At 37.7% G+C, this 60,948-nt stretch overlaps 2 protein-coding genes across 2 annotated transcripts; both read right to left on the bottom strand.

The window, feature by feature from the left end:
• Positions 1 to 5,377: 5,377 nt before the first annotated feature.
• LOC131519692 (olfactory receptor 8S1-like) lies at positions 5,378 to 6,326 on the bottom strand. The gene has a single exon (XM_058742982.1). The coding sequence runs from the start codon at positions 6,287 to 6,289 to the stop codon at positions 5,378 to 5,380; it is 912 nt and encodes a 303-aa protein (XP_058598965.1). The 5' UTR covers positions 6,290 to 6,326.
• A 23,509-nt stretch (positions 6,327 to 29,835) lies between these two features.
• On the bottom strand, positions 29,836 to 30,747 carry LOC131484031 (olfactory receptor 8S1-like). The gene has a single exon (XM_058682321.1). It carries the CDS (start codon positions 30,745 to 30,747, stop codon positions 29,836 to 29,838), a length of 912 nt encoding a protein of 303 aa, XP_058538304.1.
• Positions 30,748 to 60,948: the final 30,201 nt, after the last annotated feature.

Here is a 60,948-nt window from a genome sequence, read left to right as displayed (position 1 = left end):
AAAGTTCGTAGAATGCCTGGTACATCACAAGAATTATGTAATTGTTAGAAATAAGGTGCTACACAACATGCAGAAGAATGAAACTGAACCACTTCCTTACACCATACACAAAAATAAACTCAAAATAGATGAAAGACCTAAACGTGAGACAGGAAACCACCAAAACCATAGAGGAGAAAACAGGCAACAACCTTTGACCTCAGCCACAGCAACTTTTTACTCAATGTGTCTCTGAAGGCAAGGGAAATAAAAGTAAAAATGAACTATTGGAACTTCATAAAGATAAAAAGTTTCTGCACAGTGAAGGAAATAACAAAACTAAAAGGCAACTGACAGAATGGGAGAAGGTATTTGCAAATGACATATTGGATAAAGGGTTAGTATCCAAAATCTATAAAGAACTTACCAAACTCAACACAAAAACAAATAATCCAGTGAAGAAATGGGCAGAAGACATGAACAGACACTTTAAAAATTTTTTTTTGTTTATTTATTTGAGAGAGAGAGAGAACGGGGGCGGGGGGGGGGAAGAGAGAGAGAGAGAGAGAGAGAGAGAGAGAGAGAGAGAGAGAGAATCCCAAGCAGGCTCAATGCTGTCACCACAGAGCCCAACACAGGGCTTGAACTCACAAACAGTGACATTATGACCTGAGCTGAAACCAAGAGTCAGACCCGTAACTGACTGAGCCACCCAGGCACCCCGAATAAACAGTTTTCTAAAGAAGACATCCAGATGGCCAATAGACACATGAAAAGATGCTCAAAATCACTCATCATCAGGGATATACAGATCAAAATCACACTGAGATACCACCTCAAACCTGTGAGAGTGGCTAAAATTAATAACTCAGTAAACAACAGATGTTGGCAAGGATGTGGAGAAATGGGAACCCTCTTGCACTGCTGGTGGGAATGCAAACTGGTGCAGCCACTCTGGAAAACAGTGTGGAGGTTCCTCAAAAAATTAAAACTAGAGCTACCCTTTAACCCAGTAATAGCACTATTAGGAATTTATCTAAAGGATACAGGAGTGCTGATCCACAGGGGCACATTTACCCCAATGTTTATAGCAGTGCTTTCAACAATAGCCAAATCATGGAAAGAGCCCAAATGTCCATCAACTGATGAATAGATAAAGAAGATGTGAGGGGCGCCTGGGTGGCTCAGTCAGTTAAGCGGCCGACTTCAGCTCAGGTCACGATCTCGCAGTCTGTGAGTTCGAGCCCCGCGTCAGGCTCTGGGCTGATGGCTCAGAGCCTGGAGCCTGCTTCCGATTCTGTGTCTCCCTCTCTCTCTGCCCCTCCCCCGTTCATGCTCTGTCTCTCTCTGTCTCAAAAATAAATAAAACGTTAAAAAAAATTAAAAAAAAAAAAAGAAGATGTGGTTTATATATACAATGGAATACTACTTGGCAATGAAAAAGAATGAAATCCTGCCATTTGCAACAACGTGGATGGAACTGGAGGGTATTATACTAAGAGAAATAAGTCAGTCAGAGAAAGACAGATATCAAATGTTTTCATTTGTATGTGGAACTTGAGAAACTTAACAGAAGGGGGAAGGGAAGGGGAAAAATAGTTTCAAACAGAGAGAAAGGCAAGCCTGTAAGAGACTCTTAAATACAGAGAACAAACTGAAGGTTGATAGCGGGTAAGGGGAGGGCAGGAGAGAGGGGAAAATGGGTGACAGGCATTGAGGAGGGCAATTGCTGGGAGGAGCACTGGGTGTTGTATGTAAGCGATGAATCATGGGAATCTACCCCTGAAACCAAGAGCACACTGTATACAATGTATGTTAGCTAACTTGACAATAAATTATATTAAGAAATAAATAACAAATAAAAAGAAATAAGGTGCTACAATCTCAGTGGAAGCATAAATAAGAAATAATCTACCATGGGGATGAGGGCCATGAGAAAATTACCCCTTTTGACATTAAAGTTGGGTAAAGGAAGAAGAGGATATTTCCTGCAAATTCATAACCTGGTGCTTATTCATGCCTGGTGCTCAGGCAAGAGTGAAGTCTGAATGCATGCTGTCTGTGTGTGCGCTCAGAAACATGTCAAGCAGAGAATTTAATTTGAAGTGGGGCCGACTCAAAGGTAACAGGTAGAAAGAAATATATATACTTTCTAGAGAATAGAACTTAACTCAAGCTACAACCTAGAAATTTATGGCCAGAAAAATTACCTTTCAAGAAATAAAGTAATTTTCAGGCAAACAAAAACAGTTCATCACTAACAGACTGACACAGGGAATTCTAAAGGATCAAATCTGGACATGAGAAAATGACCACTAATGGAAGATCTGAGACGCAGAAAGGCATGGTGAGTTTGCCTGCATTTCATTAGGGTCTCAAGTGCAAGTGTGCTGGTGGTTACTGTCATAGGAATAAATTATTAATGTGTCATTTGTCACTGGTACCCAAAACGTTATTCAATATTTGCAAAATATTTTCAGTCCCTTCTAAAAAAAAATACACACAGATCCCAAGTATTATGGTTTAAAAAAATTTTTTTTAATGTTTATTCATTTTTTTGAGAGAGAGACAGAGAATGAGTACGGGAGGGGTAGAGAGAGGGAGACACAGAATCCGAAGCAGGCTCTGAGCTTCTCAGCACAGAGCCTAATGCAGGACTTGAACTCATGAAACGGGAGATCATGACCTAGAGCCAAAGTCGGACGCTTAACCAGAGCCACCCAGGTTCTCCACAAGTATTATGGTTTAATAACAGATCCCAAGCATTACGGTTTAATAAAACAATCCCGAAAGTAATGATAAGTTTTATCAGAAAAGTCAATATTTGGGGCGCCTGGGTGGCGCAGTCGGTTAAGTGTCCGACTTCAGCCAGGTCACGATCTCGCGGTCCGTGAGTTCGAGCCCCGCGTCGGGCCCTGGGCTGATGGCTCGGAGCCTGGAGCCTGTTTCCGATTCTGTGTCTCCCTCTCTCTCTGCCCCTCCCCCGTTCATGCTGTCTCTCTCTGTCCCAAAAATAAATAAAAAACGTTGAAAAAAAAAATTAAAAAAAAAAAAAGAAAAGTCAATATTTGTAGCTGGTAATTCTAGTATGTTTTACTGGCAGGCACAGGCAATATTGATACAATAACCTCTAATCTTATACTATAAAACAAAGTTTTTTTTCAATTTAGTAAGGTATAGAGATCTATAGAATGTATAGTAAAAATACAAATCATTTAAAATCTCCTTTATTTTTCCTTTAGGTTATAAAATATCACTATGGTGCTATATATAATTTTGTATTTTGTCTATAATTGTACCTTTACAAATATATTTTCCATAAATTAAGTTTCTTCAGCAACTGTAAATACTATATATATAACAACCATATCATTTTTTAAAAAGACATAGTGAGCCAAGATATAATAAATATATGGGTAAATTTAAATAAAAGCTGACTGATTAAATAAAATAGTAATGATAATGTCTAATTTGTGGGGGAAATTTTAGAACTAAAATACTGGATTTTAGTGGCATATAAATTTGGGATGGTGTTGCTTGGAGTTAAAGTGTTTTCTTATCTTTATATTGTTTTAGAAGAGGATAAAGATACTAACTTTAGATTTTGTTTAGTAAAATTAGTATATTTAAAAAAAGAAAACTAGGATAGCTCTCAAAAAATAGACAAGGAGAGGGAAAAATGGAAAGAAATAAAAGGAAGTTACAGAAGAAGTGGGAAACACAGAAATGTATCTGAACACACAAGTAACTATGGTAACAATTGTTGGTTAAACTCTTCTTTTTTTTTTCTTTTTTTTTTCCACGGTTTTTTGTTTTTTTTTTTTTTAATTTATTTTTGGGACAGAGAGAGACAGAGCATGAACGGGGAAGGGGCAGAGAGAGAGGGAGACACACAGAATTGGAAACAGGCTCCAGGCTCCGAGCCATCAGCCCAGAGCCCGACGCGGGGCTCGAACTCACAGACCGCGAGATCGTGACCTGGCTGAAGTCGGACGTTTAACCGACTGCGCCACCCAGGCGCCCCTAAACTCTTCTTTTTAAATAATTTTCAGACTGGATAAAATAATAAAAATGCAGCTCTATGCTGCTTATGAAGACATACCTAAAAATAAGAATAAATCATGTTAAGTGAAAGAAGCAAGTCATAGAAAAAAACTTACAGCATGATTCTACTCATATGAATTTCAAGAACAAGCAAAACTCACCAGTCTTATTTAGGGATCACAAATAAGTGGCAAACTTTTAATAAAAGCAAGGGAATGAGTACCAAGTACTGTGCAATTCAGGACAATAGTTACCTCTGGGGAGAGGAAAGAGTGATAAGATGGGGGGCCACACATGGAGCTCCTAAGGCTCTGGGAATGCTCTATTTCTTAAGTGAAAGATAAAAAGATAAAAATAAAGATTGAGAGGGCATGCAGACCCTTAGGAAGAATATGGAAAACGTAGTCTTGTGACAAAATGTAAAGAAGCAAGAACTCAGCCCCCAGAGCTCCTGACAGCATGGCCCAGGGCAACCAGGTCAGGAAGCAGGAGTTCTCAGTGAAAGTACTCGCATAGGAAGTTCCAGTTCATCTGGTCTATTGCTTCCACCATAGCCTCAGGCTGTCTTTACTCTCTAAGACAAACTAGTGACCACTAACCAGGAACACTGGCTATTTGATGACCTCAGGTGCTCTCAGGTGAGGTGGAGGAAGCGCTTGTGAGTCACTGTTCTGGGACATCTGTCCCTTGGCTTTATGCTGTGCTAGCTTCCGAAGAACCTTTTAGAATGACACTCCCAGATGGTGGTGGAGGGAATGGGCTGGTCTGCCTTCAGTGGAGCTCTTCCCCTCTTTCCAACGTCTTTTTTTTTTTTTTTTAATATAATTTATTGTCAAATTAGTTTCCATACAACACCCAGTGCTCATCCCAACAAGTGGTAAGGTCTTAAAATAATGTAGATTTTTATTTTTCTCTTTCCCAGTCTTGCAGAAGGTGTGATCATAAGATCACACAATCAAATGTTCTCATCTTGACTACTTGACAGACCAACTCTCCCATTGAAAAGAGATTCTACATTTTGAGATGTCAATATTTTGTCTTTCACCAAAGACAAGTTTCTCAAACACATTAGCTGAACATTTTTTTCAGAACATTTTTTTTCTCATACTTCTCACACTCACCTAGTTGACTAAAACATAGATCGTTGAGCTCTACTGTTGATTCCATAGATTAGTGGTTGGGCCTGAGAATCTCTAGCAAGCTCACAGATGCTGCTGATGCTGACTTGTGGATGACACTTAAGAGAACCACTGACCTCAAATGTCTTTTATCCTTTGCAGGTATTGCTGAAGATCTCTCCTCCCCATTCTTTGACTGAACCCCACACAGAGAATCCTTCATCTGAGGAGTGCATTTACTGCCTCAGTATCCTCTGCAGAGCAGCCTTCACCTCCTGGTTCTTGAGGCTGTAGATGAGGGGGTTCAGCAAGGATGTGATCACACTGTACTGAATGGAGACCACACGCTCCAACACTGAGCCTGAGGCAGGGCTGATGTACCTGAATAGAGCCGTCCCATAGAACAAGAGCACCACGGTGAGGTGGGAGGAGCAGGTGGAGAAGGCTTTGGCTTGGCCCTCAGAGGAGCGGATGTTCAGAATGGCAGAAATGATTCTGGAGTAAGAGAAGAGGATCAGGGGAAGTGTCAGCAGCCCTAGAAATGCACTGGACCCTGACAGAAGGAACTTGTTGGCATTGGGATCAGTACACGACAGAGGGAAGAGTGAGGGCAGCTCACAGCAGAAGTGGAAGATGATGTTGGACCCACAGAAATGTAACTTGTGGATGAAAAGATTATTTACCAGTGAGTTCAGAACCCCTATTCCCCATGCTGCGCTGACCATTACCATGCAGAGAGGCCTGTTCATGACCATGGTATAGAGCAGAGGGTGGCAGATGGCAGCATAGCGGTCATAGGCCATGGCAGAGAGCAGACTGGCTTCAGCACACCCACAGAGAAGAAAAAAGAAACTCTGGGTGATACAGCCCCACACAGAGATGCTTTTCTTCTGAGACAGGAAGTTCTGTAGCATTTTGGGCATAGTAACTGAAGAGAAGCAGATATCTAGGAAGGACAGATGTCCAAGGAAAAAATACATGGGGATGTGGAGGTGAGAATCCCCTCTGATCACCAGGATCATCACCAGATTCCCCACCAGGGTCAGGAGGTAAATCTCCAGGAACACCACAAACAGCAGAGTCTGGATGCGGCAGTCAGCAGACAGCCCGAGGAGGATGAACTCAGTGAAGAAAGTGAAGTTATCCATGGCTGTTTATAAATTCCAACCCTAGAAAGAAATCAACTGTATTACAGAATCTGAGTAGTCTTTAATAATCAGACTATCACTCCCACACCCTAAAACTTCTCAGGAAATACTCCTTTCACCTTAAAAATAGAAAAGGTAAAAAAGTTGAGTATTTCCAATTGTGATAGCTATGAGTTGAATTATATCCCCACCCCCCAAATATGTTGGAAGTCCTAACCCCCAGCACCTCACAATGTTACCTTACTTGGAATTAGGATAATTGCAGATGTGGTAAATTAAGATTATCTTATTTTGGAATAGGATGGGCTCTTAATCCAATATGACTGGTGTCCTTATAAGGAAGAGGAGAGTACCATGTGAAAACAGATGCACAGAGGGAAGGCAGCCATGTGACAACACAGGCAGAGATTGGGGTGATACAGTTGCAAGCCAAGGGATTCTAGTGATAAACAGCCACCACCAGAAGCTAGGAAGAGGCAAGGAAGGATTTTTCCATACAAGTTTTAGCAGGGGGGAGTGGTCCTACTTACATCAGCCTCTAGAACTGTGAGACAATACATTTCTGTTGTTTTAAGCCAGTTTCTGGTACTTTGTTACATCAGCCCTAGGCAACTAATAACAGTGACTTTCAGAGTTTCTGCCCTTTGGCCCTCTCATTAATTCTGTCAGTGAATATAGCAAATATCTTTGGAACCTAAATCAAACTACACAGTTTGACCCTTAAGAGTATACTTATGAGAACAAACAAATGTGAGGCATTAAGTGAAACTGTTTCAGAAGACAGACAATTGAGTTGCAAGTGTTTTTATATTTAGGTTTGGGTCCTAAAGCCAAGGACTAGAGAACTCACCCTCTCATTGTCTGAATTTTGGGTAAAGATGTGAAGAAAGGACTTGGAAAATGTTACTACAGATTGCACAGGGCTTCCCAAACATTTCAAGATCCTTCAAGAGTAACCTTGAATACTGCAAAACTGGAGAAATGTGTGTGGGAAAGGGTGGATGTGCCACAGACAAGCTTGCTCTGTCCTCAGGCCCACGAGGTCAGGTTCTCATAGCATCTCTAGCAGGGAGATGAAGGCCCACCGAGATGAGGGGACTTGCTCTGCATCACACAGCTGATCAGCAGAACAGCTAGGAATGAACCAGAACACTCTGCTCTCAGTCCAGTGCTCCTCCTACCACAACACAGCCAGCAGAGGGATGACATATTTTTTGAGCCATTTAAGGTATGCTTAGAGGACTACATAGCTATGTCTTAAATATAGCACTGTGTTTAGAATTAAAAAGCTGGACCTAAGAACTGAAAGCTGTATGAACTTAAACCTTCTGAAGGACAATTTTTCACATCTTTAAAATGGAACAATTAGGGGCGCCTGGGTGGCGCAGTCGGTTAAGCGTCCGACTTCAGCCAGGTCACGATCTCGCGGTCCGTGAGTTCGAGCCCCGTGTCAGGCTCTGGGCTGACGGCTCGGAGCCTGGAGCCTGTTTCCGATTCTGTGTCTCCCTCTCTCTCTGCCCCTCCCCCGTTCATGCTGTCTCTCTCTGTCCCCAAAATAAATAAAAAAAAAAAAAATCCAAAAAAAAATAATAATAAAAAAAAAAATAAATAAAATGGAACAATTATATCTGTTTCATGTGTTTGACATGAACTTATTTAAGAAGACTTTTAAGTGGTTGAAGACAAATTTCTGGAGAAACTGTTCTGGGAGTTTTCATGGAAAGGAACTGACCACTAAAAGAGGGAATAGGAAGAAAGTAAGAAGGGTGAGCTGTTGGGGGTGCCTGGGGGGCTCAGTCAGTTAAGTGTCTGACTTTAGATCAGGTGATGATTTCACGGTTCATGAGTTCAAGCCCCCACATTGGGCTCTGCACTGACAGTACGGATCCTGCTTGGGATTCTCTCTCTCTCCTCTCTCTGCCCCTCCCTGACTTGTACTTTCTCTCTCTCTCAAAATAAATAAACAAACTTAAAAAAAAAAAAAGAAGGGTGAGCTGTGCCCTTACGTGGGAATATTTGTGGTTAGTGGCATTGCCTTTTAAGATCAATAAGACTTCCTTTCTCATTCCTAGTTCTGACAATTACAGCAAAGGCATCGTTGGGGGAAATCTCCACCTCTGAAATTTGCTAAGAGATTGAACTCCCAGTCTGTCCTCTCTGCAGATTATTCTTATTTGGAGACAAGGAATACAACTTAATGATCTCTTGCTATCCCTAAAGCCATAAGACCTTAAAACTCTTAGCGAAAGTCAGGCAAGAGGGAATGAGAAGGACTCCTGTTTCCTTTACTCCTCCTATGGCATATATTTGAGACAATGCCATCCTGACAACTCCTTCATGCCAAAAGAAGACATGCTTTAGCGTCAGGGACCAGGGACATGAGCAGAGGAGATAGAGAGATCCCAGATGGACAGAAGTGCACATAGATGAACATCTCATGAGATTCTACTCCCAGGGAGTACTTATTTACTTTAGGCAATGTATTTCTCTTATGCTTGATTTTACTTCTTTTTCAATACCATGAGGAATCTGGGTCAGACCTGGATTCCTCCCAGTTATGCAAACCCATGAAAATTGGACATTTTTCACTCCTATTGCTGAGCTGGATTGTTCTAAATCTGGCTCCTATCTGGGATTCTGAACCAGATTGCCTGTCTCCCCCCACCCACCACCACCACAGTTGGGCAAGTGGGATGAGACAGTGCTCTAGCTAGGCCTTGGGCAAAGTCAATTTTATATCCTGACATTTTCTAGGATCAGAGCCTGTGGGGTCAGCTCTAGCTAATGCCCAAAGGGCTTGCATTCTAGGCACTGGGACTTTCTGGGCCTTGCTAAAAGTCATTAACTCTTGTCAGTCTTCCTCTAGTAACCTACCTGAATCCTGAGAAGAGCTCCTGACCAGTTTGTACGAGTCTTATATTTCTCAAGCCCTATTCTCTTTGGCCATCTCTTTGCCAAGATAACCCTGGGAGATGAGCGTGAGGAAAGACCTCAGGGAGCCTGGGACTGCTCACTGCACATGGGGGATGCTGCAGCATCAGAGTCATTTGAGATCTGGTGCTGACTTTGAAGGCTGGCTGTGATTTGGAAGTGGGGATGCAGAAACATTTCTAGGCAGAGCATAAGGCATGATGCAGAATCTGACAAATAAAGCCCAGTTTAGGGTTTCTCAACCTCAGCCACGAGTATGTACACTGAGAGGCACTGGTGTGTCTGCTAGCATGGGCGTGCGCGCGCACACACACACACACACACACACCACCCACATACTCATGTATAAAGTCTAACATTCTCCTTTTTCTTTTGGACTTAATCTAAATTCTATTGTCTTCAGGTGTGCTATGTTTCTTCCCTCACATTCGCCTCACATGGCCTTGTAAGAGCAATTAGAGGTATGAGGCAGGAACTCTTTCATTTTCGTGATTTCCCACTTACACATGTGTTTCTCTGCCCTTTCTTTAGTAGAGGTATCTGCCTTGAATCTAAGGCTAACACCTGTATGTGTATTTTAACTCCCATTCCATCCTGAGCCTCTGGGTCCTTTTCCTTCAGCTATGCCAATTATCTGTTTTTATCATCAGTTTCTTTCTGTTATTCATTTGTACTAAGAATATAAACAAATTAAAATATCTCTTATATTTACAAGTGTCCAGTTGACCCCATTTTTCACTGGGGCGGGGGGTGAACTGATTTTACATTGCATTACTCTACTTCTCTCACAGCTACATTTACTGAAAGCCTAACTTCACTATGTTACCTGCCAAGCTTTTTCACTTTTCACGCCACAACACTCTGGATTCTGCATCCACCATTCCTTTTCTTTCATGTTGCTAGTGACTTCTACAACCAGTATGAATTTTTCCCCTGATACTGGAATGTAAGAAACATATTTTAGTCCTCATTTTCTAGGGTTGACCAGACATCAAATTTCTGAACCTTGCATAGTTAAGAAAAAGTTGGGGAGAGGGAGGTGATTATTCTTTTTCAGCCATAATGAAAATAGCCCTTTATCCACGCTTAACTTTGGAAGGAGTCTAGAATTCTTCCCCAGTAGGATAAGATTAGGAGGAGTAGTGATTTCCTTTAATGAAGGACACCTTTCTCATAAGCTGTAGGACACCAATTGGTAATGGATGACTAGAAGTACTTACACTGCATACACATAGCATAAAAATGTAAATATGAATTAAGTTCGTTTAGGGATCAGGTTTAGAAGTATTACATATAGCATTACTATTTACATTTATGTTTATTAATACATAAACTACCTTTTTATAAAAATAAATTTGATATGGCTATATTAAATTTAGTATTGCCAGGTTAAAAAGTGTGAAGGGGAGTGACCGCAATTACAGTTTGGAGCAGGTTTAAGAAGGATCTTATATGCAAGGGGTTGACAAACTATGGTTCATAGGTCAAATTCAGCTTACCTGTCTGTTTGTAATAAGTAAAGTTTTATTGGAATAGCCACACTAATTCATTTACTTTAGGCCATGGCTGCTTTCACATATGGCAGAGTTGAGTGGTTACAGCAGACGCTATACATATGACCCACAAAGCCTAAAATGTTTGCTACCCTGCCCTTTAAACAGAAGTTTGCTTACCCCTGCTATATGACATGCTAAGGAACTCAGAGTTTATCCTGAGTCATTACTGAACCATTGGATAGATGGGAAGAAATTGAGTGGGAGCAAACAAATCACTAAAATGACTATTGTAGAGCCTGGGAGATAAAGGATCCTGCTCCTGGACAAGTGAAGAATGGTTCCATCATTTTTTAAGTATTCACCTGATAATCCTACCCTATCTGCTGGGTTATTGTTTTCTGTAATTTAAGATATTGAAAATACACTGGAAATAGCTATTTTAATAATCAATAATTAAATTACAAACATAGCTATTTTTCTTATCAGGGTTTTCCCCTTACATTCTAGTCCTTCCCTCTGGGATCACTTTATTTCTTATGGAAGTATTCTTTTAGTAAATGTAGTCATGTGTAATAAATTCCCTTAGTCTTTGCACGCTTGAAAGTACTTTTAGTTTTTCCCCATTTAAAAAGATATTTTAATACATATCCATGGTACAAAAAGTAAGTTTCTCCAATCCCTATTCCTCAATTAATCCCCTTCTTAGATGCAAGAACTGTTTACCATTTTACTTGTATAAACTTCCAGAGATAGTCTATAAGTATAACCACATCTGTGTATATAGTATTTTCACACATAAATGATAGTATAGTTTATATACCATTTTGCAACTTTCTTTTTTTACTTATCAATTTATTTTAAAGACCATTCCATATTGACATATATAGGCTGCCTCATTTTTATTTTTATCTTTTTAAGGACTCAGAGGTCATAGTTCATGTTTCCAAAAGAAAACAATTTCTCAGAGAGATATCAGAGATATTTTACAAGGACATCGAAGACTATGGTTTGTAGGATTCTCTTAATGGAGGACCATGTTTTCTTCATAGAGAATGTTGGCTTTTTTTTTTTAACTGATGTGTAGCTGACACTCATTGTTACATTAGTTTCAGATGTCAGAGCTGTTTCATTTTTTTAAGTGGCTGTCTAGTGGTCCCTTGTATGGGAGTACTACTATATTTATTTAACATGTACTTTATAAACGGCAATAGCCAAGATTTCATCATTCTTCCATTCATTCACCAAATATCTTGAGCATCTACTATGGCCAAGAAACTCTTCCAAGATGCTCAGGAAGACATTAGTGAACAAATGGAGCTCCCTGCCTGCATAGGGAAATATAACGATTATCCTTGTATATGTTTCCTTTTGCACACTTGTAAGAATATTGGTAAGATTAATTCCTAAGAAAAGATATACTTGAAAAGATCAAAACATCTTTTATAGAGATATCCAGATTTCTCTTCATGAAAGTGGTACTAATTTTAAAAGCTCATTAGCAGGGCACCTGGGTGGCCTATTTGGTTAAGTGTCCCACTCTTGATTTTGGCTCAGGTAGTGATCTCATGGTTCGTGAGTTCGAGCCCTGAGTTGGTTTCTGGGCTGACAGTTCAGAGCCTGCTTAGGATTCTCTCTCTTCATCTCTCTGCCCCTCCCCTGCTCATGCTCTCTCTCTCAAAATAAATAAATAAAACTTTTAAAAAAGTTCATTGGCAATGTATGATAGTGCGTATTTCCCATACTTTTGCCAACAGTGTCTTATCAAACCTTTTGATCTTTGCCAAGCTAATAGTTTTTAAAAATCTCATTGTAGTCTTATTTTGCATTTATCTCTATTCTAGGTGAATTTAAACATATTTTCATATGTTTAAGAGCCCATATATTTTCTATTTGGTGAACTCTCTGCTCATGTAATTTGCCCAGTTTTATTCCGGGCAAATTGATTTTTCATTGATTCATCGCCACTTACCATATTTTAAAGAACTGAGTGATACAAGTTGCAATTATTTTCTAGTTTTATTGTTGTCTTTTTGATTTGTTTAAAATATTTCTTCTTGAAATATTTTCCTAGTTTTTTTGTTGTCTTTTCATTTTGTTTAAAGTGTTTCTTCTTTGAATAACTTTTAAAATTTTGATACAGTTCAATTTATTAATCTTTTACTATATAGTTTCAACTATTCTGGTCATACTTACAAAGACATTTTACTTATAACACATTTAGACATTCTTCCACATTTTTGTAGTTTCATTATTTTTCTTCAATTCATTTGGAATTTATTTGGTTATAAGACAGGAATCCAGTTTCATTTTTCACACAGAGCTACCAGTTATCCCATGTCTTGTAATGAATGATCCATCTTCAGTCTATTGATTTGAATTAGCATCTTTTACATATTCTAAATTGTATATATTTGGGTTCATTTATGGACGATTCTGTATATTCATGCATATGTTTGAATTATTGAATCCTTATAATGCGATTTCATATTCTAAAGGACTATTTCCCCACTGCACTTTTTTTCCTGGAAATTTGCTGAGCATTCTTGCTTTTTTTTTCCCCCTTTGAATTCTAGAAAGAAATCATTCAATTCTAAAAGAAGCTTGTTGCCATTTTTATTGAGATTATGTTAAATCTATAGGCTTTTTAGATAGATATGAGATCTTCATTATAACTGAGTTCTACCACTCAATAATAAGATATACTTGTTCGTTTGTTTAATCTTCTTTTGGGTCCCTTGATTGAACCTTAAGGTTTTCTTCTAATAGTTCTTGCACATTTTAAATAAGTTTATTCCTAGGTATTTTGTATTTTTTATTGCTACTATAACATTAATTTCTTCCATTATGTCTTCTAATTAGTTGTTGTCGAAGATGTAAAAACTACTGATTTCTGTTTATTAACTTTATATCCAGTCACTTTATAAATTCTTTTATCATTTGTAACAGTTCTGAGTATAGATCTCCCAAATTTTCCAGGTAAACAATCATATCCTTTGTAAAAATCCTAATGTTACTCTCTTTACAGTTCGTATTCTTCATTTCTTATTTAGTTGTATTCACTAATGCCTCCAGAGATATTCCATGAATATTTAATATTATATACACTTACATAGTAGTGATTATAAGGAACTCCTTTTTCTGATTCATGGAAATGTTCTTAGTGTTATGCCATTAAGCATAATGTCGGCTTTGGAGATACGTACCTAAACACATGTATATTATTTATTTACATATATTCATATGTTTATATATAGCATATTAAGGAATTTTATCTGTATTTATCATATCAATAAGTGTAAACAAGACAAACTCATTTATTAAAATTAAAATGCCCATTTTAGGTTATAAGACAAATGTAAGTATAGTATAGACAAGAAACAAATATAATTAGAATGATTCCAAAATGAAAGAACAAGAATAAAGTTATATCAGATAAACAGAAATAAACAGAAGGCACATGGTTAAGATCTTAGTAATAGATAAAGTTTAATTATTGGTAAAAATATTACTCATGTCAAAGAAGAATATTTTATAATAAATGACTATTCTTCATGATAAAGAACTAATAATTGTGAATAGCTCTGTTTCCAAAAAAATTAGCCTCCAAAATGATCAGAAATGCCAGAAATATCTGAGCCAAATTAATAAAAGAAGACCTTAATTCAACTCTTTAGTTCATCCTAGACCCAGAGGGGGGGAAAATGAGGATGTAGATGATGTTAGTAATAAAATTTAGTTATCTATAACTTTATAACTCATAGAAAATTTTTAAATGGATGATATATTTTATTTGGCTAGAAAGAAAACCTTAATAAATTTTCTCAAATAGAAAAATATAGATAACATTTTACTAAATGTAATGAAACTATAAATTAATTACAAACTTGTAAACTATCCTTGCCATCTGGAACATCTCTTATAAGAAAAAAGGAAATCAAAACTAAAATTTGATACCTAGCAAATCTTTTGAAAAGCACAACATATCAACTATGGTGGAATATTAATAAGCAGAAATAGGAAGAAATGGGGCAGCTGGATGGCTCAGTTGGTTAAACTCCTGACTCTTGATTTTGGCTCAAGTCATGATCTTATGGTTTGTGAGATTAAGCTCCTCATGGGACTGTGGGCTCTGGCTGCTGGCACAGAGCCTGCTTGGGATTCTCTCTCTCTGCCCCTTCCCCACTCATGCACTCTCTCTTCTTCTCTGTCTCATAAATTGAGGAAAGTAAAAGGAAAGAGCCAATAAAAATACAAGCTGAAATAAATTAATTAGAAGAAGCATCTGAATTAATAAATCCAAGAGTCTGTCTTATGAAATTAATTAACTCATTAAAAAAAGAGGAAGAAAAAAATCACTGAAATGATAAATAATAATGTATAAATAACCATAGATACAGAAGAAACAGAAACCATAACTAGTTATAAAATATAAGAAAAAAGTAATTAAAGATTCCTCTCCCCAATGCTCTCTTTTCTCTCCCATTGCCAATAGCAATAAGCCAAGGATATTTCACTGTGATTTCTACCAAACATTCAAAGAAATGATAGCCCTGATACTATATAAATTGTTCCATGGAATAGAAAAAGAAGCAAGCTTCCAAGTTCTTTTTATTAAGCAAGTATAATATTAATACCAAAGCTCCAAGAAACAGACCATAGGAGGAAAAAAAAGACTAACTAACATTGATATAAAACATCTTAAGTAAAATATTAGCGAAGAGAATACATCAAAATACTAAAAAGTGATAAACCATGACCTAATGCTATTTTTTGCAAGAATGAATAGTTCAATATGAGGAAATTTCTTGATGTCTTCTACATTAACAGAGAAACTGACAAATGATATAATTACTTCTGCAGATTCATTACACATACATTTATTGAATGTTTACTCTCTGCCATGCACTGTTCTTATTACTGAGGACATATTAGTGAACCAAAAAGATAAAAACCTCTGCATTCCTACTTGTATGGAGCAATGAGAGCTTCAGAGCTTGAACCTGAAGGGCTATTTTGACCTAATATAAAGCCTCTACCACTATGCTGTACTTTTTCAAAATAAAAATTATAAACACCATCTTGAATAGTGATATTGGTCTTCTGTACTTTCCTCTGTACTTCCCAACCACTATATCCAAGTACTCTTCTCAACACTTTCTCACATTTAAAAATATTATTTATTTTATTAATGACAAATTTGAGGTGGCCAAAATTTGGTTCCTCTGTTATCACTCTCCTCACCCTTACTCCTTATCCACATCCCCAGTTCCACCACCACTTGACCACCACAGAACTATTTCATTAGATGTGTTAAGAATATAAGTCCTTTGAGAAATTGCATTTTGGAAATTTGCTTTAAGATGTAGAAACACATGAGAAATATTGAATTAAAAATTGACTTACCATTTCACAAATTTACTTCATCTTCTAACATATTTTCATTTAACCTCCATATATATCCTTGTGAAATCTCATTCTATGTCCATTTAGAGTCAGCAACTCCTAGAAAACAATTGGGTTGGGAGGAAGCAGGGATTAGAGATAGTACATCATTCTGAAAAAGGTAAACATGATTGATCACACACCAAAATCTTGGGTAGTAAAGGATGAAAATGTAGTATGTTTATAAACTAAGTGAAGTGGACATTTATGTTTTGTCTTTCCTGCATCTTTTTTTCCATTTATAGATTACTCTTCATTTGCTCCATATTGGATTGTCAACCACAGAGGTTTCCTACCCTCTAAGATTAGAGGTTGATATTGCACAGACATTAATCCCAAGAATGGACATGTAATCCACACAGAGCTGATCTGAGTCACTTAATGAGATCTGACGTAAGACATAAATGTTTGAGGAGAGGGCAAGAAGAAGAAAGGGAGAGGAGAGAGAGAGAGAGACTACCTATGAGATTTTAAACTAAGAAAAATGTAAGCCTAGAACTGCCAGTGGACAACTTTCTCACTGTGTGGAGAGGCTGAGAATAAAGCCAAAACAGTGAAGATAAACTATAATCTGGGAAGAGGAAAGTACAGAGGACTAATGTCATTGTTTGAACACGTGGAGCCAGCTGTTCCTGGGGCTACTGAAATCCCGAACTTTCCAGGAGCAAGTTTTCAGTGTGCAATAGGAGTTTTAAGGGAGAATGGGTCAGTGGTCTGGCACCAAGACAATGTTAGAAGGTACAAGTGATAACCAGTTTGGGTTCTGAAGCCTGAGATTAAAAAATGTTGATTCCATGCATAGAAATAAATGAGGATAAAGAAAAACTATAAGGTTTCTTTTTTATAAAACATGGAGGAAGGAGATAGATGATTTTTTAAATGATCAGAAAGAAAATAATAGATGTAGAAGAAGAGTAATTAGCTTTTCTAAAGAAGAGAACTAAGAAAAGTGGGACTAGACTAATATTCCTTAGCACAACAGAGGGACTTTTTCCTGAACTTAAGATCTGACTTTGTTTATCTAGAATGTCATTCAAAATTCATAAAGATTGAGTAATAATTGCCATTCATAAATTTCCTGCCTGGTATCAGATGTTTGGAGTGTAGAACCTGGTGCAGAACTAACAAAACTGTGAGATCATGACCTAAGCCGAAACCGAGTCGGATACTTAACTGACTGAGCCACCCAGGCACCCCTCCCTAATTATCCTTTTAATATTGGTAAAATTTGTGGTCAGGTTTCTCTTTCATTGTTGATATTGATCAGTTTTGCTAGAAGGTTATTTCATTGATCTTTTTTAAAGAAGAAAGCTTTTGTTTAATGTGTCCGTATTTTTTTGTTCATTATTTATATCCTTGACTTGGGTTCTTATCCTTATAACTTTCTTCTGTCTGGTTATTTTGAGCATAACTTGCTCTTCTTTTACTAGCTTCTCAGGATGGAAGCTCATATCATTGAGTTTAGACTTTTTTTCATTTTTGATATAAGCATTTAAAGCTCTAAATTTCTCCCAAATCACTGCTTTATCTGACAACTTTTGAAAATTGAGATACAATTGACATAAGTTTAAGGCGTACCATGTGTTGATTTGATACTTTTATATATTACATGATTACCACCATAGCATTACCTAACACCTCTATCACATCACATAATTATCATTTTTTTTAATGAAAGCACTTAAGATCTAGTTTCTCAGAAACTTTGAAGTATATACTACAGTATTGTTGCCTGTAATCACTATGCTGTGCATTAGATCTCCAGAACTTATTCATCTTCTATCTGTAAGTTTTTACCCTTTGACCAACATCTCCCCAATTCCCCCACGCCTGAGACCCTGGTAACTACCATTCTACTCTGCTTCTTTGAGTTCAGCTTTTTAGATTCCACATATTCAGGTCCATCCATGTCGTCACAACGGCAGGATTTCCTTTGTCATGGCTGAATAATATTCCTGTGTGTGTGTATTACTGCACTTAGGTGTTTTCATATCTTGGCTATTGTGAATAATGCTTCAATAAACATGTAAGTGCAGATAGATTTATGATAATCTGTTTTCATTTCTTTTGGGTATATATCCAGAAGTGGGATTGTTAGATCATATAATAGTTCTATATTTTTAATTTTTGAGGAACCTCCATACTTGTTTCCATAATGGCTATACCAATTTACATTCCCACTAACAAGTGTTCTCTTTTCTCCACATCTTTGCCATCACTTGTTATTTCTTGTCTTTTTTGATGTTAGCCATTCAAACAGGTATAAAATAATATCTCATTGTGGTTTTGATTTGCATTTTCTAGATGATTAGAGAGATTGAACATCTTTTCATGTACCTGTTGGCCATTTAGATGTCTTCTTTGGGAAAATGTTTATTCAGTTCCTCTGCCTGTTTTCAAATCAGATTTTTGTTATTGTTGTTATTTAACTATATGGGTTCTTTATATATTTTGGATATTAACTCCTTATCGGATACATGGTTTGAGAATATTTTCTCCTATTCAATATATTGCCTTTTCTCTTTGTTGACTGTTTTTTTATGCTGTGCAGAAGCATTTTAATTTGTTTAGTCCCACTTCTTAATTTTTGCTTTTGTTTCATGTGTTTTTGGTGTTATACAAAAACTCATTGCCAAGACCAATGTCAAAGTGATATTGCTCTGTTTTCTTCTAGGAATTTAAAATTTTCAGGTCTGGAGCACTTGGGTGGGTCAGTCAGTTAAGTGTCTGACTCTTGGTTTTGGCCAGGTCATGATCTCATGGCATGAGATAGAGCCCCATGTTGGGTTCCACACTGGACATGGAGCCTGCTTAAGATTCTCTCTCTCCCTCTTTCTTTGCCCCTCTCCTGGTTTTGCTGTCTCTTTCTCTCTTTCTAAAAAAAAAAAATTCAGGTCTTAGTTTTAAGTCTTTAAGCCATTTCAAGTTACTTTTTCTGAGTCATGTATAATAGGGGTCTGATTTCTGCATGTGGTTATGCAGTTTTACCACTACCATTTTTTTAAAAGACTATCCTTTATCCATTGGGTGTGCTTGGCTCACTTGTTAAATATTAGTTAACTGTATATACAGGACTTATTTCTGGGCTTTCTATTCTGTCCAATTGATCTATGTGTCTACTTTTATTTCAGCACCATACTAATTTCTAGAGCTTTGTAGTACAGTTTGGAATCAAGAAGTGTGGTGCCTCCAGATTTGTACTTTGTCAGGATTGCTGTGGTTATTTGGAGTCTTTTGTGGTTTAGAATTGTTAGTCTCTTTACATGAAAAATGCCACTGTAATTTTTTTTTTGAGAGACAGAGAGTGGACGCAAGTGAGCGAGGAGCAGAGAGAGAGGGAAAGAGAACAAATCCCATGAGGGGCAGAGAGAGAGAGGGTAGGGAAAAGAGAAAGAGAGAGAGAGAGAGAGAAGTAGGGCTCATCCAAAGTGGGGCTCAAGTTCACCCAAAGCGGGGCCCAAGCTTGCCCAAAGCAGGGCTCAAGCTCACCCAAATGGAGCACAAGCTCACCTGATGAGGACTCCAACTCACAAACTGTGACATCATGACTTGAGCCAAAGTCAGATACTTAACTGACTGAGCCACTCAAGAGCCCCCATTGGAATTGTTTTTTGATAGGAATTGCTTTGAATCTGCATTGATGGATTTGACTAGTATGGACACTAACAATATTAATTTTTCTGATCCATGAACATGTGATATCTTTTGATTGTCTTCTTCAATTTCTTTCATCAAAGTCTTATAGTTTTCAGTATACAGATCTTTCACTTCTGTGGTTAAATTTATTCCCATGAATTTTATTATTTTTGATGCTATTGTAAATGGGATGGTTTTCTTTACTTCTTTTTAAGGTATTTCATTGTTATTGTATAGAAGTGCAACTGATTTCTAGATGTTGATTTTCTGTCTAGCAACTTTACTGAACTTGTTGATTAGTTCCAACTGTTTTTTTTATTGAGTCTTTAGAATTTTCTATATATAAGATGATATCATCTGAAAATAATGACAATTTTAATTCTTCTTTTCCAATTTGGATACCTTTTATTTCTATATCTTATGTATTTGCTATAGCTAAGATTTACATTATGTTGATTAAGAGCAGTGATTGTGGCCTCTTTGTCTTTTTCCTGATTTAAAGAAAAGCTTTCAACCTTCCACTGTGGAATATGATGATAGTTGTGGGTTTCTCATATATGTTATTATGTTGAAGTATGTTCCATCTATAATTTGTTGAGGGTTTTTTCATGAAAGAATGTTGAATTTTGTCAAATACCATTCCTGCATTTGTTGAGATGATATGATTTTTATCTCTCATCCTATTAATGTGATGTATTACATTTATTGTTATGCCTATATTGAACCATCCTTGCATCCCAGGGATACATCACACTTGATCATAGTTTGTGACCCTTTTAATGTATTGTTGAATTCAGTTTTCTAATATTTTGTTGATAATTTTTTCACCTATATTCAACAAGGATATTAGCCTGTAGTTTTCTTGCAGTGTCCTTGTATGGCTTTGGTATCAGAGTAAGACTGGCCTCATAAAATGAGTTTGGGAGTGTTCTGTCTTCAATTTTTTTGGAAGAGTCTTAAAAGGATTGACATTAATTCTTTAAATGTTTGGCAGAATTCACCTGTGAAACTTTCTGGGCTTGGACTTTTGTACATTGGGGCATTTTAGATTACTGACTCAATCTCCTTACTCATTATTGGTCTGTTCAGATTTTCTATTTCTTCATGATTCAGTCCAGCTTGGTTTTATGTTTCCAGGAATTTATCCATTTCTTCTAGATTATCCAGTTTGTTAGAGTAAACTTGTTCATAGCAGTATGTATGATCCTATGTATTTCTGTGGTGTCAGTTGTTATCTTCTCTTTCATTGATTTTATGTATCTGAGTCATCTCTTTTTTTTAGTCAAGCCAAAGGTTTGTCAATTTTATCTTTTTAAAAATAGCTCTTAGTTTTATTGATCTTTTCTATTGTTTTTCTGGTGTCCATTTCATTTGTTCCACTTTGAGCTTTGTTATTTCCTTCCTTCCATTAACTTTGGACTTAATTTATTCATCTTATTCTAGTTCCTTGAGGTGTAAAGTTAGGCTGTTTTCTCAATCTAGGTATTTATTGCTATAAATTTCCCTCTAGGAACTGCTTTTGCAGCATTCCATAGAGTTTGGTATATTTTTTTCCATTTTCATTTAAGTTTTTTTTGTTTCTATTTCAATTTCTTCTTTGACATATTGGTTGTTCATAAGTGTGTTTAGTTCCTACATGTTTGTAAATTTTCCATCTTATCTCTTGTTGACTTCTAGTTTCATATCATTGTGGTTGGAAAACATTTACATCTTGCGTTTGCAAAGACATCTTTTGTGACCCATTAAATGATCTATCCTGGAGAATGTTCTGTGTGCAACTGAAAAGAATATATATTCTGCTGCTGTTGGATGGAATGTTCTATAAATGTCTGTTAGATCCATTTGATCTAAAGTGTGGTTCAAGTCCAACATGTCTTTATTGTTCTTTTTTCTGGATGATATATCCACCGATGAAATTAGGATATTGAAATCCTCTACTATTATTTTATTGTTGTCCACTTCTCCCTTCAAATCTTTCAATATTTGCTTAAAATATTTAGGTGTTTCAATGTTGGATGCATATATATTTATGATTGTTATATTCTCTTGATAAGTTTACATCTTTATTATTATGTAATGACCCTCTTTGGCTCTTGTTATAGTTTTGGGCATAAAGTTTGTTTTATCTGGTATAAATACAGCTATTTTCTTTTGGTTTCCACCTTCATGAATATCTTTTTCTATCCTTTCCCTTTGAGTGTATGTGTGTCCTTAAATCTGGAGTCTCTTGTAGGCAGCATATGGTTGGATCTTATTTTTTTATTCACTTAGCCACACTGGATACATGAATATAGGATGTCTTTCCATTGTTTTCTTTCAATAGTGTTTATCATTTGTAGTTTTTAGAGTATAAATTTTGTAATTATTTTAATAAATTCATTCCTAAGTATTTTATTATTTTCAATGCTATTCTAAATGGCATTATTTTCTTAATTTTGTTTTTGGATTGTTCATTGCTAATTTATAGAAATACAATGGTTTTTATACATTGATTTTATATCCTGCAACTTTGCTCAATGTTAGTTCTAATTCTGTTTTTTCAATTTTATTTTTTATTTTTAAAAATTTACATCCAAGTTAGTTAGCATCTAGTGCAACAATGATTTTAGGAGTAGATTCCTTAATGCCCCTTACCCCCTCCCACAACCCCTCCAGCAACCCTCAGTTTGTTCTCCATATTTATGAGTCTCTTCTGTTTTGTCCCCCTCCCTGTTTTCATATTATTTTTGTTTCCCTTCCCTTATGTTCTAATTCTAATAAGTTTTATTAGAACTAATAATTTTTAGTGGATTTCTTAGATTTTTCATGTACAGATCGTGTCATCTGCAAATGAACATAGTTTTAATTCCTCCTTTCCTTTATGGATTCCTTTCATCTCTTTCACTTGCCTGGTTGCCCTGGCCAGATCCTCCACGACAATGCTGAATAAATGTGGCAAGAATGGACATCCTTCTCTTGTTCCTTATTTTAAGGATAAAGTATTTAATCTTTTACCATTGAATTTAATGTTACCTAAGGGTTTTCCCTAGATGACTGCAGTTTTCTTGTGATGTCTTTATCTGGTTTTGGTATAAAGGTAATAGTGGCCTAATAGAATGAGATGGGAAGTGTTACCTCTTGTTCTGCTTCTTGGAAGAATCTGTGAAGAATTAGTATTAATTATTGGGCAGGCTATGTTAGCCCCACTTCAAAGTATGACATTTTTATGTACTCTTGAATTCTACAAGTGTCCAATGTGGTTTTCCACTCTGGATGGTCACTAACTAAGTATTCTCAGTCATGTGAAATCTCTTGGAATTGTTCTTACAGCTTCTCACAGTAGTGGTGGTTACTTGGCCTATTTGAGTTTCACTTAATGATTCACAGACAACATAACATTAAACATAGGCTAATGGGCTCTATACTCAAATTTCTGATATTTTTTATCTAAGTATCTCTTCTTTCTAGCACTCTTCCCCACAAGTCCCTCTTTCTTTCTCTTCTTGAACTCAATCTGTGTCTCCTAACTCAACAACACTGTCATTTTCTGCTTGTTTTCTCCCCTCCTGCATCATGGTCTATAAAGTGCCTCCAGTGAGAAAGGCAGGACTCACCTTATCTGTTTCCTGTCTTTCAGGATTCAAAATCCTGAGCTGCCTGTTTTCTAGTGGGGGCAAACAGGACCTTTTCCAGATATTTTGCTCATTTTTCTAGTTATTTATGAGTAGAAGGACAAATCTGGCACCAGTTATCCATATGGCTAGACATGGAAATCCCATCAAATAGTTTTGAATGTCTCCTGCGGGCTAGATATTGTTTTAGGTGCATAAAATACAGATAAAGTCTCTGTTTTCAAGGTGCTTATATTATTTTGGGGAGGACCAAGTGTAAATACAAATATACATAAATACTGTTAGCTGGTGAAAAATAGTAGAATGGAGAAGGTAGAATATTTAATATAGGGTACTCAGGAAATAATTCCATGAGGAGAATACTCTTAGGGAAAACCTAAAGGGAAGGAACAAGGCATGTGAATATACAGAGAAAAATATGTCAGTAGAGGAAACAGCAAATGAAAAACTCTTGAGTGGGGAGACATCTGGAGCCTTTGAGAAACAGTAATAAGGCCAGTGTGGTTGGAGTATAGTAAAAAAGGAAGAAACAAGAGAAGTGAGGTCACCAAGCCCACAAAAGACAAATTTTGTGGGCCTTGTAGATCAAGGAAGTTTGGACTTTCAATGTGACAGGAAACTATAGATTTTTCTTTTCTACCTCTTTAGGGGAGTGATATAATCTGTTTTATAACTTTTCTAAAAAGTTCATCAGTCTGGTTTTTTTTTCTGTTTGTTTGTAGCTTTAAGAGACAATAATAGAAGCAGTGAAATCAGTTAGGAAGCTATTGCCTTTTTCCCTAGCTGGGCTAATATTCAGCCAGTATTCATGGCAGACAAGAAAATCATAATCCATTTTTATCTGTTGGGAATCTATTTTGATTGCTCTGTACTCATGCCTTACTGGTTATTAAATATTTTGAATACCAGCCCTGAGTCCAGGTGGGAGAAAATAATGGCTTGAACTAGATTGGTGGAGGTGAAGGTGATGAGAAGTGTCCAGATTCAGGATAAATTTGAAGACAGAGCAACTGGGATTTATGTATTGAATATATGCTGGGAGAAAGAGAAAAAAGGAATCAAAAGATGACTCTCAGGTTTTGGATGAATTATGGTGCCATTAACTTAAATAATGACTTCAATTTGAACATGTTACATTTGAGATACCTGTTAGATATCCAAGAGATGTCAAGTAGGTAATTAAATACATGAGTTTGGAACTTGCAGGAGAGGTCCAGGGTGGAGATACATATTTGGGATTCATAGGAGCAGAGGCAACATTTAAAGTCAGGGATTGGATGGGATAACCAGTGGAAGAGGGTACATATAATTGGGAAGATATGTTGGGAGAATTTCATAGAATTTTCTATTGGTATTGGACAGATGAGTCTGTTTCTTAAAGTTGTGAATGAATTTATAATTTGGGAATCTTAAGATTGTAGATAATGGTTTTAAACCTAGGAGCAGATGAAACACTTTTCACATTTCCTCCCTATCCTTACATAAATCAGAAGAACCATTCAAAAGTTATGTTTCAGATCCTCTTTACTAACTCTAGTTGGAAACCTACTATTGAGAATTCATCCATATAGTTTATTTGGCTCTTGACACTATTTTAACTCAATGTCTTTCCTTTGTTTCTCATTCATTTCTGTGTCTAGCCCTGCCTCCCTGAACTGAACAAGGGTCAGAGCTGTGATTGTTTGGATGGGGCAAGAGAAATTCCAGAAGGATTAAGTGTAAAAAAAAAAAAAGGCACACAAAAACTAGAAGAAAATTTTGGGACACAGACAGTAAAGGATTTTGTAAGCTTAAAAGCAGAGAAAATTACACAAAAAGAAAAAGAAATAGATATGGCTACATAACACAGTTTAAAAAATAAAAACAATAGAAGTAAAATGGTAAACTTTGGAAAAGTTTGCAACAACTTACAGCAAAAGATTAATATCCTTCTAATTTAAACACATCATTCAAATAAAAAAATAATACTATGAATGAAGTAACAAACAGGAAAATGGTATGCTAATGATAAAAGAAGAAATACCAACGTTTAATATTTGAGAAATGCTAAATGTTATTTATGATAAAAAATAAATGCAAATACATGAAAGAAGTAGCATTTTATGCATATAAAATTGATAAAGATTAAAACATGATTTAAAAATGATTCTCAGGCCTGGCAAATAAGTATTGCCAGACCCTCTAATATTCTGTTGGTTTGACTATAAATTAATGCAAAAACTTATGCAAGCATATGGGCAATATAAATCAAGAACAAAAAATACTTATAGCACTAAGATAGGTGTGGAAATGCAAGTGAGAAAATGAGGGATTGCAGTTTAAGTGTAAGCCACGCTTTCACCAACACAATTCATACATATAGTATGCATATGTGAAGCAAGTAGGGAAGTCCACTAGGGATCTTATTGCATAAGAGTCTGCAGTAAGAATTGAAAATAAAGGAGCAGGTGGCAAGCACACATGTAAGCATGTGCCAATAACTGTCTCAGTCTCCTAAGGGAGGGGAGATTGATTATAGATTGGCCCTTGGATCCATCTGTCAAAGATGCAGATGAGGAAGGGAATGGTTACATGATATAGATGACAGACTATTTACATAGTTTATGTGACTTCATTCATATCCTTTATTAGGGTGTGGTCTGGGTAAGGATTCTGGGTATAGTTATGTCCCTATACTATATATAAATATGTCCACTTTGGAAAGTTTCTCTCAAGAATGTTTTAAAAGTTGGGGTGTGGGAGCATAATGATGTCATTATGAACTGTTTCTTTAAAAGTCATTAAATTGGGCACCTGGGTGGCTCAGTCAGTTAAGCATCCAACTCTTGGTTTTGGTTCAGGTCACGATCTCATGGTTCATGAGTTCAAGCCCCATGTCGGGCCCTACACTGACAGAAGCGCAGAGCCTTCTTGGGATTTTCTCTCTCTCCCTCTTTCCCCCTCTCCTGTTCATGTTCTCTCTCTCTCTTGAAATAAATAAACTTTAAAAAGTCATTAAATCATGTTAATTCTATTCCTACCATATCTCAAATTTAGATCACTTAAGGAGAACCAGATGCACCACATGAAGTACACGATTTACTACACTCCATACTAAAATCCCTTTTTCCAAAGCATAAGAGACTCTTAAAAACTGAGAACAAACTGAGGGTTGATGGGGGGTGGGAGGGAGGGGAGGGTGGGTGATGAGTATTGAAGAGGGCACCTTTTGGGATGAGCACTGGGTGTTGTATGGAAACCAATTTGACAATAAATTTCAAAAAAAAAATCCCTTTTTCCTTGACAAAATCAGATGATGTCAATCCTTAGAACTGATGCAAGGGTAATTATTATTGTATAAAACCATTATCCATATTTTAGCAATACACTTCAAAATGAAGTATATTTTTTCTGAAAACTGATTTTTATATATTTACATCTCTAAAAATTATAAAATACCTTTCTTGTCCATCCATTCCCTTAATTCCATAGAGTTTATTACATATTTAAGATTAAAAGTTCATAATTAAAATATTAAATGAACCAACGATATTTATTATTTTGATTTGTAAGAAATTAAGAAAATGCCAAAGAAAAAACCTTACTTTTGGTTAATGCTTATAAGGGTATAAACACAGTGATTCATATTAACATTTTCATTAAAGGAGATCATATGAGTCAGCCTACACTTTGGGTTTTGAGTTTATTGTCTCCTCACTCCATGAATCTTATTTATTTATTTAGCTATCTATTTAAATTTTAGTTAACATACAGTGCAATTTTGGTTTCAGGAATAGAATTCAGTGATTCATTACTTACATACAACATCCAGTGCTCATCACAACAAGCACCCTCCTTAGTACCCATCACCAATCTAGCCTATCTCCCACCCGCTTCCCTCTATCAACCCATAGTTTGTTCTCTGTCATTAAGAGTCTCTTGTGGTTTATTTCCCTCTCTTCTCTTCTTCCCCCACTTCCCATGTTTTCATCTGGGTTTTTTTCTTATATTCCACATATGAGTGAGATCATATGGCATTTGTCTTTCTCTGATTGACTTATTTTGCTTAACATAACATATTCTAGCTCTATCCACACCATTGCAAATGGCAAGATTTCATTCTTTTTTTTTTCTTTTCTTTTCTAATGTTTATCTTTAAGAGAGAGAGAGAGAGCAAGCAGGAGAGGGGCAGAGAGAGAGAGGGAGACACAGAATCCGAAGCAGGCTCCAGGCTCTGAGCTGTCAGCAAGCGGAGTTCAAACTCACAATCTGCAAGATCATGCATGACCTGAGCTGAAGTCAGATGCTTAACCGACTGAGCCACTCAGGCATCTCAAGATTTCATTCTTTTTAATGGCTAATATTCCATTGTGTGTATGTATATGCATATATATATATGTATGTGATATATCGATAGATAGATAGATAGATAGATAGATAGATAGATAGATAGATATCACATCTTCTTTATCCATTCATCAGTAGATGGACATGTGGGCTCTCTCCATAGTTTGGCTATTGTTAATAATGCTACTATAAACATTGGGGTGCATGTGCCCCTTTGAATCTGTATTTTTGTATCCTTTGGGTATACAAAGTAGTGCAATTCCTGGATCATACAATAGTTCTATTTTCAGGTTTTTGAGAAACCCCCATACTCTTCTCCAGAGTGGCTGCTCCAGTTTGCATTCCCACCAAAAGTGCAAGAGGGTTCCCCTTTCTTCACCTCCTCCCAACACTGTTGTTTCATGTGTTGTTAATTTTAGCCATTCTGACAGGTGTGAGGTCATATCTCATCGTGGTTTTGATTTGTATTTCCCTGACAATGAATGACGATAAGCATCTTTTCATGTGTCTGTTAGCCATCTGGATGTCTTCTTTCAAAAAATGTCTACTCATGTCTTCTGCCCATTTCTTAACTGGGTTGTTTGTTTTATGGGTGTTAAGTGTGATAAATTCTTTATAGATTTTGGATACTAACCCTTGATCTGATATGCCATTTGCAAATATCTTCTCCATTCTATAGGCTGCCTTTTCATTTTGTTGATTGTTTCCTTTGCTGTGCAAAAGCTTTTTACCTTCACGAAGTCCCGATAGTTCATGTTTGATTTTCTTTTCCTTGCATTCAATGACATGTCTAGTAAGAAGCTGCTCCAATTGAGATCAAAGAGATTGCTTCCTGTGTTCTCCTCTAGGATTTTGATGGTTTCCTGTCTTACATTTATTTTTTAATCCATTTTGAATTTATTTTTGTGTATGGTGTTAGAAAGTGGTCCAGGTTCATTCTTCTGCATGTTGCCATCCAGTTTTCCCAGCATCATTTGTTGAAGAGACTGTCTTTTTTCCATTGGATATTCTTTCCTGCTTTGTTGAAGTTTAGTTGACCATACAGTTGTGGGTCCATTGCTGGATTTTCTATCTGTTCCACTGATCTATGTGTTTGTTTCTGTGCCAGTACCATACTGTCTTGATCACTACAGCTTTATAACATAGCTTGAAATCCGGAATTGTGATCTCTCCAGTTTTAATTTTCTTTTTCAAGGTTGCTTTGGGTAATTGGGGGTCTTTTGCTGTTCCATACGAATTTTTGGATTGTTTGTTCTAGTTCTGTGAAAAATGCTGGTGGGAATTTTGATAGGGATTGCATTAAATGTGTAGATTGCTTTGGGTAGTATTGACATTTTAACAATGTTCTTGCAATCCATGCCCACTCCATGAATCTTTTATGACAAGAAATTAATTTATTTGACTGAATATATGTCAAAGCAGTAATGGGCACTGGACTCAGAAGGTATTGGCTGAATGAGACCATGAAATACTGAATGAACTAATTGGCTTGACAGCCTCAAGGTTGAATGAAAACATCATTTTGTGAGACCATAGTCATTCTATTCTTTGGGTTCCAACAAGTCACCAAAGAGCTAGATCTCATTCCAGACACTAGTCACCACCAGAACACCTGAAAAACTATTTTTCCCCCTTGAATGGGCTAGGGCAGGTCCCCACCAACCTGTGTCTTTGCTTTCTGGCAACTAGGCATATCAGTTTTTTAGGCTACTCAAGGTTAGGTGGATGAAGCAAACTTCATTCAGTATCATATTCAATTAGTAACTACTTTCCACTTTGAAGTGCATTTTACACTCGTATCTTAAAAAAAAAAACCACTCTGAACTCTATCCTAAAACTCTTGGACAAAACAAACATATTTGGACTTAGTTTGTCTACACTACTCCATTTTAGTACTTTTTTCTCAGTCTTCACTTAATTTTCTTGCCAAATACAATAAAATAAGCAATCACACACTTAAACCTCTATTAACAAGAGGTTATTTTCATCAAATGGAATATTCTTAAAGTGATCAAGTTAGCCGTTATGAATGTATTTCATCACCTGTTTTCTCACTGTCTTCAAGCCAAATACAATAGGAATTCTCCATCACAGAAGGACACATTTATTGCTTCAACATTTTATACAGAGCTGCCTTCACCTCCTGGTTCTTGAGGCTGTAGATGATGGGGTTCAGCAAGGATGTGATCACACTGTACTGAATGGAGACCACTTGTTCCAACTTGGAGCCGGAGAGGGGAGTCATGTATCTGAATAAAGCTGTGCCATAATACAAAAGCACCACAGTAAGGTGGGAAGAACAGGTAGAGAAGGCTTTGCCTTGACCCTCAGAAGAACGTATGCTTAGGATGGCAGAGATGATTCTGGAACAAGAGAAGAGGATCAGGGGAAGTGTCACAAATCCCAACAGTGCACATGACCCAGCAAGAAGGGCCTCATTGGCAGTAGGGTCAGTGCAGGAGAGAGGGAAGAGTGAAGGCAGCTCACAGCAAAAGTGAGGGATGATATTGGGGCCACAGAAATGTAAGTTGTAAGTGAAAAGACTGTTTGGCAAGGAGTTTAGGAACCCCACTGCCCATGCTGCAGTTACCATCCCGACACAAAGAGGCCTATTCTTAACCATGCTGTAGAGGAGAGGGTGGCAGATGGCAGCATAGCGGTCATAGGCCATGGCAGAGAGTAGGCAGGCCTCTGTGCTCCCAGAGAATATGAGAAAGAAACTCTGGGTCACACAGCCCCACACAGATACGATTTTATTCTGCATTAGTAAGTTCTGCAGCATCTTGGGCATGGTTACTGAAGAAAGACAGAGATCTAGAAATGACAGGTGACCTAGGAAGAAGTACATGGGTGTCTTAAGGTGAGAATCAGTTCTGATCACCAGGATCATTATCACATTCCCCATTAGGGTCAAGAGGTAAATCACCAGAAATAGTGCAAAAAGGATGGTCTGGATCTGGGGATTTCTGGACAATCCCATGAGGACAAACTCGGTAACGATGGTGAGATTTTTCATGATTAAAGTTACTGGCCCTGGAAGAAAACATAATGTAGCTGAGTCATTTCAGAGGAATAAGATTGCCTCTCTTATTTAAAAAAAAATGTGACTTCCAGCTTAAAGGTATAAATAAAAATCTATGAGACCAAGGAGTTTCCTTCTGGGTCACACTCATTATTACTTCAATTCTGGTGACATGCAGCATTCCAAAGTGCCTCCTCTGTAACTGCTTCTTTGAACTTTAATACCCATTTATTCAGGAAATATTGAATAAGCATCCTAGTGCTGGGCACTGTACCAGATCCTGAGAATACAAAATTGTTTCAGACATGATTCCTGCCCTCAAAAGGGCTTAGGATTTAACAGAGGCAGATAGACATATAAAGAAGCAAAATAAAGGCTGTAATAACATAATGCACAGGATACAGCAATGGCAAAAATGTGAATCAATTATCTCTGGATGACCTGTTAAACAAAGAAGTAATGCTTAAGACTGTTTGACTGATATTTACTCCACTAAGTAGACAAAGTAGAAGATAGTGTTCTAGGCAAAGGAAATGGTATTATCAGATATAGGGAGGCATAAAATAATAGTGCTTCTCTGAAGAACTTCATTATCTCAGAATGAGTGGGTGCAGGAGGATACACAGGGACATGTGGTGCCAAGCATGAAGGTCATGTGATCAAATTGGCAGTTTAGAAGCATTAACCCTACAGAAATGTGGAAGATGAGCAGAAGGTCATGGAGCATATAGTTAAGGCAATTAGCTCATTCTTTCAGTAGGTATTTACTGAGTATCTACTATGTGCCATGTAGAGTTCTAGACTGTTAGGGTGTGTCATTGAACACAACAGACAAAAATTTGTAATGTAAGCTTAACAGAGCTTACATTCTAGTTAGGAAACTCAGAAAATAAATAATAGACATAACAATTAAATATAATGTGTTAGAAGGTGCTATGTGCTATGTAAAATAATAGATCACAGAAACAGAGATTGTTAATGAGGGGGTAGAGGAGGGCGGTGAGGTATGCAATTTAAATCGAGTGGTCAGGACAGGAGAAACTGAGACAGTGTCACTCAAACAAGGATTTGAAGGAGATGAGATCATTATCCTTGCAAACATTCTGTGGAAGGAGAATTGGTAGAGTATAGCAGTAAGCCTGGTCAGAGATGATAAAGGGTTAACAGAGGTTGCAACAGTGAGGGCAGATAAGAGGAGGCAGATTTAAGAGATATCAGTGAGATGAATTCTAAAGGATGTCATTACCAATTTGTTGGTTAGGGTGAAAGAAAGTAAATAAACAATTGATTCTCAGGTTTCTGCCTTTGGTGACTGAGGGGTCCCATTCACTGAAATAGGTGATCCAGGGAAAGGAACATGTTTGAGGCAAAGATAATAAACACAGTTTTGAATACATTGTTTGATGAGCCTTGTGGGACAGTGAGGGTGTGTCCAGGAGGCACTAGGAATTTGGGTCATGAAGTTCAGGAAATATATTTGGGCTGAATATATGAGTCAAAGAGTCATCAATAAACTTACTCAGAGTGAGCCCACTCATAATAGAAGATGCTCTAGAATGGAGTTCCATATAACAGAAAAATCCAATGGGAAAGAAGGAAAGAGAAACTCACAAAGATCCTGTACTCGTTCAGCATGGTCAAGCATGGACCTATGCCTTTCTGATTTGAAGGACTCATTGGAGCTCATAGAACCCAATGTCCTCTCTTTATAGGTGAGGAAACTGAGGTCCAGTGAGGGGAAGTGAACTGTAATTCCTCCCACCAACTCCATTACTCACCAATCTACCCATCATCTTTGTTCCTCTTTCCTTGCCTATCCTGTTAAGAACCCTAAGGTCTCAGCTCAAGGGTCATTTCCTCAGGGAAGGCCTTACTCTTCATCCTGCCACTGTAATTTCCTTTTTTACATTTGTTTCTCCTTTATTATGCTTGCTACAATTGTAAAAAAAAATTTTTTTTTTAAATAGGGTATGTAAGAGAGGTCTTCTCAACCTCCCTCAACTTTTCCCTATCCCCTGCAGTCAGTCTTTGTCTTATTACCTTGCTTTGTCCTTACAACACTTACCAGCACCTGGTATTTTATAATACATTTATTATCAACTTTCTCTTCCACCGGGATGTAAATTCAAAGATTTGTCCTGTTTTGGTCATTACTGTATCCCTAGCACTTAGAAGAATGCCTAACATATAGAAAGGGCTCGGTATATATTTAATGAATGAATTTGTTTCATGTCTGTGTTTTAAGAAGTTCCATGAGGCCATGGACCATGTCAGTGTTTTTTATCTTTATATCCTCAGAGCTTAGCACAATGCCTAGAACTTAGTAGGTATTTAGGAAAGGTTTATAGAATAAATGCATGAAAACATCACAAAGCTAGCTCTTGTAAACTATTCTACTTTTAATGTAGGAGATTAGAAAAGCATTTTTGATTATTGAATAAGTAAAAGAATAAAGAAATAAATTAATGTATGATTCATAAACAACCCCATTAGTGAGACATAAACTGCCCTGGGAAGTAAGATGTCATATTATACTCTGATGCCCATGGCCCTGTCCTAAGGAAGGGTCAGTTTGAGGTCCCTTTGACTTTCTCGAATGGATGGCAATGAGGCTGTACAGAGAGTCAGAAGACCTTGACACGAGTCTCAGCTACTGGTCAGGCAATGTGGTTTTAGGCAAGTAGGCAAATCTGAATCTGAATCTCTATTTTCTCGTTAGAATTATCTCCCAAGGTCAACATGGCAAACTAGATAAAAATGAATTATTTTAGGATTTAAAATCTGGTTTCTGAAGAGGAGGGAAAATGGCAGCACAGTAGGAGGACCCTAGGCTCATAGTGTCCCACAAACACAATTAGATAACTAACAAATCATCCTAAATGCCCCAGAAAATCAACCTGAAGACTGACAGCACAAACTCCTCAACTAAAAAGAGAAGAGACCACACAGAAAAAGGTAGAGAGTGCACAGACATGTTTTAGGGGAGAAAAGGATAGCAGATACTGGTGGGGGAGAGGGAGCCATGGTCGCAGGGAAGGGCAAGAGAGATTGGAGCACACAGGGGGATGCACAAGGAAAACATCTCCCCAAAGCCATTGGCTTAGAAAACGAGAGTAACTGAATTTCATGGGTTCTTACAACCAGCAGGGCTTAAAGCCTGGAGTTTTAAAGGTTAGTGGCTTGTCTGGGATAGAGCCTGAAGGGGCACTGTGCTGTTTTTGGAGAGAAGGCAGGCAAAAAACCTGGGGAGCAGATGGCATGGAACAGTGATATAAAGAATTCCTGGGGCACACAAGAGGGTGCTAATTTGCTCTTCTCAGAGCATGTCCCCGAGAGGCAGCACTCATAGGGATGCCTCTCCAGGAACAAAGGAGCTAGCTGGCACCATTTCTTCTCCCATGCTCAGCGTAAACACAGAGCGACCTGCGGGAAGCAGCACAGTGCCAACATTGGCTGCCTAACTTGCTTACACCAAGCCCCACTCCCTCTGCACTCTGGCAGGATTGCTTTTCTCACCCAAGTTTGCCTCAGTCCCAGCGTGGTGGGCCCATCCCCCAGAAGACCAGCATAAACCTCTGTCCACATCATGTCTTTTGACTAGGGAGTTCTTCAGGGCCTCAGTTCTGGCGGAGGTGGTACCAGATTTCATTTCACAAGCAGACCAGAGCATACCTAGTTCAAACTCAGCACATTCAGATCAGGGACCAAACATTGCCCACAGCAGGCAAGGAGACCCTCTGCAGGTAAGTGGCCTTAAGGGAGGAAAGGCCAAACCCAACAGCAGAGCATATGCAGCACACACCAGAGACACTTTTTTAAGTGCCAGGCCCTGGGAGATACATGACCTCTTCTTCATAAGGCGCTTGCTTTCAGGAGCAGGAGACATGACTTTTCTAACACAGACAAGAAGGCAGAGATATAGACAAACTGCCAAGGTGGAGGAATTTACCCCAAATAAAAGAACAAGATAAGGCCATAGCCAGAGATCTAAGCAAAACAGATGTAAGTAACATGCTTGAGGGAGAATTTAAAGTAACATTCAGAAGGATATTCACTGGACCTGAGAAAAGAATAGAAGACATCAATGAGATCCTTATGACAGAAATAAAAGAGTTGAAAAATCAACCAGAGGCGAAAATACAATAAATAAGATTGGAAACAGTGTTGATGCAATAAACAGGAGGCTTGAAGAAGCAGAGGAATGAATTCGTGACCTATAAGACAAAATAATGAAAACAGTGAAGTTGAACAAAAGAGAGAAAGAATTATGCAACACAAGAACAGACTTAGGGAACCCAGCGACTTCATCAAATGCAGTAACATTTGTATTATAGAAGTCCTGGAAGAAGAGGAGAGAGAAGGGGGAAGAAAATTTATTTGAAGAAATAATAGCTGAAAACCTCCTAAATCTAGGGAAGGAAACAGACATCCAGATCCAGGAGGCACAAAGAATTCCCATCAAAATCAACAAAAGCAAGCCAACACCAAGACATATTGCTTGAAATTTGAAAAATATAGTGATAAAGAAAAAATCTTAAAGCAGCAAGACAAAACGAGTCCTTAACTTACAAAGAAAGGCCCACAAGGCTAGCTAGAGATTTCTCAACAGAAATGTGGCAAGCTAGAAGGCAGTAGGATGATATATTCAGAGTGCTGAATGGGAAAAATCTGTAGCCAAGAGTATTATATCCAACAAGTCTATCATTTAGAATAGAAGGAGAAAGAGCTTCCCAGACAAAAACTAAAGGAGTTCGTGACAACTAAGCCAGCCCTGCAAGAAATATTAAAGGGGACTCTGAGTGCAAAGGAGAGACCACAAGTGACAAAGATAAGAATCAGAGAAAATCTCCAGAAACAATGGAAAACAAGTAATAAAATAGCAAAAAATATATATCTATCAATAATTACTTTGAATGTAAATGGACTAAACACTCAAAAAAAAAAGATATAGGATGTCAGAATGGATAAAAAAAAAAAAAGACCCATCTATATGCTACCTACAAGAAACTCATTTTAGACCTAAAGACACCTGCATATTCAAAGTGAGGGAATGAAGAACCATCTTTCATGCTAATGGATGTCAAAAGAAAGCCAGAATAGCAATACTTAATATCAGACAAATTAGACTTTAAAACAAAGACTGTAACAAAAGATAAAAAAGGGCACTATGTCCTAATAAAGACACAATCCAACAAGATCTAACAAATGTAAATATGCACCCAACATGGAACACCCAAATATATAAAATAATTAATAACAAACATAAAAGAACCCATTGATAATAATAGTAGGGGACTTTAACATTCCATTTATATCAATGAACAGATTATCTAAATAGAAAACCAATAAGGAAACAATGGTTTTGAATGACACACTGGACCAGATGGACTTAACAGATATATTCAGAACATTCCATCTTCAAAGAGAATACACATTATTTTCAACTGCACTGGAACACTCTCCAGAATAGATCACATATTAGGTCACAAATCAAGCCTCAACAAATACAGAAAGACTGATATCATACCATGCACTTTTTCTGACCACAACACTATGAAACTTGAAACTAACCACAAGACAAAATTTGGAAAGACCACAAATATATGGATGTTAACAACATACTACTAAAAAATGAATGGGGCAACAAAGAAATCAAAGAAGAAATTAAAAATATACATGGAAACAAATAAAACTTAAAATACAATGGTCTCAAATCTTTGGGAAGCAGCAAAAGTTGTCCTAAGAGTAAAGTATATAATAGCGATACAAGCTTACCTTAAGAAGCAAGAAAAATCTCAAATAAATAAACTAAACTTACATCTAAAGGAGCTAGAAAAAGAACAACAAACAAAGCCTGAAGCTCACAAAAGGAAGGAAATAATAAAGATTAGAGCAGAAATAAATGATATAGAAACTAAAACAAATAATATAACAAATCAATGAAACCAGGAGCTGATTCTTTGAAAAGGTTGATAAACCTTTAGCCCAACTTACCAAAAGAAGAGAGAAAGGACTCAAATAAATAAAATCACAAATGAGAGACAAGAAATAACAACCAACACTACAGAAATATGAACAATTATAAAGGAGTATTGTGAAAACCTATATATGCCAACAAATTGGACAATGTGGAAGAAATGGATAAATTCCTAGAATCATACAAACTATCAAAACTAAAACATGAAGAAATAGAAAGTTTGAACAGACCAATAACCAGCAAAAAAAATTGAATCAGTAATCAAAAAACTCTCAACAAACAAAAGTCCAGGTCCGGACAGCTTCACAGGCAATTTCTACCAAACATTTTTTTTAAAGTTTATTTATTTATTTTGAGAGAGGGAGTGCACAAGCAGGGGAGGGGCAGAGAGAGAGAGGGAGAATCCCAAGCTCTGCACTGTCAGCACTGAGTCCAATGGGGGACTTGATCTCACAAACCCTGAGATCATGACTAGAGCTGAAACCAAGAGTCAGACGCTTAACCAACTGAGCCATCCAGATGTTGCTCTACCAAACATTTAAAGAAGAGAGAATACCTATCCTTCTGAAACTTCTCCAAAAAATAGAAAAGGAAAGAAAACTTCCAAATTCATTCTATGAGGCCAGTATCACCCTGATACTAAAACCAGACAAAGACTCCACTAAAAAAGAGAACTACAGGCCAATATCCCTGATGACCATGGATGCAAAAATTTTCAATAAAATACTAGCAAACCAAATCCAATAATACATTAAAAATATTATTCACCATGATCAAGTGTGATTTATATCTGGGCTGCAAGGGTAGTTCAATATTTTCAAATCAATCAACATGTACACCACATTAATAAAAGAAAGGATAAGAACCATATGATCATTGAGGCACCTGGGTGGCTCAGTCGGTTGAGCATCCAACTTCAGCTCAGGTCATGATCTTGCCGTCTGTGAGTTTGAGCCCTGTGTCAGGCTCTGTACTGACAACTTAGAGCCTGGAGCCTGCTTCAGATCCTGTGTCTCCCTCTCTCTCTGCTCCTCTCCCCCTTGCTCTCTGTCTTTATTTCTCAAAAATAAACATTAAAAAAAATTTTTTAAAAACATATGATCATTTCAATAGATGCAGAAAAAGCATTTAATGAAGTACAACACCCATTCATGATAAAAACCCTCAACAAAGTAATTTTTGAGAGAATATACCTCAACATAATAAAGGTCATATACAAAAAACCCACAGCTAATATCATCCTCAATGGGGAAATCCTGAGAGGTTTTCCTCTATGGTCAGGAACAAGACAGGGATGTTCACTCACCACTGTTACTTAACATAGTACTGGAAGTCCTAGCCACAGCAATTAGACAAGAACAAACCAAAAAAAAAAAAAAAAAAAACAGAGAGAGAGAGACAGAGAGGAAGGAAGGAAGGAAGGAAGGAAGGAAGGAAGGGCATCCAAATTGGCAAGGAAGAAGTCAAACTTGCCCTATTTGCAGATGACATGTTACTCTATGTAGAAAACCTGAAACACTCCACCAAAAAACTGCTGAACTGATAAATGAATTAGGTAAAGTCACAGGATACAAATTCAACATACAGAAATCTGTTGCATTTGTATATACCAATAATGAAGCAGCAGAAAGAGAAATAAAGGAATCAATTCCATTTACAATTGTACCAAAAACAATAAAATACCTAGGAATAAACTTAACCAAAGATGTTAAAAATCTATGTACTCTGGAAACTATAAAACACTGATGAAAGAAAGTGAACATGACACAAAGAAATGGAAAGACATTCCATGCTCATGGGTTGGAAGAACAAATATTGTTAAAATGTCAATACTACCCAAAGCAATATACACATTTAATGCAATCCTTATCAAAATGCCACAAGAATTTTTCACTGAGGGAGAACAAACAATCCTAAAATTTGTATGAAACCACAAAAGACCCTGAATAGCCAAAGCAATCTTGAAAAAGAAAAGCAAAGCTGGAGGCATCATAATTCTGGACTTCATATTATATTACAAAGCTGTAGTGATCAAGACAGTATGGTACTGGCACAAAAATAGACATATAGATCAATAGAACAAAAAACCCAGAAATGAACCCACAACTGTATGGCCAATTCATCTTCCACAAAGCAGGAAAGAATCCCCAGTAGAAAAATGACAGTCTCTTCAACAAATGGTGTTGGGAAAACTGGACAGCGACATGCAGAAGAATTAAACTGGACCACTTTCTAACACCATATACAAAAATAAATTGAAAATGGATGAAAGACTAAATGTAAGACAGGAAACCATCAAACTCCTAGAGGAGAAGACAGGCAGCAACCTCTTTGACCTTGGCCGCAGCAACTTCTTTCTAGATATGTCTCCTGTGGCAAAGGAAACAAAAGCAAAAATAAGCTATTGGGACTTCATCAAAATAAAAAGCTTCTACACAGTGAAGGAAACAATCAGCAAAATGAAAAGTCAACCTATGGAACGGGAGAAGGTAACTGCAAATGACATATCTGGTAAAGGCTTTTTACCCAAAATCTATAAAGAACATCTAAAACTCAACACCCCAAAGAATAATCCAATTGAAAACTGGGCAGAAGACAAGAATAAACATTTTCCAAAGAAGACATACGGATAAAGCAGAAGACGCTCAACATCACTGACCATCAGGGAAATACAAATCAAAACTATAATGAGATATCAATTCACACCTCTAAGAATGGCTAAAATCAACACAGGAAAGAATGGGTGTTGGTGAGGGAACCCTGTTGCACTGTTGGTGAGAATTTAAACTGATGCAGCCACTCTGGAAAACAGTATGGTGGCTCCTCAAAAAGTTAAAAATACCAATATTGCACTATATGTTAAATAACTAGAATTTAAATAAAATTTTGAAGAAAAAAAATTTCCAGATAGTATTAAAAAAAAGTTAAAAACAGAAGTACCAAACAATCCAGCAATTGCACTACTACTAGGTATTTACCCAAAGGATACAAAAATACTGAATCAAGTGGATACAGGGGGATGTGTGTGTGTGTGTGTGTGTGTGTGTGTGTGTGTGTGTGTGTAGATATAGATAGATATAGATACAGATAGATATGCATATAGATATATAGGTATATAGATATATATCTTGCTATTTGCAATGACATGTATGGAACTAGAGAGCATTATGTTAAGCGAGATACCTCAGAGAATGGCAAATACCATATGATTTCACTCACATGTGGAATTTAAGAAACAAACAAGCAAAGGGAAGTAAAAAGAGAGAGAGAGGCAAGCAAGAAACAGATTCTTTAACTATGGAGAACAAACTGATAGTTACCAGAAGGGAAGTGGGCAGGGGGATGGGTTAAACAGGTGATGGGCAATAAGGAGTGCACTTTTTGCTATGAGCACTGGGTGTTTTGTAGAAGTGTTGAATGATTATACTGTACACCTTAAACTAATATTACACTGTATATTAACTAACTGGAACTTAAATTTAAATTTAAAACTTTAAGAAATAGAAAAAAAATAAAGTCTGGTTTCTGGTCTTAATTCCAACAGCAATTGGTTTAGCTTAGGAACCTTAGATTAGTCAGTTCACTACAGAGAGGTTCTGGTACACTGTTGGAAAAAAATAGGGATAATAACATACTCTTAATGGAGTAAAGTTAACTGCAAAACAAAAGTAATTTGGTCATGTATGAATGCTGTATTTCTGATAGGAACTAGACTAACTAGTTTATGATCTTTAACAAGTCAACTGATTTTTCTGGGTCTAGTCTAAACATGGTGCAGAGCACAGGGTAATCTCCCTGATTTCTCCCTAACATATTTTGTTACTCTTTTGTCTCCTCACTATTTTAAAATTTCTCTCTTTTAATAATCTTCTACAGTATTTACCCTTTGGGATCATCATAAAGCGTTGAACGACTTCAGAAACCTATTAGTGGCCTGTCTGTATGCAAGTTTTCCCCTTCTGTGATGACCTGCAGCTGCTGTAATTCCTTGGGCGAAATTAAAGTGACGGCACGAATGCCTGAAATCCTATGCATGTACGATAGATAGATAGATAGACAGACAGACAGATAGGGAAAGATCTCCACTCTACTTATAACCAAAGACTTCCAAACTAAAGCCAGATGATGATACTGCTCAGTATCTATTTATATGGAGATAAACTTTATAACTAAATAAATAAAACTTGCCAGTGCTGGCAAGATTTGGTGAGACTTCTATGCCCTTGTACATTGTTGGTAGCATTATATGTTGGTACGATACTTTTGGCAATATGAAATATAAAATGTCTCTTTTGGAAATTTATCTTAAACGCATACTTCAAAAGAAGAGAAAAACAACTGTGTGAAAATGTATATTCCAGAATTCTTTTCTTTTTTTTCTTTTAATTTTTTTTTAATGTTTATTTATTTTTGAGACAGAGAGAGACAGACCATGAACGGGGGAGGGTCAGAAAGAGAGGGAGACACAGAATCCGAAGCAGGCTCCAGGCTCTGAGCTGTCAGCACAGAGCCTGACACGGAGCTCAAACTCACGGACCACGAGATCATGAACCAAGCCGAAGTTGGATGCCCAACTGACTGAGCCACCCAGGCACCCCAGTATTATTTTCAAGATAGTAGCACTAGGATCAACCTAAAGATCTAATAATTGGAGAACAGCTGCTACATTTTAGTAGAAACACATAACAGGATATTATGTAATGATGAAAATGATAATTACAGAGAGGCAGAAACTGTAGTTCAGTAAAAAGATCAGAATATACAATTAGTACAAATTCATATAATGTAAAAATATGCACACAATAGGAGTTTATATGAAATTAAAAATGGGGAAAAATCGTTAAGCTGGTAACAGAATGGACAACTGTTTTGATTTTACATTTAAAAATATGTTTCTTGGGGCGCCTGGGTGGCGCAGTCGGTTAAGCGTCCGACTTCAGCCAGGTCACGATCTCGCGGTCCGTGAGTTCGAGCCCCGCGTCAGGCTCTGGGCTGATGGCTCGGAGCCTGGAGCCTGTTTCCGATTCTGTGTCTCCCTCTCTCTCTGCCCCTCCCCCGTTCATGCTCTGTCTCTCTCTGTCCCAAAAATAAAAAAAAATAAAAAAAAATAAAAAATATGTTTCTTATACTTTCAATTAAAAATATCTTTTGGGGGTAGGTAATATATGAGCCACATTGTACCCTTTTGCTTCAAACTCAGCAATGAATTAAATCTAACTCCAATAAAGAGTATGTACCTCTTTCTTTTCCCATTCTATGTCTGCCCTGCCTGTTGTGTAACAAAATTGAATTTGGTCTAAAAAGCCATTTCTTGAAGTTGTCTTAGTTGCTCAGATGGAGAATGGAAAACTTTTCTTTTAAAAAAAATCTTGTTTTAGGGGCGCCTGGGTGGCTTGGTCGGTTGAGCGTCCGACTTCGGCTCAGGTCATGATCTCATGGTCTGTGAGTTCGAGCCCTGTGTCGGGCTCTGTGCTGACAGCTCGGAGCCTGGAGCCTGTTTCAGATTCTGTGTCTCCCTCTCTCTCTGCCCCTCCCCTGTTCATGCTCTGTCTCTCTCTGTCTCAAAAATAAATAAACGTTAAAAAAAAATTTTTTTTAATCTTGTTTTATAACAAGAATGCAAAGCAAATTTACAGATTTTGCTTCATCTCTGAAAAATTCTAAGGAGCTGCACAATTAGGCTATGCTTTCTATATATTTGGTCTTGCTTGGAGATGAGGCCATGAACTAACTGAGCTCTGAAATTAATTTCAGCTTAAGATCTTGGCATTTAGCTAGGAAATTCCCCACCGGAGAAAATGAGAATACTCCAAACTCACTGTCACCCATAAATCAGGAATGCTCCATCCAGCTGCTTACCTGGTAGCTGTAGCTGCACCCTCCCCATTTAATCCCAAAAGAATCTCAACCTTTTGTCTAGAATCTGATGAAGAAAAAGGACAAACAGATTATGGATCAATGACGTGACAAACCACTCAACCTCCTAAATATTTCATCTCAGCCCTGTCATGACCTTCTTTTGTGAAATTGGAAAGGCATTTTTGCTTCTTCCTGGGCTCAGTTCCTCTGCTGTGCAATGAAAGGTTTAGAACAGCTGTCTAGTAAGATTTCTCACACCTGGTGAGATGGGGAAGATTGAGAAGGACTATGAAGTCTAGTTTTCCTTGGAGACCTGATTTGCTGCCTTCTGCCTCCTTTTGAGAGATGAATGATGTGGGGTACTCAAAGAACTCAGGTCTTAGGAAAAACTTATTTTCCCTCCCAACCAGTTGAAAGCTGTGTCCAAGTGCAGTTAAGCAAGTCACCTTATGTTTAGTTTAGATAAAGGATTAAGTGTTGACATGCATGGGCTCTGGTGTGAGCCAGTACCTGTCAAGAGGCTTTGGCCATCCTTTTTTTCTTCCTGTCTTCTTTTCTTTACCCCTTCTGGTTCTGAGGAGAGATGCTGGCCAGTTTGTAAGAATTTTATCATTTTTTTTAGTCTTTTTCTACTTGGTATCCATATGGCAGGATGGCCCTTAGAGAGGGCAACTGAGTAATGAGGGCCCCAGGGGGCCTGGGCTAATCTGTACTTATGGGGGAAGTGATATTAGTCAGTTATCTCAGCCCCTGACACTCTTGCCTCAATTGTAGTCTGAGGAAGGGTGGGAGAATAAGGGGGGAGCCCTGAGGGCCTGTAAATGCTTCTCCTAGCCAGGGACCAGCCTGGGGCTTCCTCAGGTTTGGCAGAACTTGATCTTCGCTATACATTTCCATGCACACACACTCCTACCACACTCTCTCATATACATGCACACAGTTAAGCCTCCCTTCTAGAATCACGGGATTCTATGGAGCACAAAGGATCACACAGATCATTTTATTTCAATCTCCAACCTGAAGCAAGAGCTCTGTAAAGCATCCCCCAAAAGTGTTCTTGAAGAAGTGGACCTTCTTCAAGAATTCCCTTCCATCAACTATTATAGAACTGATTTAAGGTTTGTCTCCATCCTGCCTAAAATCTTGATATTATATTATCTACATGACCATTTCCATGAACACCTAAACAAGCTTTAGTCTTTCTCATCTTAAAAACAAAACAAAACCAAAAACAATAAGCAGAAATAAACAAAACTCCCTTGACTCCCTTTGCCCTAAACCTGTGGCCCCATTTTCTCAATCTCCTTCACAAGAAAACTTCTCAAAGAAGTTATCTGTGGTTGCTCTTTACTTTTTCACCTGCCACTCTCTCCTCATCTTACTCCAGCTAACTGAAACTTCTCTTGTCAATATTATCAACTACTTCCAAAACCAATGTTGCAAGATCCAATGTAACTTTTCTGTTTCTTCTCACTTGAATTTTCAGTGGATTCAATTCAACACAGCTAACTTCTCTGTCCTCCTTAAAACACTTTTTTCTTGGCTTTTGTGATACAAAAATTACCTGATTTTCTCCCTTACTCAATGGCTGCTGCTCCTGTTTCTCTTGTTGGATCATTCTCGACTTGAATTAGAAATGCTGAAGTGCTTCAGAGCTTATTCCCAGGACCTCTTCCCCACTTCATTTTCCTTAGACGTTCTCTGCCAATCATATAATATTTCCTAATACCACATATACCCCAAATACTAGCCCGTACCCCTCCCTAGAACTTCAAAATAATATATAAAACTAGATACTTGACATCTCACTTTGATGTCTAAAAACCATCTTAAACAGTTCAGTTAAAATGCAAATGACCGACCAGCCAATCTAATAAACAAAAATCAAATCCTTAATTTTCACCCTCATAATGTGCATTTCCCCCAAATATGCTGATTTCAGCAAATGATGCCACCATCTCCCATTTACTCAGGTAAAAATCTGACTTACCCTTGAGCCTTCTCTTTCTTTTCCAGTTTATATCTAATGTGGGAGCAAGTCCTATAATTATACTTCCAAAACATACCCCAAATTTCTCTACTCTTTCTTTCTCTGAGCAACTTTAGTAAAAAAACTGCCATCATATTTCACCTGGAGTACTATAATAGCTATTAGTCTTTTTATCACCAGTTTCAATCTTGTCCCTCTATTAGTTCTCCATAGAGTAGCCAGAGTAATCTTTCAAAGCTCTTCTGCTTAAAAATCTAAACACATAAAAGTTACTAGGGGACCTCTGACAGTCTTTCTAACCCCTCTCACACTGAGCTTCAGATCTGCAGTTTCTTTCTGTCCCCTGTTAACTCAAGCTCCTTCTACCTTAAGGCTTCTGCACTAACTGTTTCCTCTGCCTGGAACGTCCTTCCTCCTGAGCATGGAGGGCTTCTCTCGTCATTCTATCTCAGTTCAATGACGCCTAATCAGAGAGGTCTTCCATAACAACCCAATCTAAAGTAAAGAACCAGACAATATTTACCATGTAAGCCTAATGTCATTCTCCACACAGAACTTATCATTGTTTGAGATTTAATTATTCATTATCCATCATTTATTTGTTTCTTTTATTGCTGGTTTCACCTCACTAAGCTGTGAATTGTATGAGAGCAAGAACATTGACGATATCTTTCACCATGAATTCTCCAGTATGAGGAACAAAGCCTAACAATGTGGATTTTGTTAAATAAAGAGTAGGTCGGGAAGCTCTTGCTCTTAGACACACCAGCCCACATTTTTTATGCTAAAATATTACCTTTTAAATACTTAGTACTCAATGATTAGGAGGCCAGAGAAATTTTATCAATTTTGATTTAATATTTCCCATTCTGATGTGTTTTCCTACTGTGTCTTCTAAAAGCTCCCAAGTGAAGCAAACAAAGATGATCTCAGTTTACCTGCTTAACTGGTTCAATCTTGTCCATAAAGCTCAGTATTAAGATTTCCTTATCCTACTATTAGAGATTCTTTTTTAAATTGTGGTCTGTCTCTTCAGCAAATGGTGTTGGGAAATCTAGACAGCAACATGCAGAAGAATGAAACTGGATCACTTTCTTACACCATACACAAAAATAAATTCAAAATGGAAGAAAGACCTACATGTAAAACAGGAAACCATCAAAACCCTGGAAAAGAACACAGGCAGCAACCTCTGTGACCTCGAATGGAGCAACTTCTTACTAGACATGTCTCCTGAGGCAAGAGAAACAAAAGCAAAAATGAACTACTGGGACCTCATCAAGATAAAAAGCTTCTGTACAGCAAAGGAAACAATCAGCAACACTAAAAGGCAACCAATGGAATGGGAGAAGATATTTGCAAGTGACATATCATATAAAGGGTTAGTATCCAAAATCTATAAAGAAATTATCAAACTCAGTATCCAAAAAACAAATAATCCAGTTAGAAAATGGGCAGAAGATATGAATAGACACTTTTCCAAACAGGACACATGTTTGGACACATGTTAGGTGGCTAACAGACACATTAAAAGATACTAAACAACACTCATTATCAGGGAAATATGAATCAAAACCATGGTGAGATACCACCTCTCATCTGTCAGAATGGATAAAATTAACAACACAAGAAACAACAGACATGGGCGAGGATGTGGAGAAAGGGGAACTGTCTTACACTGTTGGTGGGAATGAAAACTGGTGCAGCCACTCTGGACAAGAGTACGAAGGTTCCTCAAAAAATTAAAAATAGAACTACCATATGACGCAGCAATAGCACTGCTAGGAATTTGCCCAAGGGATACACGAGTGCTGATGCATAGGAGCACAGGTACCCCAATGTTTATAGCAGCACTCTCAACAATAGCCAAACTATGGAGAGAGCCTAAATGTCCATCACCTGACAAATGGATGAAGAAGATGCGGTTTATATATACAGTGGAATAGTACTTGGCAATGAGAAAGAATGAAATCTGGCCTTTTGCAGCAACGTGGATGGAACTGGAGGGTATTATGCTAAGTGAAATAAGTCAGGCAGAGAAAGACAAACACCATATGTTTTCACTCATATGTGGATCCTGAGAAACTTAACAGAAGACCATGGGGGAGGGGAAGGGGGAAAAAAGTTACAGAGAGGGAGGTAGGCAAACCATAAGAGACTCTTAAGGACTGAGAACAAACTAAGGGTAGATGGGGGGTGAGGGAGAGGAGAAAGTGGGTGATGGGCATTGAGGAGGACACTTGGGATGAGCACTGGGTGTTGTATGGAAACCAATTTGACAATAAATTATATTTTAAAAAAAGAAGATGTGGTGTGTGTGTGTGTGTGTGTGTGTGTGTGTGTGTGTGTGTGTTGGAATATTACTCAGCCATCAAAAAGAATTGGAATTTGCAACATCATGGATAGAACTAGAATGTATCATGCTAAGCAAAATAAGTCAGAGAATGACAAATATATGATTTCACTCATATATGGAATTTAAGAAACAAAACAGATGAACATAGGGGAAGGGAAGGAAAAATAAAGTAAGATAAAAACAGAGAGGGAGGGAAACTAAGACTCTTAGATACAGAGAACTGAGGGTTGCTGGCGGGGAGGTGGGTGGATATTGAGCTGAATGAGTGATGGGCATTAAGGAAGGCACTTGCTGGAATGAGCACTGGGTGTACATATAAATGATGAATCACTAAATTCTATTCGTGAAACCAGTACTACACTATAGGTTAAATAACATGGATTTAAATACATTTTTTTAAATGTGGTAAAATACACAGAACATAAAATGTATCATCTTGACCATATTTAATGTACAGTTCAGTAGTGTTAAGTACATTCACACTATTATGTAACAAGACTCCAGAACTTTCTTCATCTTGCAAAATGGAAACTCTTTACCCATTAAATAACAACTCCCATTCTGCTTTCCTTCCCAGCTCTGGCAAGCACCTTCTACTTTCTGTCTCTATGAATTTCACTATTCTAGGTGCCTCATATAAGTGGAATCCTGCAGTAATTTTTGCACCTGGCTTATTTTACTTAGCATAATTTCCTCGTGGTTCATCCATGTTGTAGTGTGTGTCAGAATTTCATTCCTTTTTAAAGCTGAATACTATTCCTATTAGAGATATTTAGCCTTGCATTTGTATAAAAGCCATAGATCACAAAATCTCTTTATCACAAAACTTTATATTTCTTCATTTTTCCTTGACACTTTAAGGTCAAGGTTGTTGACATTTCAAGGTCAATTTTATTTCCATCAAAGCACCATTTCCTGCATGTCCTGAATTGGATGAAAATGTCTTTAATTCACTGAGTATGGCTGCTCTGTTTTCTACCTGAAAATTCCATAGTCTCCTTATTCCTGAAGATGTGTTTGCTCTCTCACCATCCTTTGAATGCATTTCTTCTCAGGCTGCTGGGAAGAATGTTCAGCTTCAGTTTCCACTCAAAGAACAACAGCAATCTGGTGAGGGAACTCTAGGTCAGGAAGCCTCATTGAGACACTACCATTATGTTTACTCAGAACCAACTCTCTTCTGCTCTTTATGTGTTTAAAAGACATATTCCAAGGAAAGATATCCTGAAGCTTAGCTTGGGTCTCATGTATTTATCTTTGGCATTTACTCTGTCACATCAATTGGGTAAATAACTGTCACATCTTGATTTCCTGAATACCAAAGGACACTCTAATGGTACCGGTTGTCCATGTGGACTAGCTAAGTGACACTTTTTGAAAGGAAGTATGGATTGCTATAGATGAAGAAACTAGAAAACATACTGTTTAGGAAAAACCAAAATAAAATCCACTACATTGTGAGTAGTAAATAAACATTACCTCAAAACAGGGATTATCTGACCATCTTGTTTCTTCTGAGAAAATTAAGACTGTGTCATCACCATAAAATAGTTCCTTAACCTATCCTGGTCCACATGTAGATGATGTCACTTTATTTTTTAATTTATTTTTTATTTTTTGTATTAAATATAATTCATTGTCAAATTGGTTTCCATACAACACCCAGTGCTCATCCCAACAGGTGCCCTCCTCAATGCCCATCACCCACTTTCTCCTCTCCCCCACCCTCCATCAACCCTCAGTTTGTTCTCAGTCCTTAAGAGTCTCTTATGGTTTGCCTACCTCCCTCTAACTTTTTTTCCCCTTCCCCTCCCCCATGGTCTTCTGTTAAGTTTCTCAAGATCCACATATGAGTGAAAACATATGGTATCTGTCTTTCTCTGCCTGACTTATTTCACTTAGCATAATACCCTCCAGTTCCATCCACGTTGCTGCAAAAGGCCAGATTTCATTCTTTCTCATTGCCAAGTACTATTCCACTGTAAATATAAACCGCATCTTCTTCATCCATTTGTCAGGTGATGGACATTTAGGCTCTCTCCATAGTTTGGCTATTGTTGAGAGTGCTGCTATAAACATTGGGGTACCTGTGCTCCTATGCATCAGCACTCGTGTATCCCTTGGGCAAATTCCTAGCAGTGCTATTGCTGCGTCATATGGTAGTTCTATTTTTAATTTTTTGAGGAACCTCCACACTGTTTTCCAGAACGGCTGCACCAGTTTGCATTCCCACCAGCAGTGCAGGAGGGTTCCCGTTTCTCCACATTCTCGCCAGCATCTATAGTCTCCTGATTTGTGCATTTTGGCCACTCTGACCCGCATGAGGAGGTATCTCAGTGTGGTTTTGATTTGTATTTCCCTGAAGAGGGGTGACATTGAGCATCTTTTCATGTGTCTGTTGGCCATCTGGATGTCCTCTGCAAAAGCGTCTATTCATGCCTTCTGCCCATTTTCTAACGGGATTATTTGTTTTTCAGGTGTAGAGTTTGGTAGGTTCTTTATAGATTTTGGATCATAGCCCTTTATCTGATATGTCATTTGCAAAGATATTTTCCCATTCCGTCGGTTACCTTTTAGTTTTGCTGATTGTTTCCTTTGCTATGCAGAAGCCTTTTATCTTGATGAGGTTGCAACAGTTCATTTTTGCTTTTAATTCCCTTGCCTTTGGGGATGTGTCAAGTAAGAAATTGCTGCAGCTGAGGTCAAAGAGGTTGTTGCCTGCTCTCTCCTCTAGGGTTTTGATGGTTTCCTGTCTCACATTCAGGTCCTTATCCATTTTGAGCTTATTTTTGTGTATGGTGTAAGAAAGTGGTCTAGTTTCATTCTTCTGCATGTTGCTGTCCATTTCTCCCAGCACCCCTTGTTAAAGAGACTGTCTTTTTTCCATTGGATACTCTTTCCTGCTTTGTCAAAGATTAGTTGGCCATACATTTGTGGGTCCAAATCTGGGGTTTCTATTCTATTCCATTGGTTTAAGTGATTCAATCAAATGGAACAATATCCATATCACAGGAATTCCAGAAGAAGAAGAGAGAGAGAAAGGGGCCAAAGGTGTACTTAAACAAATCGTAACTGAGAACTTCCCCAATCTGGGGAAGGAACCTGGCATTAAAATCCAAAAGGCACAGAGAACTCCCTTCAGATGTAACTTGAATCGATCTTCTACACAACATATCATAGTGAAACTGGCAAAATACAAGGATAAAGACAGAATTCTGAAAGCAGCTAGGGATAAATGGGCCTTAACATACAAAGGTAGACACATAAGGGTAGTAGCAGACCTATCTATTGAAACTTGGCAGGCCAGAAAGGAATGGCAGGAAATCTTCAATGTGATGAACAGGAAAAATATGCAGCAAGAATCCTTTATCTGGCAAGCCTGTCATTCAGAATAGAAGGAGAGATAAAGGTCTTCCCAAACAAATAAAAACCGAAGGAATTCATCACCACTAAACCAGCCCTACAAGAGATCCTAGGGGTGACTCTGTGAATGAAATATTGCAAGGACCACAAAGTACCAAAGACATCACTACAAGCATGAAACCTATAGATAACACAATGACTCTAAACCCATATCATTCAATAATAACACTGAATGTAAATGGACTAAATGCTCCAATCAAAAGACATAGGGTATCAGAATGGATAAAAAAAAACAAGACCCATCTATTTGCTGTCTACAAGAGACTCATTTCAGACCTGAGGACACCTTCAGATTGAAAGTGAGGGGATGAAGAACTATCTATCATGCTACTGGAAGTCAAAAGAAAGCTAGAGTAGCTATACTTATATCAGACAAGCTAGACTTTAAATTAAAGGCTGTAACAAGAGATGAAGAAGGGCATTATATAATAATTACAGGGTCTATCCATCAGGAAGAGCTAACAATTATAAATGTCTATACACTGAATTTGAAAGTACCCAGATATATAAAACAATCACAAACATAAGCAACCTTATTGATAAGAATGTGGTAATTGCAGGGGACTTTAATACTCCACTTAAAGCAATACTGTTACTTTAAAAAATCTGGGTACTAGCAAACATTTCTTTAACTGCTATAATCTCCCATCTGAAACAAACCCTGGAAAAGTAGCTGCAGAGAGAATCAATTCAAGAAATCTTTCATCCTAGGCAAAGGGTCCACATGAACCAACTGTGAACAGACAGGTTACACAGGTGGTTTTAAGGATAGCACAAATAAAACCTTCCTCCTAACATCCCAAATATGGATGCACTCATACCCCTGGGTGTACAGAATCTACGAATTGTAGAAAGGTTTCTGACCTTGGAACTGAGGCTCCAAACTGAAAAACATATATATTGCTAGATTATTTTCTCACAGCCTGTGCTAAGAGTTAATGTCACTAGCCAGAGGCTTGACATCTATAAATCAAACAGTAGGTTTTTGAGTTAGGGCTATTAAAATGATCATGAATGATATCCCTAAAATAAAATATTCACTTCCTTTCTCCTGCAGCTAATGCTGAAAATTTCTTCAATGAGGTTTTATTTATTCAGATTGTGCATGCAAAGTTAAAATTCAAGGAGCTCTCGGAAGCAAGGAACATAATAACTGTCACCTCGTATCAACAAGCTATAGCCTGGGTTTGTTGGAATTTGTCTAAAAGAAATGTTACTTGAGAACAGCTCCTTACAGAGTGAGACATACAAGAAGTACTTGGCATACAGACTTGAAGAACCTAGATGACCTGGAAAAGAACAGCGTTTCACTGTTTTTGTAAGACACATGAGGTTAAGTTGATCAGAATGAATAATTTAGGGCTCTGTACTAGCGTGAAATCCCTGAGTTTGTGGGAATGTATTGGTCTGGGAAGAAGAGGAGATAACCAAAAAACAAAGGTAGGAAGGTATTAGAGACAAGTTTACCTGGTGTAGAATTTTGCCCAGCAAATGCCTAATCTTGCATCCTTTCCATTTTCTGTAACCTACAGTCTTGATAGGTGGACAGAATTGGAGATTACTGTAAGAGTAGAAAAATTAATGCTCTGGAGATCATAGGAATGGGGTGCTGGTTGAGATGACCTATTGAGAGACAGGAAACTCAAAATATCTTTTTTTAAAAGTTCATTTATTTATTTTGAGGGAGAGAGAGTGAGCATGAGCAGGGGAGGGGTGGAGAGAGGAAGAGAATCCCAAGCAGGCTCCACGCTATCAGCACAGATCCCGAAGATCACTGTGAGACCATGACCTGAGCTGAAATAAAGAGTCAGATCCTTAACTGACTGAGTCACCCAGGTGCCCCTCAAAATATCTTTTTGGTGAAAATAAAATATCAAAATCAAAAAATATCTTTTTTTTTCCTATCCTTTCCAGATAGCTAGTGCTGGAAGCTAGCTCTGGAAGAGTCAGAGCCTTAACTGACTGAGTCACCCAGGTGCCCCTCAAAATATCTTTTTGGTGAAAATCAAATACCAAAATCAAAAAATATTTTTTTCTATCCTTTCCAGATAGCTAGTGCTACAATGCTAATATCAGCTTCCCTGAAGTTTCATGCCCCAGAGAAATACAGACTTTGCTCTAGAGGCAAGAGAAGGCAGCAGGATACATGAAAATCAAATATCAAAAATCAAAAAATATCTTTTTTTCTATCCTTTCCAGATAGCTAGTGCTACAATGCTAATATCAGCTTCCCTGACATTTCACTCCCCAGAGAAATACAGACTTTGCTCTAGAAACAAGAGAAGGCAGCAGGATACAAGTAAATTAAGAAAGTCTTGTAGACATATCTGGGGCCAAGTCATCAAGTCCTAGTTCTGTTTCTCACTAGCTGTATTATCTTTTAAAAAGTTTTAAGGCTTCCTTATCTCAATTTTCTGATCCACAAAATGGCATCTAATAATACCTCTCTTACATGGTTTTAAGAAGTTATTTAGATAACTTATGTGCCATGCTAAGCACATTTTGGCTGTGATTAAACTGTGCTATTCATTGCCTAATTGTAATCCCTTAATGTTCCCAAGGAAGGGAAAAATCCATTCTGAAGGCAGATCAGAACACATTAGTAAAAAGAGAAGTAAAAACCAGATCAAGGTGGGAGAGATGGAGATGGATGAGGGGAGGATGATCCCACTTGTGAGAGCAGAGTCTCAGGAGTGCTCAAACACAAAGAAAGTACAGAGCAAAGGAGACATAGAGAGGAAGAGATGAAGGGAAGTGTGATAAATGGCCCAGGAGCTGATCAGAGATATCAAGGGGGACCTGGCTCTCCTCTTCCCAGATGGCAAAACCCTCTAGGTGCTCTGGCCTGTTAACTGAATGTCTCAATAAACCTTCATGCAGAAGGAAAAAGCAACAACTTTCTTTCCAGGAAGAGGCTTTTGCCTATCTAGGTGCCAGTATTAGAAAAAGAAACGCATTAGTGCATGTGCCAGGATCCTTCCAGGCTAAGATTTCACAACCCCTTTTTAGATTCTTATAAGTTTGGGCTGCTCTGAATCCAAATAAAGAGAAATTTCGAAAAGTTTTGATTCTTGACATATAAATATTTGACCAATTATTCAGACCATTTCAAACCTGATTACAGTTATTTTTCACTATTTTCTCTTATTGGTCTAAATATTTTTCCTGAGGGTATTATGCAAATAAAGATTTTTCAGATCTAACCATTCAGAAGGACAGCTAGATTTTTTTTTTTAATTTTTTTTTCAACGTTTTTTTTTTATTTATTTTTGGGACAGAGAGAGACAGAGCATGAACGGGGGAGGGGCAGAGAAAGAGGGAGACACAGAATCGGAAACAGGCTCCAGGCTCCGAGCCATCAGCCCAGAGCCTGACGCGGGGCTCGAACTCACGGACCGCGAGATCGTGACCTGGCTGAAGTCGGACGCTTAACCGACTGCGCCACCCAGGCGCCCCAAGGACAGCTAGATTTAAGTAGCCAATGGCTGGGCAGCTGGGCCAGCAAGCCCAGGAAACAGCTGCATTGATGCCTTGAATTCTGTGGAGTTCAGCCAGAAGCAAATTTTTGACCTCATTATCTTAGAAATTTCCTTATGTGTATGTATGTATTGACCAAAATAATCTTAAAAGTTCTCCACAACTTGACTAAACTTTAGACAGGTTTCTTCCTGAGTATAGACAGTTCCCTTCTCTGATTTCTCTTTTCTTAGAGCAGTTACTCTAGAAAACTTGAAATTGTAAATTCTTTCTTTGCCTCTTTAAAATGGATATAAATCTTCTCCCAGCCTTTTGCCTGTCTTTCCCAAGGACCTGGGAACTATCTCAGTGAAATGCAAACATTGAAGGAGATAGTACTCCTATTCCTCAGTCTCTGTGGGAGGATAGGAGCCTAATTTAGGTGGACAATTAGCAAATACAGGTGGCCTAATCACAGAGAAGAACATTTGGAAACTCATGAATAATTCAATGTATTTGACACAACGCAATGATCAATATCCTCCCCCACAATCCTCTAGTGCTTTTCAACTAGTTCATACCAGTTTTTTATTTATTTATCTTTATTTAAAGTATAGGTGAAATACAATGTTATATTAGTTTCAGATATACGACATAGTGATTTGACAATTCTATACATTACTCAGTACTCACAATAAGTGCAGTCACCATGTGTCACTATAAATGTTATTATATCATTGAGTATATTCCCTATGCTGTGTTTTTCATCTCGATAATTTATTTTATAACTGGAGTTTGTACGTCTTAACCCCCTTAATCTATTTTGCCCATCGCCCCATCCATCTCCCTCTGGCAACCACCAGTTTGTTCTCTGTATTTAAGAGTCTGGTTTTTTTTGTTTTTGTTTTTTTATTCATTGGTTTTGTTTTATAGATTCCACATATAAATGAAATCATATAGTATTTGTGCTTTAAAACTCTCCTGCCTTTTCCTTGAGTGGAGTTCAGTCTCTCTCCCCTATTGTAGGTTTTTTTAATGTTTATTTATTTATTTTGAGAGCTAGAGAGAGCACTTGCATGTGCATGCAAACAGGGCAGGGGCAAAGAGAGAGGTAGAGAGAGAATCCCAAGCAGGCTCCAAGCTCAGTGCAGAGCTCAACACAGGGCTGGATCTCACAGTCTGAGCCAAAATCAAGAGTAGGACATTTAACCAACTGAGCCACCCAGACACCCCTCTCCCCTTTGTAATTTTAAGTCTAGTATAAAAGTTGAAAGAAGAAAACTACAGTAACTTATTAATGGAAGTTATATAAGTTATTCCATTAATAACTTATTAATGGAAACACAATATTAAAAAATGCTCCAGAGATGAGACAAGAGGATCAAGGCATGGGAAATGAAAATGGGCTTAGGTAAAGACATAACAATTTGATTTCCACTGTTTTCTATGGGTGAATTTGGGAAAGGTTTTGATCCCTCCTTTTTCCCCCCCAAAGTTACCACAGAGATAATAATATTCTCTGTAGAGTTGTGAGGATTTCATTAGGATGTGAGGATTTAGTTACGAATAGTGCTCAGCACTAATTAAACATATGACCTTCAGTCATATATTTCCAACTTTTTCAACCATTCTAAATTTAAGTTCCCAGTATCTCTACAAAGATAAAGAAAACTAAGGGAACAGAGACCTAAGAAGCAGGTAAGGAGCAAGTGTAGGGATAATGGTCTGCTCTGTGAGGCAAGCATCACTACAAGTTAGATGATTAGAGGACACAAAAAAAGAAGAAAGAAGAAAAGACATATTCCAAGTGAAATATGCAGAGAGGGAGGAAATTAAGAAAAGTCAGCAACTCTGTGTTAAAAAAAGAAAACTTCAGGCCTAAAATGGCATCACTTAGAACGAATTTCCAAACCAGAGCTTAATACCAGTCTAGCTGCAGTTTTAACCTCCTCCAGAAATGTGACCTTAACCAATCAGTTAGGAAAATTTTTCTTTCCATTAGCACCAGTGAGTCTCTCACCTGGGTCCTCTCCATCCCCCAAAGATGAGGTAATCTGAATAAGACACTTTGTTTTTTCCCCTAGCAAACATCCTCCTCTAGAACAATCTTTTTCTTTTGCTAATAATTTTCTTGCATTCTTTGTCTATAAAAACCTTCCATTTTGTACAACTTCTCAAAGGGCCTCTACTTGCTAGATGGGGTGCTGCCTGATTCATGAATCATTTAATAAAGCCAATTAGATCTTCAGATTTACTTTGTTGAATTTTGTTATTTAACATCTGGTAGATAGGCAGGAGAATTCAGGATGGTACCTTGCTTCTATCTTCTGAGATAGAAAGATTGACCAGGTTTTCTGCCTTGATGGGCAAACAGGTCTGACTTCAGGAAAACTTTGCATCTGGGGACAAACAGTCTTTTTCCTTTTTCTTTCTGGACATAATTGTGAAAAAAGTGAACCATATTGATTGAGGTTACAGGAATCCCCAAAATATTCAGAAGCATTTCTGAACTTACTAGTGTACTCTGAAGAGAGCCAAGATCAATCAAGAAGTTACAATTCTCGGGGCGTCTGGGTGGCTCAGTTGGTTAAGGGTCCAACTTCGGCCCAGGTCATGATTTCCTGGTTCATGAGTTAGAGCCCCATGTTGGGCTCTGTATTCACATCTCAGAGCCTGGAGCCTGCTTTGGATTCTGTGTCTCCCTTTCTCTGCCCCAGTCTCACTCTGTCTCTCTTGCACGCTCTTAAAGATAAATAAACATTAAAAAAATTTTTTAATGTTACAATTCTCTCCAGGTAATTTTTTGAACACCTACCCGCATGCTGCTTCATTCCCAGTCACACATCCACTTTTTTCCTCCCATATAGCTTTCAGACCATTCTAAGTACCTGAGAGTATTATCAAAACAAAGGATTATTAGGTCTAGTCAACCAGAAGTGCCACTAGGTTTAAGTAGCCAATGGGTGAGCAGCCAAATTGGATCTAGAAGACGGCTGAGATGGTACCTAGCATTCCTTGGAGGCATAGCCTGAAGCCAAGCTTTCAACTTAATTTTTTGTTGCTGTTGTTTTTTGTTGTGGTGGTGGTGGTGGTGAAGTTTTGTATAATAATAACTTCTAAATTCGTAGCATTTTTTCATTATTGGTCTCTGCAATGTACTCTTTGTTTATTTTCATGCTCATTGCACAGGCCCATCTACTTTCATTTGAATGTGTCCTTGTATATTGGTGGTTTGTATAGTTCATGTAAAAGGTATTTATTTATTTAAATGTTTATTCATTTTTTTGAGAGAGAGTGAGAGGGGGAGGGGCAGAGAGAGAGGGAGACACAGATCCACTCAGAGCCTGATGTGGGGCTCAAACTCACACACCACAAGATCATGATCTGAGCTGAAGTCAGACACAACCAACTGAGCCACCCAGGTGGCCCTGTGTAAAAGGTATTTAAATGGCTTACTCTGCCATGTGCAATTTCCAGCATGTGAATTTCCACATAAAATTCAGCAAGATAGTAACAACTCATCTAGCTCGTTTTTTCTAACTACTACATAGTGCCCCATGGTATGCATCCACCAAGATTTTTTCCTTTCTGCTTCTCTGATTGACACCCATTATATAATTCCAAGTTTCCAACTCCATTCTTCCACAATCAATGCCAAAATGTAATTCTTATGTTTTCCTTTACAGACCGTGTGTGAATGGGGTGGGGGGGGGGGGGAAGGGAGAGTTGTAAAAGGAGAAAGAGAAGGAGAAGGGAAAGGAAATATGGGGTGGGAGGAAGAGAGAGAGAAAGAGGACACTGGGTCATAATTTATGCATATATTTAACCACTGTCATATCGCTCTCTACAATAACTACTCTTTCATTATCACCAATTTCTTGTATATCTATACAAAGATGTTCTAAGAATTTAGAAACGCTTATAACACATATATAGTCATATATCCTGATTTTACTAATACACATACCCTACTCTACCCTGTGTCTCACTATGTCTCTGTTTCCCTCTTTCTCTATAGTTGTCTATTATGAAAATTGTATTTTCTTACTTCATGTGAAGAGCTAATTAGTAATGGATGATTCTTTTCTGATCAAATTGTGAACACAATGAATAATGCTCACAGGAATCAGAAACTGTAATAAAAAATTATTGCTGATATAAACTCAACTTAAAACAAAGAATGAGTACTGATAAAACAAAGAAATATAACATAAGGAACACACACACACACACACACACACACACACACACAAAAGATCTACTGAGTCATGAGTAGCTAACACTCCCCCTGAATTAGATTTATTTACCCATCCCATCATAGATAGCACAAGATCACCATACATGTCTCAACACAGGGCAGAACTTGCTCCACTAATTTTATCACATGAATATTTATTCATGTGAATAAACTAGCATGTACCTTCTCCATGAGCAAATAGGAAAGAGGGGAAAGGTGGGATTGAGCTATGCTTCTCCCTAACTTACCAATCAGGTAACAACTTGCCTCCTGCAGGGGTTGGAGAGATTCAGGCTTAGGGAATGTCTTAGTTTGGATTCCCTAGAACCACCGACTGAGAAGGATATTTGTATGTAATTTAATAGGAGAATGCTCTCAGGAGAAATCTATAAGGAAGTAAGGGAATCCATTATATCCAGTATAAGGAAGGAGTTGGATAAGAATGTTGTTTTGGTGAAGTCTAACAGCTATATTCTAAGATGAAATCTACTGGGATGGCTGTAGTTCTGAACTTCAGAAGTTGATTTAATCTCTCATAATAGGCTCCACTTTTGAATAATGTAAAGAGTTACTTAGGACCCATAAAATTATCATAGTACCAGCCATGAAAGAAACAACAAGTAGCATCAAATAAATTATTATGAGCAAATTGAATAAACGCAACTCATTGTTCAATTAAAACTACATTACCAGGGGCGCCTGGGTGGCGCAGTCGGTTGGGCGTCCGACTTCAGCCAGGTCACGATCTCGCGGTCCGTGAGTTCGAGCCCCGCGTCAGGCTCTGGGCTGATGGCTCGGAGCCTGGAGCCTGTTTCCGATTCTGTGTCTCCCTCTCTCTCTGCCCCTCCCCCGTTCATGCTCTGTCTCTCTCTGTCCCAAAAATAAATGAAAAAAGTTGAAAAAAAAATTTAAAAAAAAAAAAAAAAACTACATTACCATTGTCAAAGACCACAGCAGAGACGTAGAGGGAAGGGAAGGAGATGAAGAAAATTTTTGTTTTAGGGTAACCAGGACACCAGCCAGTCTTTGCTAATTGCCTAAAGGACATAATTTGGTTACTGAAACACAAATGGAAGAAATAATCTATCAAGAAGTCATTTTGACCCCACTTGCTTTGCCATATTGAGGCAAAGCCATATATGCATGTGGATATATCTTTCAGAGTGTGGTATTTAAGTGTGGTACTTAACACTATCTTAGAAAGTGTTAGCACTTGTAATAGTGGTAGTCTCAGTCTCAATATGGTTATTGAGATAAGGTATTAAGTAACAATTCAACTGAATATATTTTAAAGATCTAATTGGCTTTATTAATCATTTCGTGAATTGTGCAGCATCCTATCTAGCTAGGAGAGGAGAGTTCCAAAGGGCTCAGAAATGGAAGGGTCTTTAAAGGTAGTAAGAAAGTAAGAAAAATGGAAATTAGCAAAGAATCCATTGTTTTTTGGCGAGGTCACGCTCCTAGGGGGAACTAAAGGGATCTTTTTTTTTTAATATGAAATTTATTGTCAAATTGGTTTCCACACAACACCCAGTGCTCATCCCAACAGGTGCCCTCCTCAATGCCCATCACCCACCCTCCCCTCCCTCCCAACCCCCATCAACCCTCAGTTTATTCTCAGTTTTTAAGAGTCTCTTATGGTTTGGCTCAAAGGGATCTATCAGTAAATTTCCTAGTGCTGATCAGGAAATTCCTGTGTTGACTGGTTATAGGCTACATTTCTGGGGGGGTTGAAACTGTAGTTAGATCCTTCTCAGTCTCTGGTTCTAGGGAATCCAACCTAAGACACTCCCTAAGCTTCAATCAATCTCTCCAACCCCCCCCCCCTCCCCCCCTGCAGGAAGCAAGTTGTTACCTGACTGGTGAGTTAGGGAGAAGAAGCATTAAGTCTTGGTTTACTGACTTGGGGCCATAATGTAAGGGACACCATTTGGGGCCTATGGTTTTCTTAATAGTACTTTCTTTCCCTTTCAGAGTATTCAAAATTTTTAAATCTCCATTTTGGTTCTACCATTTGTTTTTGATACCACAGGTTACATAAATGTGGGCTCTATCAGGACAGCCTGTACCTCAATGGTAAGGTAAAATGTGAGGGGTTATGAGTAGGGCACCAACAATATCTGCTTTCTCTTATTCCTGATTATCTCATCTTCCTTTATTTTTTAAATTGCATTTTCCTCTTATTTTGATAATAAGACAATAGCAAATTTATTAAAAATTTTTTTTTTTGCTTTTGATTTTAGGAGGAAAGATTTCAAAAGACAGTGTTCTAAGCATAGTTGTTATTCATTGTTTTTTAATTACCTTAAGCTTGTAACTATTTTATACCAAGACTGAGAAGATGGCATAATCATTTCATAGTGAAGTATTCAGTCTTTTTCTTTTGTTTATTAGTAAAATATTCTTAGGGTAAAGATTCAATGGATTAATTTGGGGACTATTAATATCTTCACAATATTGAGACTTTCAGTACTTGCACATAGACTATTCTTTCATTTTAGGTTTTTTTTATCTTTCAATAATTTTTGTGACTTTGTTTTTTTAGTTTTAGCTTCACAGCAAAATTGAAAGGAATAGAGATTTCCCAAAACCCCTGCCCTCACACGTGTATAGCCCCTCCCATTATCAACATCCCCCACCAGAATCATATATTTGTTACAACTGATGAACCCACACTGACGCATCATAATCAACCAAAGTCCACAGTTTCCCTTAAGGTTTACTCTGTGGTTGTACATTCCATGGATTTGAACAAATGTATAATGACAAAACAGAGTAGTTTTATTGCCCTAAAAATCCTCTGTACTCCACCACCTATTCATCCCTCCACTACACCAAGCTCTGGCAACCACTTATGTTTATACTGTCTCTAGTTTTGCCTTTTCCACAATGTCACA

Source organism: Neofelis nebulosa, chromosome 8 (genome assembly GCF_028018385.1).
Source record: "Neofelis nebulosa isolate mNeoNeb1 chromosome 8, mNeoNeb1.pri, whole genome shotgun sequence".
Taxonomy (NCBI): Eukaryota; Metazoa; Chordata; class Mammalia; order Carnivora; family Felidae; genus Neofelis; species Neofelis nebulosa.
Note: the sequence above shows the minus strand (reverse complement) of the source record. Positions and strands in the feature narration are given on the sequence as shown.

Excerpts from the sequence above, each read along its gene's own strand:
- LOC131519692 (XM_058742982.1), bottom strand. The coding sequence starts at position 6,289 with ATGGATAACTTCACTTTCTTCACTGAGTTCATCCTCCTCGGGCTGTCT.
- LOC131484031 (XM_058682321.1), bottom strand. The coding sequence starts at position 30,747 with ATGAAAAATCTCACCATCGTTACCGAGTTTGTCCTCATGGGATTGTCC.